Below are 72,089 nucleotides of genomic sequence, written 5' to 3' on the forward strand. Positions count from 1 at the left end.
TGTTACTCACAGACCATTAGAGAGACTGCCTAAAGATAGACTTGGTAGTTTGACATTAACTCACGGCTGTCTTTGCAACTGATTATCAAGGGGTGTGTCGTTCAAAATTAAATGGCGACGCTACCGAAAATAGTTTACTCGGTCGTTACCAATGGGTGTCAGCCTGTGAGCCCTCTTCATACTCCCTTTCCCGCAACAGGATATTCAGGGATGTCCAAATTCAGAAAGGAGTTAAAAGGGTTGGTCACATTGATGTTAAATAATTTTTATTGAGCCCATTTGATTTCCCCATAGTGGCAGTAGCATGTGATAGATCCACACATCTGGCCTCTTCTTCTCTTCCATGTTGTGTCCCCCAGCTTCCAGGATGGTGCCTGAGTAGGTGGGATCACCCGGGTGCCATCTTTTCTGTAATGTTACTCTGCACCTGTGCAGTGTATCAGAGCTGTGCCTCCAATCACTAACTAAGCTCTGAGGTATTCACTGCTGATCTAAAAACGCTAACACTGTAACCCCCCCAACATGTTTTGCCACATATAGTGGTGTCCTCAGGGGTACCGGGGCTATAACATTATCTCAGAGCTTAGTAAGGAACAAAAAATATTACTATTTACTTAGTCAGTGTCTCCTAAAATATTAGCCTGAGTGTCAGAACTGTAGTGTCACCCCCTAACCCTGGGAAAGGGGAAATCCCCAGGGGGAAAAAAACGCCAATTTGGCCCTCTGAACAAATTATTTGTGAGGGCTTAATATAAATCTTGTTGTACCCATTATTTGAATGTAGAAATTGGGGAATTATATGTGTACACTAACACTCGATACTCAGAGCACATGAATTTTCAAATGGGGGTTAGGAGCACTAATGAATATGTCTGTGTGTGAAGCATGTATGTTTAAATACATGCTCCTTGGCAAATACAATTAAATAGCCCAGTCCTGGAGCCCAGAGGAATGAATATGGGCATCTCCCCCATTTGAACCTAAAAGGAAGTTACATTTTAGTGGAAAATGGGTACACACGTCCCAGTTGGACGACTTTTTTCCTTTACACAATAGTGCGTTCTGTAAACCCAGTCACAAACTGGTCGAAACATAAAAACTTTGCTAATTGAACCTATATTTTTGTATGACACATTTGGTTAGGACATCATTTTTTATAGGATTTTATTTATTTTTAGTTAGACTTTTAGATTTTAAAGACTACTGGGGAACATTTACAGTTGTTACTGTTTACTGTTTTTTTTCTGTCATTCTTAACCTCCATTTGGGGCAGTGGTCTTAAGAAAATCTATACTTGGCCTGATACCATTAGGTAACGTACAAATATACATAAATTAATAGTTCTTCACTGCTTTCTTTGAAATGTAAAGTAAAGTCCCTCATTCACAAATGTCTGTTACCTCATCAGCTCTAATTCCTGTCCATAAAATAGCCACAGATGGAGAGTCATGTTATGATAACTGTCCATGACAAATCTATCTTCCACTTTATAATAGACTTCATAAATTCAATATTAAAGGGGTTATCCGGGTTTAAAAAAATGTTTATGGCCGGGCTGGGGAGGGCTATTTAAACACAATAAACATGTACTTACCTCCTCCGGTGCTGCCGATGTCCGCCGCCGCAGCCGGTTTTCTCTGTGCGCCGGTTTCATTACAGGAGCGCACAGGGAGCTTCCGGCCGGCCGGATGCTCCAAAGCGCACCATCTCCCAGCGCTTACAACGCTGAGAGATAGGGACGGATGGGAGGAGCCGTCCACATCGCGGACCGGAAGCTCCCTGTGCACGGCTTCCGTGCCCCTGTAAACAAACAGGGGCACAGATCGAAGGGACCGCGGCGCAGGACATCGGCGGCGCCGGAGGAGGTAAGTACATGTTTATTATGTTTAACTAGCCCTCCCCAGCCCGGCCATAAAAAATTTTTTGAACCCGGATAACCCCTTTAAGGCCCTGAAAGTTAGATTAGTCGAATATACCTGTACTCAGTATAGATAAGGCAGATTGTCCTGCCTTATAATAGTCTTCATGAATGTAATATTAAGATCCTGAAAGTTAGAAAGGTTTTGATCACAGTTATGATAAAATGCCCCTGTACCTGTCATTTTATAGACAGGAATGACAGCTAATAAGGTAAATGTCCAAGTCAGGGGGTTTACTTTACACTTCAAGTAAGCGGAGAAGAACTATTAATATAATAATGTATATTGGTACATTACCTAATATACAAACGCCCCCACCCCCAACGCATATACAGGCATTCCAAAAAACGTGAGGTATAGTTGCCAACCCCTTTAAAGCAACATTGAAAACTTAGGAAAAATATCAGGGAACATATGAAGAGCTTAACATATTTAACCCCATAGCGCAATAAGACGTACCCTTACGTCTTACTGCGCATGGGGGAGTATGAAGAGGGCTCACAGGCTGAGCCCTCTTCATACTCACCGGGCATTTGCTTCATAATGAAGCAAACGCCCGTCGCTAACACCCGCGATCGGTGCTTGCACCGATCGCGGGTGTTAACCCTTTGATTGCCGCCGGCAAAGCTGCCGGCGGCATTAAAGAGCCGGCGGCGCGTGGGCGCCGCCATCTTGGCTCCGATCGTCACTCCCCGTGACGTCACCGGGGAGCGGCGATCCGTTGCCATGACAGCCTGGGATCACACAAAGATCCCAGGCTGTCATGATCGAGGCTATCTATTATAATGTGCGATCTGCACATTATAATAGATAGTATGCAAAATCCCCATATACTGCCATACTGTAGTATGGCAGTATATGGTAGGATCAATCAGACAACCTAGGGTTAAAGTACCCTAGGGAGTCTGTAAAATAGTAAAAAAAATAAATAAAAAACAGTAAAAAAAAAAAAATTATATTAAAAAAACATAAAAATTCAAATCACCCCCCTTTCCCTAGAACTGATATAAATATAAATAAACAGTAAAAATCATAAACACAATAGGTATCGCCGTGTCCGAAAATGCCCGATCTATCAAAATATAATAACCGTTCTTCACTGTGTTAAACCCCGTAGCGGAAAATAGCGCCCGAAGTCGCAAATGGCATTTTTTTGCCATTTTGAAAAATAGAAAAAATTCTATAAAAAGTGATCAAAATGTCGAACAGTCCTAAAAATAGAAGCATTGAAAACGTCATCAGAAGTCGCAAAAAATGACACCACCCACAGCTCCATACACCAAAGTATGAAAAAGTTATTAGCCCAAGAACACGGCAAAATGAAGAATTTTTTTTCTGTACAGGAGGTTTTAATTTTTGTAAATGTATGAAAACATTATAAAACCTATACAAATTTGGTATCCCTGTGATCGTATTGACCCAATGAATGAAATAAACATGTCATTTGGGGTGCACAGTGAAAGCTGTAAAAACCAAGCCCACAAGAAATGGCGCAAATGTGTTTTTTCATCATTTTCACTGCATTTAGAATTTTTTTCCCGCTTCCCAGTGCACGGCATGGAATATTTAATACCATCACTACGAAGTGCAATTTGTTACGCAGAAAATAAGCCATCACACAGCTCTGTACATGGAAAAATAAAAAAGTTATAGATTTTTGAAGGTGGGGAGTGAAAAATAAAAACGCAAAAACGAAAAAGGGCCTGGTCCTTAAGGGGTTAAAGAACTGTAGCCTAAGTTCTACTCTACCCTTGAAACCAAGAACAGTCCATTCTGTGTTATACCTCACATCAAACTGTCACACATCTCCACTGAAACATAGAAATGTAATTTGCATCTATAAATATGACACCACTAATCTGATTACTGCAGCGCTGCATTAGAAAATAGCCACAGTGGTAAAATAAACGTGCCAAACACCTGCCTAAAATGAGACCATTAAATTATGCTTTGGCAGCACATGCAGATTACTTTGGATTGATTTTTCTTATTCTCAAACTCCTGCTATTTGGAACAAGTACAAGATTTTTAAATTCATGGTCTACATTTATGTAAATAGAATTTATCTGTACAGCTTAAAAAATGAAGGGAAACATAAAAGGCTACATAAAAGGGGTAGCCCTATCTTAATCCCTTATGACTGAGTTTGTAATATATCTGTATGCTGTTGCTATATAATTCTACGTTAGTCATTAAATCAATGTCTAAAGAATGCATTTTCCACATCTCTGTAGCCACGAAAAAGCTCAGTTCACTGTGGCAGTCTCAGTAATATTGTAGCAACAGCTGGAACAGTGGAACAACAATATTTTTACAGAAATTTTATATCTCACATTAATGTTGACCTTCAAAACCAACACAGCCAATTCATGATCTCAGTTCAAGAGACTGGATTCAGATGACCACAGTCATTTGTAGTGCCCTTGAACTTTGTTTTGTTACATACATTTTGTTTTTTTTAGTAAAGTATTTGTATAGAAATGTAGAAAAGGCTAATGAACTGTGTATCTTTAACTAACTTTCCACAGTGTAGAACACTTCTTCTGTCAGGGAGGATATTGAAGAAGCCAGCCCTTTACTTTGCTTGTATCCAAATTTCTTCAGTAAAGAAGGTAACTTTTCCCATTGGGGTGCACCATGCCTTACCATCCCTTCCAGAAAACAGCAACACATGACACCTCAACGTTGCCCAGCAGACCCAGTATAGTGTTGGGGCCATCACTCACCTGGATACTTCACATTTATTAACAAATTCCTTAACATGATATGAAATCTAGCTACAAGCCACTCCATTGTTTGTGGCTTTGTTGGAATTTTCTCTCTAACCCCACTAGTGTCTTTGTGTTTAAATTCTACTTTTATATGGGTGGAGCTAGACTGTTTACTTCAGCTTGGGATCACCTCTCTGACAATAGCCTAATTATAATATAGAGTAGTTAAATGGACTTGGTCGCTTTAAAGAGAACCTGTCACCCAACCCATTTTCGCATATACAGCTAGTGACAGGTTCCTAACTGACAACCTTCTTTTAGCTAAAAATGGTTTCCCTTCCATCTACATAAATATACTTCATGTTATATTACCTGGCATTAGAGAAGGCTTGCCCTGCTTGGACAACTCCTCCCATCTACTCTTCCCCATGTCCCATGCCTCTTCTCAGCAGGTCATGTGTCCAGGGTGACATCATGACAGGTCCTTTAGGTTCCCAATGTTAGCAAACTGTACATCATGAATATATATGCTTACATGAAATCATAGCAGCCTCCATGGAATTCTACTCCTCCCCATCCTCTATGGAGACTTCTGTGATTTAATTTGATCAGATGCATACATGGTATAGATATTGTTATAATGTTACATGACTTTAGACGATGTCCTCCTGGTTACATGACATTACGGGTCCACTGATGCAACAGAGCTATCCATGCAGCAGAAAATTATAACCAGTCAATAAGGAACAGGGAGGCAGGGCAATGCAAGTAAATTTTAATATGCTGGACTCAATTAATGTGATGGACTCACATCAGATGAGTTGCTTTTAAGTTTACAAATTGATTTTTGTAACATTGCAGGCCTGAAACTTAAGCATTTAGGGATAAAGACATTGCTTTTTAAAATAGATTTTAATTAAGTCTTTATTTTGGGTGGAATAGTTTGTCTGACAGTTTTTCTTTAAAGCATGTCACAATGCCATTAATAACTTTCTGTCAACAAAGAAGATACAAAAAACTGTAAAAAATATGCGAGTCAGTACTTCACAACCATCCCAGGTATAGCAGAACTATCTTGGGCCAAGAGAGGTATGTCTTCTGAACACAGATAAAGTCTAGTCTAATTATAAAGCAAGAAGCAGTTGGCGACTGCTCACCGGCTCTTATTGCCCTCAGTTGTAGGCTGTAGTGGGTGTGTGCTGTCAACATAACCTTACCACTAAGCCTCTGTACACCAACAGAGGTGATGGTGACAGCAGGAACTTTGCTGGACCTGAGTGTAGAAGAAAGGTAAGTATTAGTAGCTTTTGTCTTTTTATTTTACAGCAGCTTCACTAAAAAAATGTTTTATGTCTGCTGATTAATTATTTTGTGAGATATGTAGTTCATCAAGACCTGGAGAGTTACAGATTGTCTTTTGCTGACATAACAGCTTGGCTTCCAGAATCCAGGGGCCTACTGAGAGTTAATAAATGCATGACTAACCACAAGGTGATAGGATCCTTAATCCTCTATGTCATTCTCTGTGCTAGCGGATGACTCCTGGGATACAACTATGCCAGCTCAATTTATTTGCCAGAAATTAAATCATAACAGTTTCATTTAAGATATCTGTAATGCCTTCCAGATCCTTCTCTTTCTCTCTCCTTTTTTTATCAACATCTTCAAAAGATTAAGTTGCCAATTTCATTTTTACGTTATCAAATGCATATGTTTGTGACTTGTTCTATATTGTGAGAGCTACAGCGGCCAGCTCGTACTCATGCATGATTTGGTGGATGAAAGATAGTGTCCCACATTTACCTGAGATCACTTCTAAACTTTGTGCGGTCATATACAGAATCGGTTGTTTGTGTGACATCTGGAATAAACATTCACTAGATTAGAACCAAAATTTTGTAGTAATAAAATAAGTCATGGTATATGATGTAGTTCTAGGTGTATATTGGCTGTAGACTTTAAATATATATCAAACCTTCATATGTACCGCGGGTGAAAGGAAGCACTGGAGGAGATAAGTATAAGCCGTTTATTGTTTAAATAGTCCCCGAAGAAATGTATAGAAACATACAGACTTAGGCCCCATTCATACGACTGTATTGGAGTTCGCTTCTAGCCACACAAATTGCAGCCAGATCACGTCCCCCTCAAAGGTCCATTACATCCAGTTACGGTGCGCTGAGCATACAGGGGCAAATTTACATACCATGTCCTGTCGCGATCCCCGATCTGGACAGTCAGAGAAGATGAAGTCCGGCGCGATTCATGTAGCTCTTGCGCCCGATTTCCTGCATCTGTCTCTTCCCCGCCGAGGTCCGCCGGAGTTCACCTTCTTCTTCCCGGTGCTTGTAAGTGCGTGTCTTGCAACACAATTTGAATGTTAAAACCCGTGCGTAGTCCGAATCCATCGGGTTGTCCGACGGCCACGCCCCCCGATTTGTGTCACATGAAAGTTGGCGCAGTTGCGCCAAAATCCGATCGCATGCACCAAAAACCCCTGATAAATGCGACACAACACGGAAATCGTAGGGAAACCCGACGAAAATGCGGGCCGCGAACCCTTAGTAAATGAGCCCCACAGTGTTTAACCGTATTGTGACCAAGCTGGTTGGCCACTGCACAACATAGAGCAAGTCCTATTCCTACGCCCTATGGAGATGGGCAGGGTGAGCCAGCTGGCCTTGTGCTTGGGTGCATGAGGCCTTGCAGGAATTTTATGGTCTTGGTGAATATTGCACAGCTGTGCAACTGAACCCCTGATCCTAATGTGAACACAATTGTGCAATTGTACTCAAGCCATAATAGTATAACATAGCCAGCAAGGATTTCCTTCAATTAAGTTATGATGTTACAGTTCTGTTCTGCTAAGATCAATATGCTGATCCTTCTCAATGACAGCAAGGTCAAGATCCCCTGGGTTGCCGTTAGCATTTGCCAATTAGAAGGATCTAATAATGTGCCTGTTCTTCTTACCAAATCATTTAGCCTTGCTGTGTCAAGCTATTGGAGCTATGCAAGTTGCTTCTGCTATACTGTGTCAGGATACTGCAACTCTGCTTTGTTATTCATAGTATCATAGTTTATAGTGTTGAAAAAGACACATGTCCATCAAGTTCAACCAAGGTTAATTGTTGTACAATTGTGTTTGACTCATTGGCACATCTCTGCTTTGTCACCTGCAAATCTGGAGCTTTTCAACATCAGACATGCTTTGCAGATACAACATAAGTTTGATGCCCACATCCTCAATCTCTGCACTGTATGAGAAAAAGTATAGGCTATACAGTTAAAATAATCTTTTTTTGTTATAAACCTATTAGGACCTTTTTTAACCCATAATAAGCAAATGCAATAACCCCTTTGAATATATGCAGTGCGATGAATCTGCAATGTGAAAACCTTATGCTTAAATGCTAATTATCCATATGTTTTACTTAACTAATAGCAACAAATAAGAATTTCTGAATTGTTAACTATGAGAGTATTCCACCTTTTTTTTGGACTCAAGTCAGCTTTTATTCAACAAATTTAAGCTAATTCCAAAACTCATGCTGTGCCAAAAGCAGATTATTTAATCACTCAAATACTATTTAGCTATTTGTTTTCACTCATAATGTTAACCAGAGGAAATTCCCTTGTCCAAGTCCGTCATGAGTCCTCATTATCAGACTGTAAAATGACAGCACATGGAAACTTCTAGCAGTAGTGGTAGTTCGGGGATAACCACATGTAGCCTTATGTTTGTAATTAGTTAGTGTACGTATTGTTATGGCCTTAATAAACAAAAGAATTTTTGAAAACAAAGATTTTGTGTAGTGTGACATTTAAAAACTATAAAAGCTGTCATTTAGAAACCGATTTTTATAAACATAAAGGGTTAACAACAGATGTACAGTGCATGTATAAGCTAAAACTGATTCTTATTAACAGAGGTCACTTTAGGACAGACAGTTATGAGCCCACTGTGATCTACTTAATGGAATAAAACTTGGCCACATTTTATAACAACTGCTTAGATGGGAGCTTCACAACGTAAGGAAAGGGCCTGGATACATCATGTTAATATTTGGTCATTGTCAAATTCATGAACACTTTCCCAAAGGTCCAAAGGTGGGATTCCACAATCTATAAAAAAACAAACACATGAGTAATTTAATATACAGGCATTAAAAGTGAGCTAGATTAACATAACATGACTTTTTTGCAAAGAGGACTGGTGCCCGTTCCCCTGCTGCTTTAGCTGCCCTCTAGAGCAGTTACTACCACCATCTCTCTTATCTATTTCCTTGCAATCTATGTCTGTTGAAGGAGCTATTAAGTCCTGAAACGTTACATAACTGAATTTTTGATTGCTATAATACCATCAATAAAGATTGTTACATCTTATGCCCATGGGAGTGCTGACTTTACTTAAAATTCTGCCAAAAAGAATAAAGTGATGGACAGGCCAAAAGGCGTAGAAGGAAACAGCTGCAACCTAATATGAACAGTAAGTGATGTCTATGCCTGCCCTAAGGCTGTCCAGATGTGCAGTACATTTAATGCTGGTATATATTTATGTGCGGTTAAGATTGGTGGGGGCCCCTGGGCCCACGCTTTAATCCGGCCCTGGGCCTGAGTGCCATGAAGTTTTTTCATTAAAATTTGCAACTTTTAGATCATCTGTATCCTACATCCCTAAAAAAGTGTTTGAAGGGCTTAGTGGGAGGGCAGCCGAACTAATTTGTTACAAGTGGGGGCAGCAACCAATAAGACCATTTTGAGGTCGCCTACATTTTTGTGGGTGTACACAGCTGATGATCCAACTTTCCAGCATCCAGGTATATGCAAAATAGAAGTAAAAGCATCAGCACTCCTTAAAGGAAATCTACCATTAAAATGAAGCATGTCATTCTCCTTCATTCTAAAATCATTAAAATTATGTCAGAACAGCCTGCAAACCCAGAACACAGAAGGCCTCTGGCAAAGCCCTTCTTGATCTTAGTATTATTTTAAAAGATTGCCAAAGTCACAGTACCTGGATCTACTGTATGTCCCTGGTTTATCATGCTTTATTTTATGGTAGATTTCCTTTAAGATTTCAAGGATTTAGAGACTAACAAGATAAGCATTTTTGATAAAGACTATTCTCGAAATGTCACACATGTTTGAATAAGGGAAGTCTCTGATTCAATGAAAACTTCAGTGCTGCTGTTTTTTCTTCTATTCTAAATAATTCATGCCGGGCATAAATTGTATCTCAAATCCACACTAGCTCCTAGATTTGGGTTTCAGGCACAGAAGATTCCCTGAAGCAGTAGGACTGTGGCAATACACAACATGATTTGTAAAGCGCTATATAAATAAAGTTTTTTCATTAAAAAAAGGTTAAAATGGTGCCTCTGTGTTTAAAGTCAAAGAAAAAGATAAGAGACTTAGTACAATGTAACAATGAACAAAAAGTACATTGTTACAGCTTAACTAACAGATTTCAATATGAATATATTCAAATATTTTCTCATGTTTATGTAGAGGTTAAATGGGGTTACAAGATAGAATTTAGTACTCTAAAATGTATTAACAATATTAGTACATTTTGAAATAGGACACATTGTTTGAGGGAAAGTAATAAATCCAGGAAAATGAAATTATTTTGGAGGTTCTTACCATCTAATGACTCCCTGGGAAGCTCCAAAAGTTTAAGTGATATTAACCTAAATTCTTATTTATAGTGGTTGATAGGATTTCATAGATATTTATCAAGTAGGATTTAGAAAACTAGTGACCAAACCTTTCAAATGTATTTATTTTTGTAATATCTTAATTTTACTTTAAAGGGCATGATAATTGTCTACATTGAAAAAGGACCTGTCAGCACCCTGGCCAGCCTGTCAGTAAATATTCATATTCTGCGCAATAATTTTTTTTTGTTCTGTATTTTTATAGAACTGTCCTAGACTATCGCCACATGTTAAGTATGACGTGTGGACTTGCAGTGCAGGATTTTCTTGTGGTAAGATATTACTATGATACTGAATGGAATTTATTTTAGTCTCATACACACATTGCAGAAAAAACTATTTCATGTTGGTAAAACATTTGGATGCATATGACTTTTTGATAATTTCTGTTTCATTTCTTGTGAGATACCAAATAACAGATTCAAAAGTTTTTTTCTTTAGAATCTCCTATATGTCGTGTAATCAACATGTTTGCTTTGGAAGATGATACCGTTACAACCACATATTTTAAAATGTTTTTCTACTTTTACACAAGCAATTCTTTTTAGATATTAAAATATGTTTTTAGCCATAAAATGAGAGACATAACTTCTTTTTTAAAACAATTATACTGTGTAAGATTGTGTTTTTTAGATAGACAGAAGATAAGCATCTTCATCCGGGCATTCAACCAAGGGGTATTAAAAGAGCAATACATCCTCCGCCCACAAAAATCCACATGCAAATGCCTCGTTTGCCACCCCCTGACACCAGCCCTGAATACTGGGAAGTGGGGAAAAACTGCAAGCACATTTCCGCCATATTCTTGTGGATTTCATTTTTTACAGCTTTCCTTGTGCACTTCAAATGAAACCTCTATTTCATTCTTTGGGATCTTATATAGGTTTTAATAGATTTAAAAAAATAAAAAAAACTATTGCACTAAGAAATTGTTCATTTCACCACATTCTGGTGACATTAACCTTTTCATACTTTGGTGTACAGATCTGTGTGACATGTCATTTCTTGCAGGACAAGCTAACATTTTAAAATCATGCTAAGAAATACAATATAGGACAACTACCAGTGTGGCTCAAACCATCAGTAAACTAACATATAGATGCGTGTCTCAAGATCCCAGTTGCCAGATTCCCATTCGATTCAGTAATGAAAAACATTGCCAGCAGCACTCCAGGAGTAGGTCAATAAATTAGTGATATCCTTTATTCATCAGAGGTATGATGCAACGTTTCGAACCTCATGTCTTTGTCAAGGATAATGAGGCACATTTACTTATCCGGTCCTGTTGCAATCCCCGATCTGGGCGGTCCGACGAAGATGAAGTCCTGCGCGATTCACCGACATCGTGGGCCCGAGTTCCTGCATCTGTCGCTTCCCCACTGAGGTCCGCCGGAGTTCACCTTCTTCCCGGTGCTTGTAAGTGCCTGTCTTGGTCCACAATTTACGATGTTAAATCCTGCGCATTGTCCCAATCCGCCGGATCGTCCGCCGGCCTGCCCCACCGATTTGTGTCGCGTGAAAGCCGGCGCCAATGCGCCAAAATCCAATTGCGTGTGCCAAAAACTCCTGTTAAATGCGGCGCCAATCGGAAATCGTTGGGGAAACGAAAATGCAGTCCGTGGACCCTTAGTAAATGAGCCCCAATATGTACATGATAACATTAAACATATATACCCTCCATGTTAGAGGCATCAAATCCTGGTCACATAATACATGACATACTAAATTTACATACTAAATACAGGCGGTCCCCTACTTAAGAACACTCGACTTACATACGACCCCTAGTTACAAACGGACTACTGGATATTGGTAATTTATTGTGCTTTAGTCATAGACTACAATGATCAGCTGTGACAGTTATCAGAGGTGTCTGTAATTAAGCTTTAGTGTTAATCCTGGTTCTTATGGCAATCCAACATTTTTAGAATCCAATTGTCATAAAGACCAAAAAAGTTCTGTCTGGGATTACAATGATAAAATATACAGTTCCGACTTACATACAAATTCAACTTAAGAACAAACCTACAGACCCTATCTTGTATGTAACCTGGGGACTGCCTGTATACAAACATATTACATCAGGTGTTATTTAACTGCACAGCTTTAAAAAGTGTTGAAAAAAATGCAACCGCAGCACAACTGTGGCACATGAACATAACACACACATGTACAAGATGCACACTTTTTTATATGCAAACGTGGAAAGAATACATTCTCAGAATAATGGGCATGTCCTCGGTAACTAGGGGGCAGAAAATAGACCATACTCCCGAAGATTCAGTCCATGAGCCTGAAAATTCTATATTGCAAAGTATGAATCGCCAGTCTTATACTGCACCGGATTAATCATCCATCATCAGACACAGTGATATGGTGCAGCTAGTCTAGTTCTGTCTAATTCTATGTGTACATGTGTTCTGGTGTACACATTAATACATCTCCTCCATGTTTATATGTTAATGCATCTTAAATGCTTTGGGGGGATATATCAAAAGCTGTCCCATCGTTGACCAGCTCTTGAAGTTCCTCCTGCCATTCACATCACACCATTTATATTCTATGTCAAGTCCTGCTTGGTATACAATTGGGCTATAACCTGTGCCAGGTGCTGGCACAGGCTATAGCATGGGGTCATCGTCTCCATACTATAGCAGTTCCAGCACTGTAACAGTTAATACATCATTGGGGCTGCATTTAGGCTGTAAGACAGGTCATCCTTGCATTACATATGTGTAAGATGCAAGGACTCCGGTCCGCTGCGCTGTGTAGAGCCCATATGATAAATCTGAGTTATGGGCCTGTTTCCAACAAATGGAACCAGGTTAATATTTTATTCTGTGATTATAAGATTGCCAATCATCAACCCATGACTCACAATGTCCTCTACATACTGTCATATTTTTTTTCCCACAGGTATGAACGTCAAATTTTAAGTAAGAATATTACAGTAAGAATATCTGACAAGCTCACAGCCTCATTTTGACTCCTGCTAGTGGTTTTATATTTTGCACAACTAAATCGTGATCAACAACATGCAATGTCTATGTAAAACTCCCCTAAGGCTTCCCATTTTTTGTTCCTCGCTACTCTGTGTCCTGTTCTTGGGATTATTGTTTGTGATAATTATCATACTACTATGCACTTAGAATTTTATGCAATGTAACAGACGTAAGCTGCTATTACATTTGATGAAGTTATTTTCACTATTTGAGATTGTCCTATTTCATATATCACCAAATCATTCTGGGAATACATTCTTGTACTCTTGCATTTTTTCCACTTGACTAAGACATATTATGAGAATCACATACAATCAAATGAGTCATTTTTTTGACAACTTCCTCCTATACAATTCATGCAGTAATAATATTGCTGTGCAATAGTTTTAGGGCAGGGCATCTTTATGACTCATTTCATTATATAACTCTTCTGACCTTTCCTTAAAGACAGCTTATGGCCTACGCTCAAGTGATGCTAGTTTTTGAGGTGTGGGAGTTGGGACAAACCTATAGTATAAAAGATGCAATTTGACTAGAATTTGCCAACAATACATCATTGAGACATCTACTGGAGATAATGTAGCCAACTATCTATTAACATGGATAAAGCATAAGTCATATTACAAATATCAAATTTGTTATTTAATATAAAACTGAACTAAATTAATTTTTAGTATAGTAAATAAATATAAACTTCGTTTTATACCTTTCTTTTCTTAAAGAGAAAATATTCAGAGAGCATTTTATCTGAATATCCGAATATTCTACACAGCAGTAAGATGAGGGGAGGATGCTAAAGATTAACTCCTTACACACCTCTATAAAGTTTCCCTTGATTTGGTCCTGTAAAGAGAACTCTCCATCCAGTCATTGAACGTTTTAACAAATTCCCTAGTTGTTAAAGTTTAGTATTGCCACTTGCAAAAATTGCATATTTGTTAACTAATTAAATGTTTTAACATTTTCTAATAAGCTTTCCTTTGGAGTTTCTAGGATCTCTGGTGATGAGCAATTTAACCTCCGGAGAGCATTTACTAAAAACAGATTCAGGCTTTGTGGCACCCGTTCTTCATGAATCTGGCGCCCTCTGTACTTCCCTGACAGAGAGCACCAACCTTTTTTTGGTTCACCTTTAACATAGGGCATGCAACATACTACTGATGTACATGATAAATGTGGAACACCTGTTTCAGTACAGAATTGTTTCACGTGAAGAATAGTGCAGCCGCAACACAAAAGGGTTGTGTGAGACACATGTGGCATAGACACTTCTTAAATACATGTACAGGTAGTTTGCACATAAGAGAATGACAACAAATATTTACACACACACTATGAATGAAGGCAGGGGTGCACCTTCCATTAGGTGAGTGAAGCCTTCCATTGGGGCTTCATCATGTGAACAGTAACCTCGTATACAGTAGAGAGTTCTGCACTGGGAGCAGGAACAGATGAAACTGGCCTAGGGGCAAAACAAGTATGTGGGGCTGATTTTTAGATACACAACCCAGCTGGTACCTGTACCAACTGTACCAGCCCCAACAGCGCTGTTACTGTCTCACTGGTCCAGCATGGTCCAAAACGCTCAGGACTCGAGTCAAGAGCAAGTGCAAATTGTAATCCCAGTCCCCTGCCATAGTATAAGCTTACATTAATTATGGGTTACCCATTCCATAGGTGCTGTACAGGTAGTGTCTTATTCCAGTATAGCCCTACCCCTGATGAAGCCAGCTTGCTGGCGAAACATGTCGGGGGGCTTCTGTGTGTCCTTGTTTTAACTAGCAGTATAGTTAGGCTCTGAGACAAATCTATAGTACATAATTATTTAGCGTGCATTTTCCAGCTACAGCATAGCGTGGCTAATAGAATTCCATTTACTTATAGACTCCTGCTGTGTAGGGCTCTGGTCATACTATATGACCAACCCACATACACTTGGAGGGGGTTAGTAGAAATTGGTCTCTTTACCTTTAGACATGAATGTCAGTGAGACACCTGAAGGAATCTATATAGTATAATCTTTGTCTAGACCGTGGACAGGCGAACATCTGTCATAACACCTGGGACCAAACTACCCACAAATAAACCCCGAATATCATAGTTTCAGTGGAGTCTATCACATTGCCTCTTATGCCACAACCACTTCTATGTGACCTTATAATGCATGCTTGATGTCAATGTGATACACTAACAGCGAGTGAACCACTCCTCATTGACATACTGAGTCTACCCTACTGTGCTTTTAATCACAACTTTCTAAAGCACCTTGTAGTAATGTCTCCACACACAATTTTTTCTTTTAATTGACATTTAATAAAAGTGACGTTTTACAACTAGACATTACTTTTTCTTGTCCGGATATGGGTATTTCTTCTGCCAAAGGCAGTTTTGTGCTTTTCTTTTTATTTCAGTGCCAACACAGAGCTTCTGCATTCAGTTGCCATAGTGGACTCTTGTCTTATGCTGTCTAAATTGACTATTCTTACTAATAGGACCCATTCACATTACTTATTTAACAAAGAAGGTTTTTTTTAGCAATTGGCTTCCTGACATGCATTGGTGTCTGTTTACACCTGAAATCAGCATGAGTTAGAAACACTACATGGAATAACATGACATAATACTATTAAATGGAACAAAGGGGATGACCTTCTATAGTTTGTAAAGAGGTAAGGTCCCCTCTGAATGGAGGTGTGTTAGCTGGACAATGATATAGCTATATAGCTCCTTTCTACCAGAAACTGTGCTACTCACGTTTTTAGCTGAATTGCAATAACCAAAACTGCCACAAGCAGCATTGTTTCTGAAAGAGTGAAGCAATGTCTTCCAATGTCATATAAAACTTGTAACGTGTACACATAATACTTGACTTACAACTCAACATGGTCATGTTTAGCATATTTCCTATGTTTCATTTGGAGAAAACTCACTGCTCATTGTTAGTTCTGCTGGTTTATCCAGTGAGACAGGTGTTGGCTGGCATCATAATTTACCCATAGATAAAGAGTACACCTTAGTTTCACTCTACATAGTTCCTTTCTTTTACAAGTTCTTACTTGATTGTTTGTGTTTCATAATATGTATATATGTAATGAAATAAATCTTGTCCAACTACTTAATGCATGAATGTCACTACTATGATCCAGGTATTAGGTCAGCATCTAGCTTATATTAAGCATGTTGCTCTTCTGAGGTAATATAGCATCACAGTGTTTTTCCAGGGGGTGGTGATGAATATATGTTCTACACTGACATACTGTAACAATGTGATATGTGTAAGATATATGTAAAATGAGACACCAATGCTCCAAGGTTATTGCGATTCCGGTTTACTAAAGAAACAACCAAGTGTGCCAGGTTTGTTATATATTGTACAGCGCATATTCAGCATAATAATAATAAAAATCTTTTGTTTATATAGCGCCATCATATTCCCTAGGGCTTTACAAATCATAGGGGACCTATACAAAAATTATTAATTATATTGCCCTGCTGACAAGAGCTTACAGCCTATGAGCATGAGGTATAAGAACGTGCAATGGTCTGTATAAATTAATGGAAGAGTATAAATTAATTTAATAAATTAAAATGCTGCTGCTTAAACCAGCCATCAGCTGCCATCTTAAATACAAAGTCCAAAGTCAATGGGACTGCAGAGAAGCCTGTAGCCTTTGTATCTATGTAGTGTTTGCTGGATAATAGATGGGAGGAGGACACATGATGGGTTAGAAAAGAGAAAGTTGAAATGTCATGTCTTTAGTGAGTGTGGAAGACTTGCCTAAAGAGATGGGTTTTTAGAGAATATTTTAAACTTTGGAGGTTGGGTATTAGTCTGATGGTCCAGGGAAGGGCATTCCAGAGAATTGCTGCAGCTTGGGAGAAATCCTGGAGATGTGCATGAGAGGTTTGAGAGAGGTAGAGAGTAATCTAAGATCACTGGCAGATCGAAGAGCACAGGTTGAGAGCACAACTCCAAGACAGCAGGCCTGAGGATTATAGTGATCCCACAGACTGAGATGGAAAGGTCAGGTTTGGATCAGTTAGTAGATGATGGAAAGACAAGAAGTTGAGTCTTAGAAAATTAAGTAGACATGATGTTAGAGATGGCAGAAAGACAATAACTATTGTTCTGAAGTCAGGCTGGGTGATGTTACGTGCAGAAGTATATAGCTGGGTATCATCAGCATAAAGATAAAAACTGAAGAGGATGAAGCAGCACTCCAATTAAGATGAAAAAAGTGAAGATTTATTCCACCATAAGAGCGACGTTTCGCCTTCTCAAGGCATTCTCAAGCATAGTGAGAGTCAGTGGTCAGCTGACTTAAATAGGCGGCGCAAACATCGCCGGTACACGTGACCTCACATATGTGACATAAAATGTTAAAACATAAGTACAGCAAAGTAGAGTATAGTGACTCATATGAGCAGTATATATAATATCTCATAGTGCAATTATCAAAACCATGAGCCAAAACACACTTTGACCCTAAGTGTTGTCACCAGATTATAGTGACGTGTGCTAGAATCCATCCAAATGTGTTATTATAAGGTGCATAGTGACAATTAAAAACAAGGTGTGACAACTATTAAAGCCATCCTGCAATATCTACATATGCATAAATTTATAGACGTATCAGAATATCAATCCGGTACAGATTATCTCAGTTCTTGTTTGGCGCATGCGTAGAAAGAAAGAGGATCATATCACGGCCATCTTATGTAAGGGAAGCCCAACGTTCAATTCAAGCGCAGCTCGGACCACACGTCTGGACTAGGACAAACCGAGCGGGACTTCATTGGGTGATACATGGGAGGATCCCCAGGGTCCAGGGTAAGTAGAGACAGCAGGCTCATGACAGCGGTATACGCCATCCCATTCAAACCCGCATTCATGCCCCCTCCGGGGTCAATTATCTCATCCGAGGAATCCACCGGTTTCCAAAGTTCCCGATCCCCAGATGTCACCGCCAGCCGGAAAGTCATATCTGTCCACGTCTTTGTCCAATTGCTGCTGTAGAAGACAGAACGGAAGGGCAAATTAATAATTGGCCAATATGAGCCCCTTAACATAGTATATAAAGTCACACCTCGTGTTTCCAATTATAATATTGAAAAATAATATATAGCAAAATTCAGTATATAAAATATGTCAAACTTCACGGGATGATTCGTCAAGTGGATCGGATCCCCTAGATGGACATTTCGGGAACTTAGTGAATTAGAGGAAAACATTAAGGGGAAAATCCCTATTCAAACCGTGGGGGTATAGAGAATTCAATTTGTGTATCCATTGCACTTCCCTGCGTCTCAATAACAGTTCTCTGTTGCCCCCAAACTTCGGTGGGGGTATTCTGTCAATAATCATAAATTTCAGTTCCTTTACATCATGGTTGGCTTCAATGAAATGGAAAGGTACAGGTGAGTCAGTTTTTTTTAGTGCGTATGTTTGATTTATGGTTATTAAGTCGCAATCTACATTCGTTGGTCGTTTCTCCAACATAGAGGAGATTACAGGGACATTGTAATACATAGATCACAAAGTCACTTCTACAGGTAAACGTGGAGTTAATTTTAAACTCCCGTTTTGTGGTGGGATGAATGAATTTATCGCCTTTCAGCATAAGTATACAATTGTCACAGGCCATGCATGGGAAACAACCCTTTCGGACAAGTGTATCTCTTTTGTTAAATGACACGTCCGTTCTCACCAGTCTGTCCTTTAAGTTTTTGTTCCTCCTATAGGAAAACAATGGAGGACTCTGGGGAACAAATTCATTAATAGGGGCTACCCCAAGACATTGGTGGGAAAACACATTGAGAAGGTTATGAACATTGACCGCTCTGAATTGCTCTCTAAAGACATGACTAGAAAGGAAAATAAACGTATTCCTATGGTATCTACCTATACCATACATAGCCAAAATATCGCATCAATTATCCGAAGTAACTGGCGCATTTTAAGCACCTTTCATAAAAATATACCAGAATTTCAGAGTCCTCCATTGTTTTCTTATAGGAGGAACAAAAACTTAAAGGACAGACTGGTGAGAACGGACGTGTCATTTAACAAAAGAGATACACTTGTCCGAAAGGGTTGTTTCCCATGCATGGCCTGTGACAATTGTATACTTATGCTGAAAGGCGATAAATTCATTCATCCCACCACAAAACGGGAGTTTAAAATTAACTCCACGTTTACCTGTAGAAGTGACTTTGTGATCTATGTATTACAATGTCCCTGTAATCTCCTCTATGTCGGAGAAACGACCAACGAATGTAGATTGCGACTTAATAACCATAAATCAAACATACGCACTAAAAAAACTGACTTACCTGTACCTTTCCATTTCATTGAAGCCAACCATGATGTAAAGGAACTGAAATTTATGATTATTGACAGAATACCCCCACCGAAGTTTGGGGGCAACAGAGAACTGTTATTGAGACGCAGGGAAGTGCAATGGATACACAAATTGAATTCTCTATACCCCCACGGTTTGAATAGGGATTTTCCCCTTAATGTTTTCCTCTAATTCACTAAGTTCCCGAAATGTCCATCTAGGGGATCCGATCCACTTGACGAATCATCCCGTGAAGTTTGACATATTTTATATACTGAATTTTGCTATATATTATTTTTCAATATTATAATTGGAAACACGAGGTGTGACTTTATATACTATGTTAAGGGGCTCATATTGGCCAATTATTAATTTGCCCTTCCGTTCTGTCTTCTACAGCAGCAATTGGACAAAGACGTGGACAGATATGACTTTCCGGCTGGCTGGTGACATCTGGGGATCGGGAACTTTGGAAACCGGTGGATTCCTCGGATGAGATAATTGACCCCGGAGGGGGCATGAATGCGGGTTTGAATGGGATGGCGTATACCGCTGTCATGAGCCTGCTGTCTCTACTTACCCTGGACCCTGGGGATCCTCCCATGTATCACCCAATGAAGTCCCGCTCGGTTTGTCCTAGTCCAGACGTGTGGTCCGAGCTGCGCTTGAATTGAACGTTGGGCTTCCCTTACATAAGATGGCCGTGATATGATCCTCTTTCTTTCTACGCATGCGCCAAACAAGAACTGAGATAATCTGTACCGGATTGATATTCTGATACGTCTATAAATTTATGCATATGTAGATATTGCAGGATGGCTTTAATAGTTGTCACACCTTGTTTTTAATTGTCACTATGCACCTTATAATAACACATTTGGATGGATTCTAGCACACGTCACTATAATCTGGTGACAACACTTAGGGTCAAAGTGTGTTTTGGCTCATGGTTTTGATAATTGCACTATGAGATATTATATATACTGCTCATATGAGTCACTATACTCTACTTTGCTGTACTTATGTTTTAACATTTTATGTCACATATGTGAGGTCACGTGTACCGGCGATGTTTGCGCCGCCTATTTAAGTCAGCTGACCACTGACTCTCACTATGCTTGAGAATGCCTTTAATGATAAGGCGAAACGTCGCTCTTATGGTGGAATAAATCTTCACTTTTTTCATCTTAATTGGAGTGCTGCTTCATCCTCTTCAGTTTTTGTCTAACAGTTTAGGACCGTGTCGGGCCCTATGTGAAGACCTGCACCCGCCTCCTACACGGTGCCGTTCCACAATCTACTTACTTTATCAGCATAAAGATGATACTGAAATCCAAATCTGCTGATGTTTTGTGCGATGGCGGCAGTATAGAGGGAAAAGAAAAGAGAACTTAGGACTGAGGATGAGGAATCCTGACAGAAGGAGGAAGATGAGCAGCGAAAGATCCAGAAAAGGAGACACTGAAAGTGATAGAGATATAGGAAGAAAACCAAGAGTTTACTGTGTCCTTCAGGCCAATGGAGCAAAGCTGAGGAGGAGCTGGTGGTCCACAGTATCAAATTCTGCCAAGTGATACAGAAAAATAAAGAGAGAACACTCTCCTTTGGATTTATCAGTTGTAATGAATGGGTTAAAACGAGACAGCCTCGAGTCTTCGAAAGACACAAGGCTGTCATGGCAACCTTTCGCCGTCCCCCGATGCTGTCATGAGGAGTGTTGATCTTTACTAAGATTGTGGCGCTTGGCATCTTGGCTTTTTGGACGGGATGGACGGGATAACACTCACGATTGGGCAGGTGTTACCGGTTAGTGTTTGCTGCAATATGCACCAAAGATGTAGTGGTTATGGAGAGGGCGCAGCCCGTGAGCTCTCTCCATGAATCCTGTTTGTGTCGTTAAGGGGTTAAAGTAGGTGACCAGATCTTCATCATGAACAGTGACATGTTTACCAAAAAGAAGGGCATAGCTATAGGTACTGAGCATAAAGTTTATAAAGTCTGTAGACGTGAGCAACTTTCTCCACAGGTGTTTGGCACTTCTTGAGCACTGCTGAAGGAAATGGGTTTTGTCCATGTGGCAAGGTTATCCGCGTCTGTACTCGGCAATCTCCCTCAGCTCCATAGAGATTAATGGAGCAAAGCGGTCATGCGCGGCCATCTGCTCCGTTAGTCTGAGAAGCGGCGAAGGGTCAGTCGGACCCCTCGTTCTCAAGATCTGCAGTAGTCTCAGCACTGAGACCCCCATTGATCAGCAAGTTAGTCCCTATCCCGTGGATAGGGCCTAACTTGCCTTCGTGGGAAAACCTCTTTAAACAGTACAATTTATCTCACTAAAAACAATTAAAATGATAAAACATTGTTATTGATGAAAACATTACCAACTTTGGAGGGGACACAAATTAGGGTGTGTCCTTATTTTGAGTCCATTGGACCTTTTTTTCCACAAGGTAAGAGTACAACTTTAGTCCATATATATCATATATGTATGTGTGCTAGGATCTAAAACTGTCAAAACCTTCATCTGGTGTAAGGTCTATGGGTCATTCTAATGTTAGCAATGTTCCAGTAATACTGTTCTTGGATCTTTTTTTTGTGCGGTAGTGATCTGGCCACAATTTGTAAGGTACTTGACTTTGCACATTACAGGGGTACTGTAGATTTATGGAAAGGACTGGTTTTAATGATAAACATTTAGCAATAGTCACATGCTTACTGTACATCATGCAGTGTTCTATCTGTTAATGAGCTCTGGAAGAACAGAGTGTGTTAATCATGGCCAATGTTTTTTCTTAAATAAGATCCAGATGCCAAGAATTTGCAACGGAAGCTAAGAAAAAGCCAACATTCATGTATGTAAACCCTCTCTAGATTACTGTTTTAGTTATTTCATATTTTTATTTAAATATTTTATTTGTTCATTTTATTTAAAATGTATTCACATTTGTATTAATATGTACATAATGATGCTTATTGGATATCATTCCAGAATTTTCATTTTATGGGGAATGTGTCGGGAGAGGTGACAGCTCCTGGCGAGGCAATTTGGGTCAACGAATCAACATTGAATTTGCCATTATAAGCAAGTTCATGGTCATTTTTAACGCAAACAGTTATACTTAACTAGAGATGAGTCCTGTGAGCTGTATCAAACTTCTCCTCCTGTGTTTCTAACAGCTGTGTTTTACTGCAGTAAAGCCAGGGAAGTACACCACAGCATTTCTACCAATGTCTCGTAGGTTCGGCACGTGCAAACACCCTACAGGATATACTTATGTGGCTTCAATGTGGAACCACATGGAGAAATGGATCCAGGTAAGTGTATTTGTGTGTGTTTTTTTCTAAATGTGACTCGGGGCAGTGCTCATGGGGAGATTTGGTAGACTAAACTGCCAGTCCATAAGGGCCTATGGGTGGCTGAGTTGAGAATGTCATTACAAATATTGTAATGCATGGTAGATTCTGATCATGTCTGCCTGTTTTGTTTTTTTAGCATTTGCAGCATTTTCTTTTTTGTTGTAATAACATTTTGCTTAATGAGAATTCAGTAAAGTAATTTGCTGTTTAGGCTCATTGGAGGATATGATCCCTGGAGCTTCACCTCCATCTATACAACATATGTCCACATACCTACTTATATTGCAAAAGAAGGCCACATGCTATCAATATGGTCAAATAAATTATGTATTAATTAAATGATTTGTTAATCATTTCCCCCCTCTTTGTCTGGGGCAACCTGCTATGCATTTGTAGAGATTTTGTTGTCTGCGGAGTATCACAGCACAGGAAATTTAGTGTTCATAAGTCCTGCTTCATTTTGCCAAAATATAGCAGGTGCCAGCTGAGGCAACAAAGGTAACTGCACGCCATTGCTGGCAGCTTGTAGGTCAAGACCAGCAGGTACCATAACGGCTTTAGAGCTGGATTAACAGGGGATTAAAAAGGTTAGTCCAGATTTGGAGCTGGATAGCCCCTTTAAATACTGTATAGTTTTAGTCGTTAATGGATTGTGCAGTATATGAACATTCTTCAGGCATTCTTCAGGCAATAATGTACTGCAAAAAATATATTGCAGAAACAAGTACTGTATGTAGTTATGTTTTATGATATCCTGTATCATCAGTGCAATCATTCTTTATCTATATGTAAATGCACTTTTTTCATTAAAATTCATAAAAATCAAGAAAGTATAGGTGAACTGAAATGTCTCCATCAGCAGCGTAATCCATATGGCAATAATTACACAAGGTTATCACACTGACCAAATATGAAGTATGAATGTTACTGACTTTGACAAACTACAAAGGGACATTTCCTTGGAACATTTCAAAGAAATGAACATTGAAAATGAAATGGTTTTCAGATGTATTTTTTTCAGTAGAATAGTTTAGTAATGCAGCATCAGTGGGATCCTGGTTGTGCTGTATAAGCAGAATATACTGGTGTTTGACTTTTTAATAATTAATTAAATCATTTTTTTTGTGGTCATGACCATCACCTCTAACATCACTTCTAAATACTTCAGTTAAGAGTAGTATTCGTTCATGCTAATTATACAGATCATTAATCCCTATTTGTTACTGTGTCCAAGAGAACTTTCTTATGGTAGGGAATGTTTCCATGAGCAGGTAAGTATGCAAGCAGAGAATAGTAAATTAGTTTATCTTTGTATCTGTATTATCCTTTACAGGCGGTCCCCTACTTAAGAACACCCAACTTACTTATGACCCCTAGTTACAAACGGACCTCTGGATATTGGTAATTTATTGTACTTTAGTCCTAGGCTACAATGATCAGCTGTAACAGTTATCAAAGGTGTCTGTAATGAAGCTTTATTGTTAATATTGATTCTTATGACAACCCAACATTTGTCTAATCCAATTGTCACAGAGACCAAAAAAATTTGCCTGGGGTCACAATGATAAAATATACAGTTCCGACTTACATACAAATTCAACTTAAGAACAAACCTACAGACCCTATCTTGTATGTAACCCGGGGACTGCCTGTATTTTACTTTGCTTGCTGGCCAGCAAACCTTTGTCTCTGCTCACTATAATTTCTGCTGACAAACTGATTCAGCATTCTGTATTAAGAATTAGTGCCAGTTCAAATCACAGTTTTGTTCAACATATTTTTGCATCATTTATTGCTAACAAAAACCAGGAGCAGTGGGATGTCAGGCACTAGGGGTAGTGGACCCACTGGACCACCACAGATGATGATCTAAGCTGACACCTGGGAGCAGAGTCTTAGTGGCACCCAGTTTTCACAGAGTTTGCCGCAAAGCGAGTTGGACTGCGGCGTGGTACCACCAGGTTGGTCCACAGCCGTGAATTTGTCTGCGTTTGTGGCAGAGGCGTAGTACAAAGTCATAAGGCAAGATCTTGGTCAGGGACAGGCAAGAGGTCAAGACAGGCATCATAGGATCAGAGTGAGGGACATATCGGTAGGTCAGGATAGGCAGCATGGGATTAGAGTCAATAACGGGACCAGGGGTCACAGCAGGAAATCGCATAATAAACACAGGGCATAGGTAACAAGCTTTCTCAATGGCTATGAGGCAAAAAGAGCCGCCAGGGTGAGGCTGGCTTATGAAGGATTCTGGGAATGGTGCGCTGGCCCTTTAAATCTTTGGGAGCTGACGCGCATACACCCTAAGGGGGGGGACGTGCGCATCTGACACAGCAGAAGCAGGAACGTGGACAAGTGAGTCGGGGTGACAGGGTGATAGGGCACAGAGAGGGGCACGGGATAGCCCGCAACCCAAGACATGGGTCATGGTAACACCTGTGACATGGGACACTCAGAACAGGTGCAAATCTTTCCATTATACATTATCTCTAACTGATGTAATAAACCTGATGAAACAGGGGAAACCAGGGAGACTGGTGCAACATCCCCCACCGGGGCCTAGCCCTTGCGGTGAGGCCTGGAGACAGCCGGGTCCTTGGTACCGGAGTGGCTGGCGGTTGCGGCCTAAGCACGCTATTGTCACGGTGCTTGGTACGGGGGAACCGGAGGGCTGTCCTACAGCCTGGCAGGTCTCCAGCAGGGTGGTGTTGGCAAGAAATGATGAGGGAGCGGCTGCTATAGCGGATCTCCCTGGGGCAACCCCTTAGTGTCCCGAGTGTGAGTCTCTGGGTGATGGACAGGGTGCCGGTGATGTAGGCAGGGGTAGTAGCAGGGACCAGACGGAGGCAGAGGTTGAAGAAAACAACTTACAGTTCTTTATTGGAACCGACAGGAACATCAGCAACGTGCCTTTAACAAGATGGTGGAGTACTGGAGAGGTATTTGGAGGGAGCCACAGGATGTAGAGCACCAGCCTGGATGTATAGGGCAGGCTGGGAGGCAGCTGGGTCCTTAGAGGAGGCTTCAGCCCGGTCCTGGATCTCTTCAGGTATCACCCTTGAAGGTAGGATGATACCCCTTTCCTCACTACACTAACTCTAGTCTTATCTTCCACTTCAGGCAGGGGCTAGGCTCTTCCTGCACTGGTCTGGTATGCTAGGGACTCTGAGCTGCTGCTCAGCTAACTACTCTCTGCTTCCGTCCTGCAGACCCAGAGGGCCTGACTAGGACCGGTCTCTTCTCCCTTCTGGGAGAGACTGCTCTCCTCTCTCTCCTGAGAGAGACTCCTCTCGGAGTGTTCTCTGAGTGTTCTCTAGAACATTCCTGGCCAGGGGGTTTTATTACCTCCCTTTGGTCAGGTGGTGGCTGCTCCTCCAATTACCTCTCAGTTCACAGAGACAGGATGTAACACAGACATTGGTTGACATAATTACATCACAAGTTAACTTCTGCCTTGCCAGGCAGGATTAACCACTGCAATTTCCCCTTTGTGGTGTGGTGACATGTTATGGGGCTTATTCGCAAGCACCCACTCGCCATTGCATCGGCGAGGGTGTTGCATACCCCGGGGGCAATTGAAAGAGCCGCCCTCGGCTCGACTACAGATGTTTTGGGGCACAGAGGGGGCTAAGGGCACTTCTAGGAAGTGCAGGCTATGTGAGGTGTAGGGACAAACCGCCCATGGTCCTGGAGACAGGCACCTGGGTTGGTGTCGGACTAAGACAAAAACATGTAACTGTATGACAATTGGTCGCTGACGCCATTAAACCGAACTGTACAGTAGGAAAGGTGTGGTGTCATGTCCTGTAATCCACTCCTTGCACCAAGGCCTGTATATTTGTTTGATCAACGCTTCTTCCCTGGCGGCAATTATATGGTGTCTATCTGCATTGCGTTAGCATATGCGACACGAGTACCTCCTGACTGACAACCTTACCCATGGATGAGTGGCATCCAGGTGCTATCTCTGTAACACCCCCGGTCCCCTAAAGACCCGCAGTTTACGGACTACCCCCATGTGCAAACCTCAGTTTGAGGGATCAGGTAGCGGTCAGTGTTTTACATAAAAGACGGTCCGGCACAGCCACACTACAACCTGAAAAGCCTATGAAAGGGTTAATGCAGACTACTGGCATATATGACAGTGTGCAAACAGGTGATAAATTCACATTGGCTTAGGAGCCCAATGGGTACGCATCTTGAACGTTACAAACGTTACAAAGGTAGGTAGGCTACTCAGGGTAGCACGATAGTAAATGTCTCTTTACCTGAAAAGGAAAAGGCATAAAAAGTGCAAGCATAATGTCCGTACCTAGAAGGAAGGCATTAAGTGCAATATAGTAGTCAATAGTAATAGCAACTTTTCCCTGGTAGTATCTGGCAAAAGTCTCACAGAAGGTCTCTACTGACAAAGTTCATCTTCTGGGTACAGCCCTTGATGTGGGGAAAAGTGCACTGAGAAGCAAAGGGTCTCCTCTATTTGGAGAGGGACAAAGTCCTTTGAAGAAATCTCTGCTGTGGCAGATGAAGGGGTGCTATCATAGCACATGACAATAATCAGTTCAAGGTATGTCTCTTGACTGAGATAAATAAGGGTGAGAGTCTCAGGAAAGTCTCTGGCTCTTTAGGGTAATGGGAATAAATATACAATATGTACAGTACCTGAAGTGGGCTACAGCCCTTCAGGGGTTAATCTTGCTGCTCAAGAGCAATGGCTGCAGGTATGGAAGTAGGAACTGCAGCAGGGACATCATCAGCCTGGGTGAAGAAAGCAGTGTTGAGATCCGTCACCTGAAGACATCTGGTGGTAGACACTGGAACTGCTGACATGGAACACCCAGAAGCTGGAGCTGGAACAGCAGGAAGGTCATCCGCGACGGCAGACATCTCAGCAAAGGAAGGAGGCAGGCACTTCTCTGGCTGACCCTCTGTAGCTGGGGGCGCTGTGGAGCGCATGATGATGACCGCAGACAGCTGAAGGATTGTTGTTCCTGGACTGACCTGCAGCTCTTGGGGGCGCTGTTGCGCTGGCGGTGGTAACCTCTGTAGCTGGCAGGGTGTTCTCACCGGACAGCCTGGGCCTCTTAGCAGGTGGTCCTGGATACTCCGCAGGACAATCAGCAGAATTAGATAAGGGGTCAGGCCCCTTTAAGAGAGTCCCTTTTGTAGCCGGGCCTCCTATGGGGAGATGTTGACCCTCTGCAGGGAGGCCGGACTGTACCCCAGCCGGGGCTAAGGGAGATATAGTCACAGTCACTGTGATATAGGCCCTGGGGGCCATGGTACTCACATCTGCGGTGGTCCTCAGGAGGTCCGTCATCGGAGGAGGCAGCCGCTGTGGAGAATCCGCCATTGATGACTGCGTACTGGAGACAGCAGTAAGCGGTGCAGCAGAGGAAGGGGCCCGAGGCTCGTGGGCAAGCCATGCGACACTGGGTTCTTCATCTCGGAGGCTGTGCGGCATGTCGGCAGGACAGGAGACAGCACGTGGAGAAATCCAAGATGGCCGATTAACCTCTTTGATGCTGGATGGCGGCTGCGCTGACTCTGAGGTACCTCGTGGGCTCTCACTGGCGTTGCAGCGCGGGAGAGTTTCGCGCCAGAGGGCGGAGCTTGAGTCTTTCCCGCCAAGAGCTGTGGCGGGCCCTAATTTTTCCTGCGCCACAGGAGGCGGGGTTCACGCCATTCGCGCGTGGGGCAGAGCTTAGCGATGCCTCTGGGTTTTCCCGCCAGTGAAGGTTTTGGCGGGCTGGAATTACTTGCTGCGCCACAGTTTCTGAGGTAAATTCTTCAGGCGCGGCAGCGCCGGATGTAGCAGAGCTGACACAGTTCTTGCAAGAATTAACCTCTTGAGTGCTGGAGCGGCGCTCGACAGCACGTGGCAGCAGTATAAAGTTCAATGTAGAAACACACAAATACTTGGGCCTAAACCCGGATGGCAGCAGGGTTAGGCAGCACAGTCTTTTTAATAAAGGAAAGTCTTTAATGCCGTAATAAGGCACAGAAGTATCAATCCTGTTCGTGACGCCACTTGCAACATCCCCCACCGGGGCCTAGCCCTTGCGGTGAGGCCTGGAGACAGCCGGGTCCTTGGTACCGGAGTGGCTGGCGGTTGCGGCCTAAGCACGCTATTGTCACGGTGCTTGGTACGGGGGAACCGGAGGGCTGTCCTACAGCCTGGCAGGTCTCCAGCAGGGTGGTGTTGGCAAGAAATGATGAGGGAGCGGCTGCTATAGCGGATCTCCCTGGGGCAACCCCTTAGTGTCCCGAGTGTGAGTCTCTGGGTGATGGACAGGGTGCCGGTGATGTAGGCAGGGGTAGTAGCAGGGACCAGACGGAGGCAGAGGTTGAAGAAAACAACTTACAGTTCTTTATTGGAACCGACAGGAACATCAGCAACGTGCCTTTAACAAGATGGTGGAGTACTGGAGAGGTATTTGGAGGGAGCCACAGGATGTAGAGCACCAGCCTGGATGTATAGGGCAGGCTGGGAGGCAGCTGGGTCCTTAGAGGAGGCTTCAGCCCGGTCCTGGATCTCTTCAGGTATCACCCTTGAAGGTAGGATGATACCCCTTTCCTCACTACACTAACTCTAGTCTTATCTTCCACTTCAGGCAGGGGCTAGGCTCTTCCTGCACTGGTCTGGTATGCTAGGGACTCTGAGCTGCTGCTCAGCTAACTACTCTCTGCTTCCGTCCTGCAGACCCAGAGGGCCTGACTAGGACCGGTCTCTTCTCCCTTCTGGGAGAGACTGCTCTCCTCTCTCTCCTGAGAGAGACTCCTCTCGGAGTGTTCTCTGAGTGTTCTCTAGAACATTCCTGGCCAGGGGGTTTTATTACCTCCCTTTGGTCAGGTGGTGGCTGCTCCTCCAATTACCTCTCAGTTCACAGAGACAGGATGTAACACAGACATTGGTTGACATAATTACATCACAAGTTAACTTCTGCCTTGCCAGGCAGGATTAACCACTGCAATTTCCCCTTTGTGGTGTGGTGACATGTTATGGGGCTTATTCGCAAGCACCCACTCGCCATTGCATCGGCGAGGGTGTTGCACTGGTCCTAACCTCCACAGGTCTATAATAAAGACCTGGGGACCACTGCAGCTCTAGAAGTGGGCGCTAGGGCATGGTAGATACATTTTGTTTTTGTTACCCCTTTGAGATGGCAGGAATTGTGATTATTTTCAAGTTCACGTCAGCTCCATGCCAAATGGGAGTAGAGGGGGCCTTGCTGAGTGTTCCTGCCCCTTGTCTGTGCTTTTGTAAAGTGCAATTGTACACCAATGCAGTTAAAGCTCACTTATGTACCTGACGCAGCAGAGGGCCAGGGTTTTCATCATATGCTGGTGCATTGTGATGAGAAATTACTCTCTATGTCTGCTGCCTAAGAAAAGTACCACATCTGAAGAACTGTGACTAGACAAATGGTAGAGTACAGTGCCAACATGGTGCACATGTAGAAGCCTTGAACACACCCCAGGTCCTCCAATAAAGTAGTTAGCTGCAGAGTGCTCAAAAACTGGGATGTATGCCTGTGCAGTAGATAAATGAAGAAGCTGGACACACCTTCAGAAAAGACAATGACCGGACTCCCCTCAAGTCATGTACATTAAGCTTTACGTACTGAATAATTAAGTCTTCTGTCATGTAGGGGCACAATGTAGGGGCAATGCTTTCTAATGGCATATTATGAAAAAATATTTAGCTAATTTGACTGGTAGGTTCTATTTAAAAGCTCATGCCTTCCCCACACAGTCTTATTATTCTATAAGCACAATCCTGTTGGTAAACTCTTTAAACCAATTTCACCAAATCAACTGGTGGACAAACCTGTAGGAATTGAAATGTCAAGTGCACAAATTTGTAACATGCCAAAATATCCATTGGTTGGCACAAAACAGATGTCAAAACAGATCCCATGTGTTTTGTTGTATCAAAGGCTGCATCATGCTATAAGGTCATCAGTTGTGTTTGGCCATGACACACCCTTACTCTTTTCCAATATTTCAATTCACTGTGGTATTTGGAAGAACCTAGGAATGTCCAAATTAGACTTTTATATTTAAACTAAATCTTTCCAGAACACTTTTGCTGTAGTTGTCAACTTTGGATTTTTAGCTCTACGTAAGTTCCTCCAATAAGCTGATCACCAGCCTCTCATGTTGAGATCCAAAGCAATGTGTGCTACATTGTAAAGGCAGTAACTGGTTAGCTACCCTTCAATGTAATCGCTGGAGAAATTAGTTATTACTCAGCATGACCATAAAATGTCCAGGCCCGTTGAGACCTACATGAGCTAAAGATCTTTTTGAGTTAATTTTTTCTTTGATTAATAAATGTTGGTTCTCCAAATTCCATAACAAAATATTTAAAGTGATATTTTTAAGGTTTTACCTGCCTTTATCCTATACTTTAATTTTACTTGCCCAGTGGCAATGGTTGGATTATGCTCATGTGTGCTACAAATATTTATACCCCTGTAAAATAATTCATGAGAAGACTATGTATTATGAATGCATTTTATACTGTTGTACTCCTTTTATATATTTCGGATTACATAACTTACTCCTTTCAACACCTATACTTAGTATACTACTCACCCCAAAAATGGTTGTACATATTTTTCTCCAACATCTGAAGGGATTTATATAACATTTGTAGCACAAGTTATTGGAGACAATTCAGTTGGAAAACACTTCTGATTGGGCCTAAAATAAAAGTAATATAATTTTATAGTACAAATTAATTGATTTACCTTTTGCCGTTTTAGATCAACAGAGCTTATAGGGATATACAGTGTCTACTTATAATTTCCTTGACTTGTTTTTACTGTATTCCCTGAAAAGCTGGATTGTCATAAATGTGTCAAATCACTTCATGGGAGGCCACGTTTCATAAGAACTCAAATAAAATATTCACACTGTTAGAACAAGCCCATAACAATTGACATATAAAACTGCTGTAACACGAAGAACTGTTCTCTTTTGCAATTCCCACAAAGTGGGAAGGCTGCTCTGGAAATGTGCTAGTCGCACGCACAATGGTTCTTACTGTTAGAAATCCATAGCAATGATCAGGCTTTCTGTGTAGTACATCTGTGCTAAATATAGAGAAGTAGACCCCCCTGAAAGTGACAGTTTTTCACAATTATAATACAATTTTTTTCTCATAAATAATTGCCATTCTTATACTATATGGTCAACATATTAGTCCTAAATAATAATTAAAAACACAATTATTTTTTTACCATTATTATTTATTATAATAAACATCCTGACTGCAATAATAATAGTACTAGTCTTACACTAATATGAAGGTTGAAAAATTAATGATGCGCATAAACCATTGATATAATTCACAAATGCCACCACTGGAGTAACAAGGCACCACTGAGCCCCAGTGCAAACTTTGGATCAAAGCCATCATATACCTAAACTGTTGCTGATGCACCCCAGCCCACACATTACATTGGAAAATACATATACAAGTGAATTTGAATATTAGCAACAAATAAATTTTTTTCAGTTCTTTAATTTAAAAAGTGAAGCTCATATATTATAAAGAGTCATTACAAACAGAGTGAACTTCTGTTTACATTTATTTATGTTGATGATTATGGCTTATCGATTATCAATAACAGTGCCTAGTACAGTTTGCCTGTGAAGTGTGCACGGTGCGCCAGGTGTGAATTGTGGCTCACATTCTTCATAAATCTGGTGCACCAGATACATCTCCGACAGAGTTCACCAACTTTTTTTGGGCCCCTTTAACATAGAATTGCGTGCAATGCAATTCTGTCGGACACCCCATGATAAATGTGGGGCACAGTCTGACTGTGCACTGGAACACTTCGGGTATAGTTGGGTATAGCAAGTAGTTTGCACTGAAAATAACATGCAAAGTCAGACATAAAAGTGGTGCAGCAGCTTTAATAAATGTGGGCCTTTATCTCAAAAAATGTAATATTATATAAGACCGACTGTAAAAAAAATTTGAACAAAGAAATGTTGGCTAAATGAAAAGTATGTGCAGTAAATGCACTTAATACCTGGTCAGGGCTTCTTTTGCGTGAATGACTGCATCAATGTGGTGCGGAATGGAGGCGATCAGCTGATGGCACTAAAGAGGTGTTATGGAAGCCCAGGTTGTGTGATAGCAGCCTTCATTGTTGGGTCTGGTAAGTCTTATCTTCCTTTTCACAATACCCCATTTATTTTCTATAGGGTTTAGGTCAGGTGAGTCTACTGGCCATCAAGAACAATGATACTGTGGTTATTTAACCAGGTTATTTGACAGTATGAACAGGTGGCATGTCCATCACCAAAAATCTTGTTGGCAGAGGGAAGCATGAAGTGCTCTAAGATTTCCTGGTAGACGGCTGTGCTTACTTTCATCTTGATAAAACACAGTGGTCCTATACCAGCAGATGACATGGCACCCCCAACCATCACTGACTGTGAAAACTACACACTAGACCTCAAGCAGCTTGAATTGGGATCTTGATTTCCAAATTAAATGTAATTGTCTTTCATCTGAAAACAACACCTTGGACCATTGAGCAATAGTACAGTTCTTTTTCTCCTTGTCCCAAGTAAGATGCTTCTGGTGTTGTCTTTTGGCCAAGAGCCCATATTTTGGATAAGAGCCTTGTAGCCCATATCCTGGATATGTCTGTGTGTCATGGCTCTTGAAGCACTGACTCCAACAGCAGTCCACTCCACCCTTGTGAATCTCCCCAAAACTCTTGAATGGCCCTTGCTTAATAATCCTATCAAGGGAGTCTGCGTTTATTCAGGTTGCTTGTGCACCCTTTTCTTCTCCATTAATAAGCTTTAATACAGCACTCAGTAAACAGCCAGCTTTTTTAGAAATGAACTTTTGTGGCTTACCGTCCTTGTGGAGTGTGCCGATGACTGCCTTCTGGACATATGAACCAGACTAGTGAACCAGACTGAGGGACATTTTAAAACACATAGGAAGGGTTTTCCTTGGCTATAAGCCATAATCATGAACATTAATATAAACAAATATTTACTGATGTGGGGTGCAGCGTAACATGGATGTAATGTGGGGTGCAGCGTGACATGGATGTAATGCGGGGTGCAGCATGACATGGATGTAATGTGGGGGTGACGCAGTATATGGATGTTATACAGGGGTGCAGTGTGAGATGGATGTAATGTGAGGGTGCAGGGTGGCATGGATGTTATATGGAACATGCGGCGCAGGTATAGCTCTCAATAGCTAATAAGTCTGCACCCCTGTATACATACGGTCTGGGAGTGATGGCAGGCACAGCGCTGGACCTGAGCACCAGACGGGGTAAGTACAATTGCTTTCTTGTTGTGACAACCCCACTACCTCAGCTCAGATAACCTCTTTAATTATGGAGGGCACTGTATAGGTTAGTGGGTCAGTAGCTTAGGGTTAGTAGGACTAGGTGTAGTTGGCTTAGGGTTAGGGTACATCTAGCTTTTTGGTGATTACATTCACACACTGCGCTTGAATTACATTTAGGAAAAGAGCTCATACACAGTGGGGAGGAGTCTCCTGATCGCATGTACAAAATGCACATTCCTGATCACAAGCGTTTCACTGTAAATGCAGATGTGATCTGGAGAAACTCCTCCGCACTGTGCTGGAATTGTCTTTGTAAATGTAATTCAAGTGCAAAATGTGAACATAGCTGGAGGCTATGATGAATGCATTGGGAAAAATGCTTAGCAACATTTGTTTTGTCTTTTAACATAAAAGGCATTGTCGGCTAAGGCCTAACTTGCTGATCGGTTCTCAGTGATGGGACCCCCATGGATCATGAGAACAGCGGTCCCATGTACCCCTGTCGCACCCCAAGATGACCGGAACAGACAATCGTGCATGCTCCATCTCTATGCTGAGAGAGATAGCCGAGCGCAATACTTGTTAGATGGGACAACCCCTTTAATAGAGATGACTAACAATCAACAAATATGCTGCTACTAAGAAAATGTATTTACATGTGCTTATGTATTTTAAAAACGAAAAAGACGATCCATGCAGGTTTCCTCCTTATTTGTGCACCAAACACAAGGGATCACTTTCAGGGATAAGTCACCATTCAGACCAGAAACCGTCAATATTTTCACTCCTGTCCTAGTCTCCTCCACTCACTGCATATAAGAGACATATCCAGACATAGTGTAGACAGTTTCAAACTTTTAAAACTTTTAAACATCATGCCCCAGAAGAAGCACAGAGGCGAAACCCTGGGTCGGGTAAGGATTGGCGTCCTCGTGGAGTCATTTGTGATATGCGCATTTTTTATCTACATATGTGAGTAGAACTGGAAATAAAAGTTTTAAAAGTTTGAAACTGTCTACACTATGTCTGGATATGTCTCTTATATGCAGTGAGTGGAGGAGACTAGGACAGGAGTGAAAATATTGACGGTTTCTGGTCTGAATGGTGACTTATCCCTGAAAGTGATCCCTTGTGTTTGGTGCACAAATAAGGAGGAAACCTGCATGGATCGTCTTTTTTGTTTTTGAGCTCCGGTCACAAAAGAGTTTCTTCTACTGGATTATTGAATAGTGGATGTTTGCTGGATCCATCTAGGACCGTTAAGGACAGCTCATAAGAGGGAAGGTGCAGCACCACGCAATTTTTTTGTTGCTTATGTATTTTGCCTAATGCATTGCAAAACACAATGCGAACAAAGTCTGAAGCAGTTTTTGAATCTAATGCTTACAGTGGATCATTGGAGCGCTGATCTCTTCTAGTAACATGCTGGGAGTTATGGGCAGATGCGTTAGTGTGCCAGCACCAATAGGGGGCACAAGCACTGAGAGTGCCTAGGGCAGCATCAACACTAAATACGGCCCTGCCCTTATATGTGTACTTTCCAGCAGCATCCCCTCATTAAAGGGAACCTGTCACCAGGAGACCCCGATTTTAGCCCTCCACACTTCCCCTTAGAGCATTGCATGTACACTGCTAAACATCTTTTGTCGCAAGAATCAGCTTTACAGAGAAAAAGATAACTTATATTTTACCTTTGAAAGACCTGTGCAGTGTGACTACTCCAGTCGCCAAATGGGCGGGGTTGAAGAGGAGTATATTCAACCCCACCCTCGGGAAACGTCTCCTCAGTGTCTTATTTTCAAATCAATATTACCGCCCCTCGTCCGCCCTACGTCTTCATTTGAACGCCCCCTTGCTCGGCCCTACTGTTGATCGCAACTCTCGCTGACCGCGTCTGGCATTCTCGCGCCTGCGCGGTCAGCATTGCTTGTGCTGTGCGCACAAACAAGAAGATCACCACAGTCACAGTGCCTGGATCTGTGAGTAAACATCACTGGTTTATTATGATGGATTTTGATGGTAGATTTTCTTTACATACATTCAGGGAGTTTTTTATGCCAGAAAACAGGCGTTTCTGATGTTTTCCGCTCCACATGTCACATTAGGTATAACAGTGCAGGCGATGGGCAGGCGATGGGCAAGCAGGGGCGTGAATGGAAAATCAGCATAGACTGTAGCAGAAATCTCCACCAGGTCAGACGTGGTCTAAACATGATGATGATTGAGGAGGATGCCTGATGTGGTTGTTTTTTGTGTTTTAGTAGATCATTAACCTTTTGATGTCAAAAGGAGCAGTAAATTAGTATATAGTTATATAAGAGAGTTTATAGAGAAATATGCAGCTGTAAGGGTTACAACACCCTACAATGAGAGAAGACATCACTAGATAACATTTGGGTGTAATTACTTTTCACTGTTTATAGCTGCTAGTGCTGCATCACTGGATTATGTAAGCTGCTTAAAGACTTTGGTGGGCATTTGTATAGAGTGGGGGTCCCCGGCTTAACTTTTGGCCCTGAAACTGTGATTCTTTACTCATAATACCTGACATGAACTCTTTGGAAGCATTGAATAGCTAGCATTTTTAGACAAGATATACATCATATTATTAAGTTATGAGCATTATTCTTGTAGAGCTGCAGGTTGTGAAAGTACCCAAATTTATACTGTTGGGGATTTCCCAATACACTGCTAGAAAAATGCTGCATAACCACATTTTTTCTTTTATTATCTAACTAGTCTAAAAACACTAAGTGCACAACTTCAGACAGGTTCCCTTATAATATTTCTTCTACCGCTGTTACCATGTTACCCCTATAATAAGATATTCCATGCAAATAAGACCTACATTACAGTTTTGTTCAAGCTGAGAAATATAAGGCCTCCCCTAAATATAAGCCCTAGCGGCATCATTGCTACAGTTCCCCCGACACCATACATTAGTATTAGAAGAGGTTATGATATGGGTGAAGAATTAATGGGATAGAATCACTGACTGTTATGCTGCAAATGTGATACAAGCAGCTACCTGAAGAAGAACTGACAAGAAGGGCTCATTGAAGGAAAGTGCTAAACAGGAGAGATTGGAACCAATGATTCTAATAGAAATTCAGCATGAAATGTAGAGTTTTAGAGCAGTGGTGGCAAACCTATGGCATGGGTACCAGAGGTGGCACTCAGGCATCTGCACCATCACCCCAGCGCAGAGTTCGCCAGACACGACTCAAGGCCGCTTGGAGTCCCAGGCAGCCTAGGACCCTAGATGGAAGCTACAATGATAATCCAAACTTCTTCTCCTTCTGTCGACTGTATTGGTGTCATCAGGTGCCTATACAATTTAAACATGTGACAGACCAGGGAATAATAAGTTGCTGCTTAAATTGTCGTATTGGCACTTTGCAAAGAATATGTGGGTTTTGGTTGTAGTTTGGGCACTCATCGTCTAAAAGGTTTGCCATCACTGGTTTAGAGAGTTATAAGGAAGTTAGAGAAGTTGGTGCTATGATGGTCTTTAAATTAAAAAATGTTGTTTTTGGTCATAAATTTTGAAATAATTAAATGAAACATAGATTGTTTCACACAGAAATAGAGCCACAAGAAACTCTTTGTGGAATTCAGAGGGTTATACTGATGTGTGTGATGGGATCAGGGAAAAATAAGACACCCCCTGAAAATAAGACCATCTTTAGAAGCAAAAATTAATAGAAGACACTGGGGCACATTCACTTTAGTCAGACTGTTCACGTTCTTCATGGCCAAAAAGGGCTTGCACAGGTATCTAAGAAGTGTGTGCAATGGAATTGTGGAGCACGTGAGCCTTTTGTGGAACAGCTGCGCTGGCTTCCATACAGATTAGGTGGTGTGCCATCAGTTGGTCTGAATGATTCGGACTGGGCGCTGTTTTTAAATTTCAAATTGTGTCATACACCCTATGTTATAGGTGAACCACAAAAAAGATGGTGAACTCTGTCGGACCTCTGCGGGGAAGCGACACATTCAGGATTTCATGCTCATATTCTTAGTGAATCACCATGCGCTGTATTACAGACGGACTATGCACTTTCGGTGAACTCGAGTGACCTGGTAAGTCAAGGTGCACCACTGTCTTATTTTGGGGGAAACACGGTAACATCAGACATTTGGTGCATAAATCCCAATGTTTATAGATTTGGTGTGTTCATGTGTAGTAGTGGTGTATTTACATGCAACTGATATATGTTCTTCACATGTTAATGCGGTTAGTTCTGCAACCTGGTACACTGATTTCTCTACACACTATCCAGATGAATGTAACAGTTATTAAAATTTCCTAAAATATACTGCTAAATATAAATATGCATGAAGAACCTATTGTGGTGACAGTGTAGTCCTAGTCTGAAACTGCCCTCTGGGACATAGTTATCATTCATTGGGTATCTTATACAAGTTTTTGTGTTTAGAACATTTAGTGTATTTTGTACATCATATTTATTATAATGATTTACAAAGCTAAATAAATGTGGTTGTTTTCACACATTGGGGCAGATTTACTTACCCGGTCCATTCACGATCCAGCGGCGCGTTCTCTGCGCTGGATTCGGGTCCGGCCGGGATTTAATAAGGTAGTTCCTCTGCCGTCCACCAGGTGGCGCTGCTGCGCTGTAAAGCATCTGAACGCCCCGGAATTCACCGAGGCCAGCTGAGTGCAGGTAAGCGCGTCCCGAGCGACACATTTTCCGTTCTTAAATGCGGCGGTTTTTCCGAATACGTCGGGTTTTCGTTCGGCCACGCCCCCCGATTTCCGCCGCGCGCATGCCAGCGCCGATGCGCCACAATCCGATCGCGTGCGCCAAAATCCCGGGGCAATTCAGGGAAAATCTGCGCAAATCGGAAATATTCGGGTAACACATCGGGAAAACGCGAATCGGGCCCTTAGTAAATGACCCCCATTGTAATAACTCTGCTCTTCTTTCCTGTGTAAGTTAGACTTGCACCACTATGTGACTGAATGAACAGAGTATTGCAACTTTAAGTGATGATCTACAGTTGCAACGATCTTAAGGCAAGATTCATGAAGATCGTGGGAGTCATTTCATGAATCTGTTGCACACTGTAAACTTCACAGGCAAACTGAGCATAGGGCCGTTTGCACTATTTTTGATAAATGTAGGCCATAACCTTTCCTCCACCTAACACATCACTCCCATTAGACTTAACCGCCACAATTCATGGCTCCACGCTCTCCTCGCTCCCTCAAGTCTGCAGCCTTGGAGTCATCTTTGACTGTGCCTTATCCTTTAAGCCTCACATACAGACCCTTACTATAACCTGCCACCCCCATTTCAAGAACATCTTGCACTCCCAATCCTTCCTCAATCCATAGTCTACAATATTGCGAGTCTAGAGTCTACCCAATTGCTAGTTCCTCATCTCCCGCTTGAACAACTGCAACATTCTTCCCTGTTGTCTCCCAGATAACTCTCTAGCACCCCTCCAATCTATCCTTAACTCTGCTGTCTCCACGTTGTACCCATTGTACAACGAATGGAGTTTAAAATATTAAGAATGACTTACAAAACCATCCACAACCTGTCCCCTCCATATATCTACTAATCATCCAATAACGTTCCGTACATAATCTCTGTTCCTTACAGGACCTTCAGCTATGCGCTATTACCATCCACTCTGTATCCAGGACTTCTCCTGTGCCTCTCCCATACTCTGGCACTTTTGTGTCAGACAGTCCCCCACTTTACAAACATAACCCTAAAACAAACTTGTTCAGGATCACCTACAACACACATTAATTGCACTGCTCTGCTCCCTCACCTTGTTTCTCCATCTACCCTCCGATATAATTTGCTCACATAACAAAACAATAAATATCCATACTAGAGTATCAGAGGTTAGTTCCAACCTATATCAGCAAAATATGCCTGGAAATATATGTCTGCACATTGGGGCAGATTTACTTACCCGGTCCATTCGCAATCCAGCGGCGGGTTCTCCGACGCTGATTCGTGTCTTCCGGCGATTCACTAAGGTAGTGCGACCGATGTCCACTAGGTGTTGCTGCTGCACTGAAGTCCGTCGGAGTTCACTGAAGTTCACCAAGCTAGCCTGGGTGCAGGTAAGTGCGTGTGAAGTGACACATTTAAAAAAAAAAAAAACGGTGTTTTTTACGAATCCGACGGTCGCGTGCATGCTGGCTCCGATGCGCCACAATCCGATCTCGTGTGCCAAAATCCCGGGGCAATTTCGTCACAAAACACTAATTTTTGGCGAATCCGACGTAAAAACGCGATTCGGGCCCTTAGTGAATGACCCCCATTGTATTTTACTTTTTCTTCCTCCTTCTTTCACTTGGTAGATATACCCTCCGATATAGATTGTGAGCCCTCATGTGGTGGGTCCTCCTTCCATTTGTTTCTTGATCTCTGTAGTCTTTGAGTATTTGTACTTGCAATTGCTCTTGTGTTAATGTAATGGATATGCATCCCTTATCGCTTTTACGGCACCATGGAATTAATGGTATATAAATCTATAAAAAGATGATAATATTAATAATAATAATAAAATAATCTGCTTGTTGTAAGTAGTAAAAAATAAAAGCATTGCGTTTTATGTTTGTGCCGTTCATGATAGCAACTACCTGATGAAGGAGCAACTTTACAGGGAGTATTACCTAAGAGCGAAATAACGCAGCATTACAGGGAAAACTGCCTCTCCTAGAATAGAAAGCTTGTGAAATTGATGTGGACAACATATCACACCAAGGAAAATTTTTACCTCCTGCGGTTGAGGCCTTGGATATAAGTGGACATTTATCAAAGAAACAGACAATGGGGGTCATTTACTAAGGGCCCAATTCGCGTTCTTGTGACGGGTTAACCAAATTTTTGCGTTTTGCGCCGATTTTCCCTGTATTGCCCCGGGATTTCGGCGCACGCGATCGGATTGTGGTGCATCGGCGCCGGCATGCACGTGACGGACATGGGGGGACGTGGCCGTACAAAAACCCGACGGATTCAGAGAAACCGCCGCATTTTAACAAAAAAAAAGTGTTGCTGGACATGCGCTTACCTTCACCCGGCAATGGATCGTGCACTCCGGCGGACCTTGGCGGACTTCAGCGCAGCAGCGACACCTGGTGGACGTCGGAAGAACTGCCTTAGGGAACCGCCGGAAGACCTGAATCCACCGCAGAGAACGTGCCGCTGGATCGCGAATGGACCAGGTAAGTAAATCTGCTCCATTGTGACTGGTTCACAACAAAGGGGCACATGTATCAAGTGTCTGAAAATCAGAATATTTCCAGTTGCCCATTTCAACCAATCACAGCTCAGATTTCATTTTACCAGTGCTCATGAATATTTTTAAGGGGAGCTGTGATTGGTTACCATGGGCAACTGAAAATATTCTGACTTTCAGACACTTGTTAAATCTGCCCCAAAGTGTTCCCCGCAGCAGTATTGTGCTTTTGACACCTGTATTGAATCTTTGCAGATTATTTTTTGCATCATTTTGTTTTTCTTGCTGTGAGATGCTCAATTAAAAAAAAAAAAAAACAGGACATTTTCTATTCCCATTATATTCCCTAGTACTTGCGTTTGCAGCACAAAAAGCTCAGTTTACCGACCCCCAACGTTGACACAACTTATGTGCCCCAGCTCTTTTGCTGCACATCTTTTTTCCTGACAGCTATTTTTGGTGCAATTTTTGTTGCACATTAAGACCAACAAAATGCATGCCTATGAACTTTTAAACCACTTCCTAAATGGAAGGTGTAATTTCTGATTCGCATATTTTCTTTATGCAGTGTGACAAATAAAGTAAAGTCATGTAACACAATGAAAATTCATACAAGACAACTTTAAAACTGTGTGCCAGAAAACAGACCTTGTGCCACCAATTATAACATTCCCTTAATGGAGGAGATTTATCATACGCCGACACTTCCGGGCCCGGAGAATGATAGTTACCATGCCACCACACATCCCACCGGATACATCGAGAGGCTTAGGTCGGACTAGGCGTAGATTTGCGTATAAAACTTGTTTCATAGGTTTTTCAAAATGGCACAGGCACGGGACGGGAACTGGGCTGCTCTGCCAAGCACATCCTCTTCATGTTGGTGTAGTCGTTGTAAGAATCACAATTTCTTGCACTGAGATCCTTTCACAGCTTTAATGCCAGAAAACCGGCATAGAAGCAGTGATAAATCTCCCAGTATGTATGATCATTAATTATACACTATGAAGAAAAACTCAGTAAAGTCTAGAGCAGTTTGCAGGTAATTTAAGCATTTTTCCTCCATCTTCCAGGATCAGCTGTAGGGTTACAGTGAACATATTTTCAGATGCAAAGTATCTGCATACTCCACTAGAAAAGCACTGCTAGAATGAGAGTCCTATATGGGTTATTTTTTTGTGTTCAAACATTACCTTACTTTTAGGGATAATAGATAGCCTGCATTTACCTATGCAGAACATGTGCAAATGATATAGCAGCCCTGCAACAAGGTTTCTAGCTAAGAATAAATTCTTTATTATATGTGTTTTTACTTCTGTCAAAGTAATTCAGAATGCTGTGTCTAAAGATGTATTTTTTTTTAAAGAAGTACTCTTCCTATGAATTAACATTTTCAAAATCAAAATGATTTCAGAGTAAACTATAGCCTGTCTAGGCTTGCATAAATGTAGCTGTCATCTTACCCGACCTCCTTTGTTCTATGCTGCTCCTTAATGCTAGTGGCACTTTATACCAATAAAGTGACTTCTACAGGCTCAGAAGAATGCTGCACCTGCAAAATACCTCTTCTGCTTTATACTCATAAAATGTATCTTCATGATAAAATAGTCAACTCACGGCAGTATCCTGGAACAAGTGGACAGACAAGAAAGATTTGTGTTTCCATTTGATTTTTTTTCCAAAGGGAGGAATCATAAAAAAGCGATCAGAAAAAATTGGTGTTCAATGTAAGGGCGCAGATAGCAAAACAAGGCCCTTTAGTTACTTTCAGATGAGGACATACGATAAAATCAGAAGTGGTAAGAAGTGTATTCCTACAGAGAAGAGAATTGGCTGGAGAAAGTTGTCCCAAAGGGTAGATTCAAGTTTGGACACTTGAGATTGTTTACCACATGGAATGGAGTCCCTAGGTCAATACAACCTATCGAACAATGTCATTGCGGGTTCTAACCTTTGCAGGAATCGAAGTTGTATATCCCATGAAAAGGGGAGGAGATAGAAATAAAAAGTTAACACGAAGAGAGGCACACTGAATCTTGAGAGCCAAGGCAATAGGTCATTTGATATTTATAGTGGTTTGCCCATGTAAGTAAGCTTTCAAACTTAACCCCCTAGTGATATTTACACTATAAACATCATTTTTTACACTCTTACATTACAATTTTATCTGTTTTTCTCTCAGTTTTATTGCTCTTTTAGCACCCTTTTTGTGGCGCAGCTGCGCTGACTTCCATGCGTTACAATTTAGGGGACATTTGGGAGGACGATCTAACTGATTCGGACAGAGCATGTGACTTGACCTTCAAATTGTGCCGCAAATCGGGCGTACAATCTGAGTGAATCACAGCACAGTGCATTATCATCGGACAATTAACTCCGGTGAACTCCGCCCGATGGGTAAGTAAATGTGCCCCTGCGTGTGTGAACTTGTCTTGAAATCAACAGCAAAATCTATTCATGAGAAGAATCTGCCTGGAATCTGAAGATCAACAGTTGGTTTCCGGGGCAACCGGAATTGTATACACCAGCACTGATAGAGACAGGTTGGAATTATATCTGTGAAATGCAGCATTTTTGCTAATAACAGTGAATTAGAGAATGTTTATAGTATATAGTATATTTAAGTATATAGTATATTTAAGAATACTATTGGGGCATATTTACTAAGGGTCCGCGGATTGCATTTCCGTTGGGTTTTCCGACGTTTTCGGGGATCGCACCGCTGGGACAGGTATTTAAAAGGGGATTTTGGCGCAGTGGCACCGGCTTTCATGTGACAAAAATTTGGGGTGGGCAGTTGGACGTTCCGCCTGCTACAGACTAAGCGCAGGATTTAACTTTAAAATTGTGTCGCAAGACAATGCACTTACATGCACCAGGAAGAAGATGGTGAACTCCGGCGGCCCTTATCGGGGAAGCAACACATTCAGGAAATCGGGCACACAATTTTACAATGCACAATGTACTCTCGGAAACTCTGTGGGACCGGGTAAGTAAATGTGCCCCACTGTCTTCTTGGAAATAACCCATTATTATTATTGACATGAGCATATTTTTATGAAGCTTACTTTCACGAGATGTATGGCTCTGATTTCTGGGAGCATGCATACATCTATCTAAAAGTATAGACTTACTACAGGCATTTTGGGACATGAAACCACCTGTCCAAAAGACACACTAGTGGTTTCAGTGTCTCAAAGCAACATGAAAGGTTCCATTTATGTGTCTGTTCTGGATTGTCCTTTCAATAATTGGCAAAGATGATTCCAGATGAACAACTTGAAGCTGCTGGACCCCAAGAAAAAAATCATTTAAATACTGAACATCTGTGTTAGAGAAGCTTTTGGGTCCTTTGAGATGCCTGGACACTACTACTACCTCGGCATCTCCTATAACAGTGGTGGCGAACATATGGCACGCGTGCCACGGAGGGCACGCAGAGCCCTTTCCATGGGCACGCTCCCCTGCCGTCTATATCTTGAATCAATGAAGCTTCAGCCAGCAGGAAAAGCTGCCGATCGCCGAGCGCTCCAGTGATATCTCTCACTGTAGGCTGCTCTGTGCTCACTAGTGCTGCCTTACACTCTCTTACTCCCTCCCCCACGAGGAGAGAGACGGAACTGCAGGAGCCTACAGCAGCCTGTAAAGATAAGTGTAACAGGAGGAGGCAGGAGCTGCTCTGTGTATATGTCACAGACACTAAACAACTATAGGTCCTTATTGTGTAGTGTTCCAAACTGCCCTGTATGAGAGCTTCCCATGGCCAAATATATACTGCCCTTGGCCCAGATCTCTTGTCTTGTTGCTGTGCCATGCTGCCAGTGACCCTGGGGTGCACTACACTGCCCTCACTGACAGCATGGCACAGGTTCCCAGAGCTCAAGAACAAGGGAGATATATATATATATATTTATGGCCACAGACAGCTGTCATATGGGGACATTTGATCGAAAATTCACCTGCCTAATTCCATGTAACTTTGTAATTCAGTGCACCCATACTCGCTGTGTGGGGGTAGTGTTCCTCAGTGGATGGGGGTAGTGTTCCTCAGTGGATGGGGGTAGTGTTCCTCAGTGGATGGGGGGTAGTGTTCCTCAGTGGATGGGGGGTAGTGTTCCTCAGTGGATGGGGGGTAGTGTTCCTCAGTGGATGGGGGTAGTGTTCCTCAGTGGATGGGGTTAGTGTTCCTCACTGGATGGGGGTAGTGTTCCTTCCCTGGATGGGGGTAGTGTTCCTCACTGGGTGGGGATAGTGTTCCTCAGTGGATGGGGGTAGTGTTCCTCAGTGGATGGGGGTAGTGTTTCTCAGTGGATGGGGTAGTGTTCCTCACTGGATGGGGGTAGTGTTACTCACTGGATGGGGGTAGTGTTCCTCACTGGAGGGGGGTAGTGTTCCTCACTGGAGGGGGGTAGTGTTCCTCACTGGAGGGGGGTAGTATTCCTCACTGGATGGGGGTAGTATTCCTCACTGGATGGGGGTAGTGATCCTCAGTGGATGGGGGTAGTGTTCCTCACTGGATGGGGGTAGTGTTTCTCAGTGGATGGGGGTAGTGTTCCTCACTGGAGGGGGGTAGTGTTCCTCACTGGAGGGGGGTAGTGTTCCTCACTGGAGGGGGGTAGTGTTCTTCACTGGATGGGGGTAGTGTTACTCACTGGATGGGGGTAGTGTTCCTCACTGGATGGGGGGTAGTGTTCCTCACTGGATGGGGGTTGTGTTACTCACTGGATGGGGGTAGTGTTCCTCACTGGATGGGGGTAGTGTTCCTCACTGGATGGGGGTAGTGTTACTCACTGGATGGGGGTAGTGTTCCTCACTGGATGGGGGTAGTGTTCCTCACTGGATGGGGGTAGTGTTCCTCACTGGATGGGGGTAGTGTTCCTCACTGGTGTATTTGCTCCTGCTTTGTGATATAATTGGTGATGTTGGACTTTCTTTAGTGGTCTGTTTATTATCAGTATGGTGGTATTTATCTTGTTGTACTGGTAATGGTCATCATGTAGCACTATTATATATCCCTTATAGAGGGGGACTGTCTCTAATTATAGGCTCAATAGCCGGGTTGGACACTGTGGAATGATAGCGTAGACTTTGGTTTGCAGTTTGGGCACTTGGTCTCTAAAATGTTCGCCATCACTGTCCAATAACTATCCCTTGTGGTGCATGTCTGATTTTCCCTACTTACCTTTTTTCCTGCCTTCTGAAGTCTTGATAATATCAAAAAAGTTTAAGCTTTCATGCAAATTCTTGAATGCCAGAACTTTTCAGGTTGTTTCTTTATGCAAATCTTACAATGAACATCTGATATCCATTTGTTTTGAAAATCATTTTAAAATACTTATATTTGACTTATTTTTTTTAATTCAAGTTATCCCCAAATCTGCATTCTGCTTTGAAAAACTCAAGTATAGATAACATGTTCATAGACTTTTGCTTCTTGTGAAAAGAAAATACTATTTTAGCCAGTTGACATTCCATATGTTCGCACCCTTTATAGTTTTTGTTACAAAACCAACAAATAAAAAAGAAATTCAGAGTTATAAATGTTACAATATAGGACATTGACTTTAGCTTCCATTTGCATGCTGTAATCTCACACAGTGGGTGCAGGGAAGTGCTCCTGCACAGTATAACAGCCTGTGAAGAAGCCACAGCATGAAGGGACACCCCTCAAGAGCCCCGCAGGATCATTAGCATAATTTTGAAAGTTGATTTTAAAAGGAAGGAGGCCATGGAAAATAATGGTAGAAACAAGCCAAAGTCTTCCAACCCCCTAATAACCCATATATGTAGCCTGTACAAAATATACTGCAATATAACAACATTGTATTCTTACATACTATATTCTTTATGAGAGCTGTATTTATTTGTTGCTTCAGTTCTTATTTTTGAAACATTTCCAAGAGTTGTCATTCTAGAACAAGTATATGTCAAATCCAGGGAGTGGCTTTAATGAATCCCTTTGCTTGAAGGGTGTAAAACATTTCTCAAGCCAGGCATGGATGGGGTGATTTTATTTTTGTAATCTTAAAAAATGCTGGAATGCATCCAGGACAATGAAACATTTGGAATTGTGTTTAAAATGCTTTGACCATACCTAATGCAGTAATTAAAATAGCAATGATATCACTGGACCTGTATGAAGTATTATTTTACATTTTCCATACTTTATTGCATTTTAGTTAGGAAACATCTGCTTGTGTTTTAAAAACAATTATATATACATATATCTATATATACAGACATGTGTATGTGTATGTATGCCTTACTATTAGATATAAGCTGACCAAATTGTTGGGTACACATTCAGCTACTTGACCCATATTGGGCAAACAAATTGAGGCCTCTAACAACTGGCCATGGCTATGATTTGCCAGGGGGACATCCCATTCATCTCTACTAACTATATATTGCCGTACTGTCAGATATACTATATATTAAATTATTATTGGTTCTGTAACTCCCATAGAAGTGGATTGGGAAACCTGCCAACACATGTCCACCCTTTCATTCCTTCTCTGTCTTAATAAATGGGGACCCCTTCGTTAAGATAATTTCAATTTCAGGAAAACTGCAAATAACTACCATGCAAGTGGATAAAAATCTATTTTTCTATGATAACGGAAAAAAATATTTTTAGCCCAATCAGGGTTAGAAATAAAGGGAGGGTCCTGCTTTAGGGTTGAAGGGAGAACTTCAAACAACCTTTGACACTCTTTTACTATAAAACAAGATGAAACCTATTGCTGTACATATATTGGAGAATGGTTCATTATCATCATCATTATCACGGTCTTCACAATCTTAAAGTATATTTAAGATCAGGTCCTTTTCAGTTTTTGAGTTTCCGTTTTTCACTTCCCTCGTTCCAAAAGCCTTAACTTTTAAATTTTCCGTATACAAATTTTACTTCCTATTGCAGCAATTTAATGTTCTTTACAATGTACTGGAAAACATTTAAATCCAGTAGAACTGACAGAAAAACACAATCGCTAAATGGATCACCATATTATGCCACCCAAAACTTTTCATACTGGGCTGTGTAACGTGTTATTTTTATCTGAATTGCACAGATTTTTCATTGTTGCCAATTTCACATACAACCACTGTTCATTTACAGTCAAAATGTTATGGTTCGCAAAAAAGGTTTAAGTTAGGGTGATCACCATATGACATACTTATTTTTATATTTTCATTGAATGGACATTTTTGGGAATGCTTAACATGCTTGTGATTTATTTGTCTATTCTATTGTTTATTTTTGATTTTCATCTCTTTAAAAAATTGCTTAGTAATTTTTTTAGGCTCCTTAAAGGAAATCTACCACAAGGAACAGGAATTGTAAACTAACTTACATTCTATTGTGTACCCCTTCTGCCAGGATAGGCTCTTCTATTAGCTTCATATTCCCTTGTTTTTACGCAAAAAAAAAGTCTTTAAAAATATGTAAATGAGTCAGAGGGGCTTCATGCTCCATTGCTATTGTGCCCAGAGCCTCTCAGGCTCATTTGCATATTTTTTTTTAAGCTTAAGGGCAGAAGAAGCTAACAGAGGGGGCACACACCACCATGTAAGTGTCTCTGGTTTGCAATCCTTCCCGGTGGTAGATGTTCTTTATTGAGGTCACAGGAACAGTATAGTGCACCAGATTCTATAGCTCATGCACCACTGCTGGTTGGGTGCCATGGTCAACAGGTTAACTGCCACTATCATTTCCATCACAGATTGTGGTAACTGATGTCAGGTGTCCTCATTTCTCCGAAGTATAAAGAAGACTCAGCTGACGAGCCCTCTCCACACAACACTAATTGCACCATGGCTTAAATCTATGTGAGCTGGCTGACGGTTCTCTTATTCTACAGTTTCCTATTACTATAGGTGATTGAAATAATATGGAAGAGATAATTTTGCAGATGTTTATAAAGCTAATCCTACTACTACAAATTGTAATTGTAGGGCAGATTTAGAAAATTGTCTTTGCTGGCCATTTGTCGACCAATCACAGCACAGTTTTCATTTTGAAGAATATTTTCTTTTAGTAGAGTGGATAGAAATACTTGTTCTTACAAATCACTCCATGGTTACAACTATTTATATTATTAAAGCAATATTATTCTAACATACCCAGTGGATAAAAAAGTGGCAATAATATCATCACTATCTCATCTCTTTGTACACACTTTTCTTATCTCATTACCTCACACCCTTTGCTTTTAAAGAAAATTTAAAGGGGTATTCCCATCTGGGCATTTAATTTAATTCATTTGCCATATGTAAAGATTTCTTCAATTGGATGTTTTTTAAAAAAAATGTTGCTGTGTGAAGATTAATTTCTCATAAATGTAGTCATGTTGTCCCTAAGAAACAAGATAGATTCCTTGGATATGACCACCTCACATTTTGGCAGTAATGGTCAGACATGCACTGTTGAGCCCTGCCTGACCAGCTGGCTTCAGCAATCATTATCACAGGCTATACCTCCAGCAGAGGTGGCCATAGCTAAGGAGTTAGGCCCCTTCTACACTAGCGAGTGTGATGCGATGAACTCGCATCACACTCGCAACGCAAGCTGCCGGGAACGCACGGCACGAACGCTGCACCGCGGGAGTGAACTCAGCATGTCAGTTCACTCCCGCGGTGCAGGGTTCGTGCCGTGCGTTCCCGGCAGCTTGCGTTGCGAGTGTGATGCGAGTTCATCGCATCACACTCGCTAGTGTAGAAGGGGCCTTAGTCTTGTTTCTAAGGGACCATATGACTACATTTCTGAGAAATTATCTTCACACAGGTAATTTTAATAACATGTAATTGAAGAAATGTTTATGTATGGCAGATTACTGAAAAGGAATGTGCATGCCCAGGCGAGAACACCCCTTTAAGTGCTACCAATACTTTTCCCTATCTTTTTTTTTCCATCCCTTACCTTCCCCCACCCTCCACGACTGACGGCGATGTACTTACTACTCTTTTTATATTCATTGTGTATATATCTATTTTATTTCTTTGAATTTAACCTACCCCTACTCTTAACTCGCATACCCATCATAATTCATGAGCTCTATATTATCACAAGCTTCAGAATATACCACTTAACTCATTCTTATTTTCCAGGTTTGTATACTAGGTGGATAGTTATTTTTCCAGTTATAAAAAAAATTATTTTACGTGCCATCAGCAGACCTTTCATAGCATCACAAATTACCCCAATGGGTCCCCTTATTCCAACCTTGGTTCTCAAAATACAGTGCTTAACTTCACATGGAAGATTACACCTGTATGTTACCCTTATACACTCTAATACTTCTTCCCAGAAGCGGAACAGTTTTGGACACCTCCAAATCATATGAATCAGGTTCGCATCTGCTAAGTTACACCTAGGGCAAACATTAACTCCTTGTGCCACAATCTTACATACCTTTTGAAAATTATAGTAACATCTGTGCACCAAAAACACAAACCCTGCTCTCAAAATGATAAATAGCCACCCATATCTATAAAATGACACTTGTGAAAAATTACTGGATGAATAAAAGGTGACTATTGAGAGGAGGGGTGGCTTCCTGTGGCCAGTGGAGGAAGGCATTGATCTGAATATTGGAAAAAGGAAAAGAACCTACTGTGGCAACAAATGAAAGCAGATACGGCTTGTAATACTATGAGCGGAGAAGTTACTGAAATGCTTTCACTATTGTTACAGGCATAAATGACATTTAAAGCCAAAGCATATACCATGAAAAAGTGATACTTTTTTTGGCCTGTGAAATAAGAACCTTCAGTTATACATGATGCCTTAGGGCCAGTTCACACCTCAGTTATTTCATTTTATGGATCAATTATTATTATAAAAAAACAGAAAGGAATACACAGGTGCAAACATTTAATTCCATTATACCTTATCTTTGTATGGTACAATGACTTGACACCAGTACTCTAAAGAAGTAAAACTAATTCTTTTTTCTATCCAGTTAAAATACATGGTAGAACACAGAGACTGTACATTGAGATAAAATAGGGCCTATGCATTTTGGCACATTACTCATGGTCTTATCTTTTCTATAACTGATGAAAAAAAATGATGTATTTTGACTTATACTAGGTCACAAAAGTTGTCATTTCTTTCATGTATTATCTTTGCAGTTATCTCTTTTTTCCACATATACATTATTTTTATGACTTAAAATCATTGTATTCTAAATCTACAATCACATATGTGAAAATAACATACGTTCCAGAAACATTTGTAATCTTCATTCTTAAAACACTGATCCATATCATTCTTGCCTTTTTCTATTTTGGAATGTATACAATGAAGGTCATACTGTAAGCGAGGAGCTAAGCGAGGTAACCAACACGTCTTCCAGAGTAAGGAGACTGGATTTATCAATTTTTGCACATAACTTGTAAAATTGTTAGAACTTAACATTTTGTTTCTATAGAAATTTTAGTAATTCAATATAATCTGCTTCTCATAAATCTGTACAAGATGTTATATGAAGATACCGTATTTTACATCTTTTTGTCTTTTGTTGGTGGTATACATGGTTTGAGAGTTTGCATGGGTGGGATTTTTCTGGTTTTCTTTTGGTTACTAGTGTAGTCATGTTCTGTGTGAAGGATGTGGATGAAACTGTGTAGTACATGGTGATAGATATAGCAGGCACTCAAAAAAAAAAACATGAATACACCTAGATGCAGGATACCATCTTAGTGTTATGCAAGAGGTCTTACCAGATGTGATCTGTATCCCTGGATGGTGTAAAGAGGGGTAGGCATTTATTTTCTCTTTTAGGGGACTGCCTCTTCCATGAAAAATTATCATCCCATCTTACTACCTTTTGTTTCAAATCTTGTAAAGTATCAAGTACCGTATATTCCGGCGTATAAGACGACCTGGTGTATAAGACGACCCCCCTACTTTCCTGTTTAAAATATAGAGTTTAAGATATATTCGCCGTATAAGACTACCCCTTTTCCAACGCATACAGTAGTATACAGCACAGCCCCCAGTAGTATACAGCACAGCCCCCAGTAGTATACAGCACAGCCCCCAGTAGTATACAGCACAGCCCCCAGTAGTATACCGCACTGCCCCCAGTAGTATACCGCACAGCCCCCAGTAGTATACAGCACAGCCCCCAGTAGTATACAGCACAGCCCCCAGTAGTATACAGCACAGCCCCCAGTAGTATACAGCACTGCCCCCAGTAGTATACAGCACTGCCCCCAGTAGTATACAGCACTGCCCCCAGTAGTATACAGCCCAGCCCAGCCCAGCATTAAAAAAAAAAAAATAAACTTATATACTCACCCCAATGCTCCCCCGATGTCCGCGCCGTCTTCTTTCTTCTGCCGGGCGCCGCCATTGATCTTCCCCGGCAGGCGCCTAGTATGACGCGCCGCTGCTGACGTCATACTAGGCGCCCACCCGGGGAAAGACATGGCGGCGCCCAGCAGAAGAAAGAAGACGGCGCGGAAGACTGAAGACAGCACAGCGCGGACATCGGGGCCAACGGAGGGTGAGTATTTTCCCCCCAATGCCTTTTTGAGGCTGCCGGCAGCTTTTTGAGGCTGCCGGCAGCCATCGCTGTGCAAACACCCGCGATCGGTGCTAGCACCGATCGCGGGTGTTACCGGTAAGCCTTTGCTGCAATATGCAGCAAAGACTTACCGGGTATGGAGAGGGCTCAGCCCGTGAGCCCTCTCCATGCACCGGTACCCGCCGTATAAGACGATTACCGGCGTATAAGACGACCCCAGAGAAGACAGAAGATTTTTCTGTCTTCAAAAGTCGTCTTATACGCCGGTATATACGGTAAATAATTATCTTTATTTATTTAGCGCCATCAAATTCTTTACAAATCAAATGGTACATATACGATCTAAATTTTGCTTACCTGAAAATTTCTTTTCCTCGAAGTCCAAAGGCAGCACTGATGGGTAAGAGTCTGGAGTCCTAATTATGACAGAAGAACACAATAACAATGTTAATTAACAATAAATCAATTAAACGACTGCCCTATAAGTATCCTAGGAGTCAAGGAAGAGGCGTGTTTTATGCAGCAAAAAAATTATTTTATTGGGAGGGAATATAATAGTGCTGCCTTTGGACTTCGAGGAAAAGAAATTTTCAGGTAAGCAAAATTTAGATCATCCTCTCGTCCTACAGGCAGCACTGATGGGATTTAGGTAGCAAATCAAAGGGGGGGACAAATTTTCGAAGCCACAGTAGATAGCACCGATACGCCAAAGGCTGAGCCAGCTGAGGAGACATCCAGCCTGTAATGTTTAGCAAAAGTATTAGAAGAAGTCCAAGAAGCTGCGTGACAGATCTGATCTATAGAGAGCATTGCATACTCTGCCCAGGAAGTAGCAGTAGATCTTGTAGAATGAGCCCTAATCTGTAAAGGTGAAGGTTGTCCCAAGGCTCTGTAAGCCATAGAAATACTCTGCTTTATCCATCGAGAGAGAGAGGCTGCAGAGGCCTTCATCCCTTTTCTTGGACCTTGGAATTGGAGAAACAGAGATTCAGATTTTCTAAAAGATTTTGTCTTCTCTAGATAAGTCAAGACGGATCTTCTAACATCCAGAAGATGCAGAACTTGCTGATGAGCATTAGCAGGAGTTGGACACAAAGCTGGAAGATAATATTCCTGATTTAAATTAGAAACTGAGGCCACTTTAGGAACAAACGATGGAACGGTTCTTAGTATGATGCAGTCTGGTCTTATCTGTAAGTATGGCTCTTTGCAGGATAAGGCTTGCAGCTCTGAAATTCTTCTAGCAGTGGAAACGGCAACTAAAAAGAAGGTCTTCCACGATAAAGATTTGAGAGAAGCTTCCTGTATAGGCTCAAAGGGAGGTTCTGTGAGATGATGTAGGACCAAGGCAAGATCCCACTGTGGACATGGTGGCCTAATAGGAGGTTTGATGTTCCTTAAAGCCTTGAAGAATCTCCGTACTAAATGATTAGATGAGAATCTATTGTTATTTAAAGCATTGATTGCAGCAAACTGAAGCTTCAAGGTAGCAGGTTTTAAACCTTTATCAAGGCCATCCTGTAGAAAAGTAAGAATATCTGAGACTGAAGGTTCAGATACAGAATTATCTGAACACCAGGATGTGAAGACTTTCCAAACTCTACCATAGGACTTAATGGTCGCTGGTCTTCTAGCTGACAACAATGTCTTTATAACTCTGGATGAAAGACCTAGACCTGTTAGGGTCTTCTTCTCAATCTCCAGGCCGTAAGCTGTAGCTTCTGTGGTGATGGATGGAAAAACCCCATCTGTTCCAAGAGATGTGGAACTGCAGAAAGTTTCCAATATTCGCCCTTGGACAACCTCATTACAAGAGGAAACCATACTCTGCGTGGCCAAAATGGTAGGATCAGAATTGCATTCGGTTTCTCTTCTTTGATTTTGTAAAGTATCCTCTGAATGAGCGGTATCGGAGGAAATATGTAAATGAACAGGTTGGTCCAGGGAAGAGACAGGGCATCCACTGCATAGGGTTGGTCTGACCTGTAAAGAGAGCAAAACATTGGCAACTTCGAGTTCTGTTTGGTCGCCATCATGTCCATTTGTGGACAACCGAACCGACTGACGATCTGTTGGAAGATAACACTGTTCAGGGACCATTCCCCTGGTCTTAGTTGAGAGCGGCTTAAAATGTCTGCCTGAGTGTTCAGAGACCCTCAAATGTGGACTGCTGACAGACTCTGAAGGTTTTCCTCGGCCCAGGAGATAATCTTTCGACACAGTTTGATGAGGGGTGTGCTCCTGGTACCCCCTTGCATGTTTATGTAATAAACACATGACAGATTGTCGGTCTGTACCTTCACATGCTGTTTTTTCAGCTGGGTCTGAAAGAATTTCAGGGCTAAATAAATGGCTTTCAATTCTCTTTGATTTGAGGACAGAGTCCTGTCTGTGTAATTCCATTTGTCCTGAACCCAGAGATTGCCGAGGTGGGCCCCCCAACCTGAGGATGAGGCATCGGTTGTCAGGATCTGGGGTTGAACAAAACGTAAAGATCTGCCGGACGCCAAATTCTTCCTCAACCACCAACCGAGGCTGACTCTGGTCTGAGGAGTTAGTACAATCGGTTTGTCGAATCCTGCTGGAGATTTGTTCCAAACAGCCAGAATGTTGAGTTGTAGCTGTCTGAAATGTGCCTTTGCCCAAGGAACTGCTTCTATTATTGAAGTCATCAGACCCAGGACCCTCATGGCTGTTCTGACCGTTGTGCATCTTGTCTTGATAAGGTAGTGCACGGACTGCTTGATTTTCAAGATTCTCTCCTGAGGAAGATGAATAGTCATACTGCACGAGTCGAGAATATACCCCAGGAACTGAATTCTGGTTGTTGGAATAAGAAGGGATTTTTCCCAATTGATTAGGAAACCCAGTTGTTGTTGAGAGATTGATTCTCTGCTATGATCAGCCAGTCGTCCAAATAGGGCACGATCTGTATCCCCCGAAGTCTCAGTGCAGCCGCCAGAACTATGGTGGTCTTGGTGAAGACGCGAGGGGCTGATGTAATGCCGAATGGCAGACAGGTGAACTGGTAGTGAAGAGTTCTTGAATTGGTCACAATTGCTATTCTCAGATATTTTCTGTGACCTCTCCTGATGGGAATGTGGAGATAGGCATCGGCCAGGTCTATTTTGGCCATGTAGTTGCTTTGCTGTAGAATGGCGGTGGCTGATTTTATGGAGTCCATCTTGAATGCAATTTTGGTCAAGAATTTGTTTAGATAGCGGAGGTCTATAATTAATCTCCACCTGTTGTTTGGCTTTGGTACAGCAAATATGGCGGAGTACACTCCTTTTCCTCTTTCTGACAAAGGGACTTCTTCTAGAGCTCTTTTTTGGATAAATTCGTGCAACAAGGGAAGGACCTGAGATTTCTCGATTTTTGTACTCAAAAATCTTTCTGGCGGAATCTTGTCGAATTCCAAAGCGTATCCGTTTTTTACTGTGGACAGTACCCAAGCATCGGATGTGATGTCTGTCCATAAGTGAGCAAAGTCTGCCACCCTTGCACCTACTGGAGACAGACCTGGCATGGCGTCAGAAGTCAGGCTTCTCGTTTTTTTTACTGTGGAAGACAGTTCTGTCTTTAGACTTCTGAACTCCTCTACGTCGGTTACGAAATGCATGAAAAGGTCTTTCCGGTCTTGCTTTTCTAGGTGGAAAGCTCGGTTTTTTGGAGGTACTGGCTACTTGTGGAAAAGAGTTCCCCTTATCTTCACTAAGATTCTTCAACACCTCCTTCAGGTCTTTCCCAAACAAGGAAGATGGGTGGAAGGGAAGTGAACAGAAGTGATGTTTGGAGGCTACATCCCCTGTCCAGGGCTTTATCCACAGGGCACAACGTGCAGAGTTAGCCGTTAGCATGTTCTTAGATGCAAGTTTTAAAGAGTCAAGAGAAAAATCTCACAGAAAATCGCCTGCAAGTTTAACAGAAGACAAATTCTCATAAATTTCTTCTCTAGGGACTCCATCCAAAATGTCCCGACCAATCTGGCTTAGCCATAATCTTAAGGCTCGTGCAACAGGCACAGTAGCAAGAGATGCCTTAGCCATGGCTGCTGAGAGTTGATAGCTTCTGCGGGGCATAGCGTCAGCTTTCCTGTCAAGAGGGTCTTTAAGTAAAGAAGATTCATCTGCAGGAAAAATAGATTTTTTAGATAGTTTAGCCACTGGGATATCAATCTTGGGAGGCAATTCCCATTCTTCAGATTCTTTAGGGTCGATTTTGTATACTGCTCGAAAACGAGACCCCAAATCAAATCTTTTTTCAGGCTTAGACCAACCCTGTTCAAAGAGGACTTTAAGATCAGGATGACTAGGCAATACTTTGGCTTTTTTTCTGGGAAAATAAAAAAGTGCATCTTGGTTAACAGAGTCATTATGAGACTCATCTGTCTCCATTACACTTTTAACCGCCTTGATCAATTTAGAGGTTTTATCTTTGTGAAACAGAAAAAAATCCTCAGATACATCTGGCCCAGAACCTTCCAATTCAGGGCTATCCCCAGAAATTATCTGGGCTTCTGAGCAGCTACTAGAAGGTAAAGATATAGAAGATGATTGCCTATGATGTTTTCTACGTTTATGATGTCTTTTAGACTTCTTTTTCTTTGAACTCATCTCATCAAATACAGCAGACATTTTTTCCTTCATCCACTGAAAAAATACGTCTCCTCCTGAAGTCTGAGCAGGAGCTGCACAAGGGGCACAAACATCATCAGGGCAATCATCCGGTATAGGCTGCTCACAGCTAATACAGTCTCTATGATGAGACTTTCTCTTCCTTTTACCAAGGCTGGACATCTGTAACACAAACAACAAGTGTTAGGACATGCCAAATGAAGGAACAAGGGCACTCATGAAAGGAACAAACCTTAAGCTCAGACTGACTCTGCTGCCTGGCAGGTGCAGAGAGCATACCTGAACAGTACAGCCTTAAAACATTCCCAACAGGAAATGCAATGCACCTGGTCAGAGGCGACACCCGGGCTAACAACCAAATCCTTCTAACATAAGAAAAGGATGCAGGGGACGCGCTGAGCCCTATGGTTAGCAAGAGCTTTGTTCACAACAATATAGAAACCACCTTACGGTACATTGTAGATGGTGGCTTAAGGAAGGGGGAGATGCGGCAATACAGCAGCTATACCCCAAAGTATTGAGTGCAACACAAATCTGACCTCCACTTCTCTGCTTATTCAAAAGCCGTACCTGAGAATACAGCGGTTCCCGCTTCCAATGGGAGACGCAGTAGGAGGGGAGTTTATCCAGAAACTCCGAAAATACTGGACTTCCGCCACCACGGGGGGAAGGACAGCCTCAGAATGTAGTTTCACCAAGATTGCCACTGGTAAGACATTTGCTTCTACCCTGCTGGACGTGCACCACAGCCCAGGCCTCAGGGGAGCAAGAGGATACTGGCAGTAAACCTAATTAGGACAGAAGAAAAAAACACGCCTCTTCCTTGACTCCTAGGATACTTATAGGGCAGTCGGTTAATTGATTTATTGTTAATTAACATTGTTATTGTGTTCTTCTGTCATAATTAGGACTCCAGACTCTTACCCATCAGTGCTGCCTGTAGGACGAGAGGAAAAATACATTACAAACAGTCATATGGAACAATAGGAGTAGGGGTTACATGCAAGTTATTGGTTAGACTGTATTAATGTTATGTTTTTTGTATATGGCAGCAATAAAGAATATGCTATTAAAAATGGATATGTATTTCTTGATGTAGAAACAAGAAGGCCCAAGAAGTCTAATGCTAAATTAGCTCTCTCGCCCTTTCTTTCTGTACGCATAGACAGATAGATAAGCACACATACAAATATAACTTAACTTATAACTTACATTTTTGACTACGTTATTTTTAAAATGAAAACTAAACTGTGTTATTTGCTCAATAGTCCACAATAATTCCCACAGGCCAAGTGTAAAACAAATACCCCAGTTACGAAACTTTGAAAACACAAGGGATATTGTCAAGCTCCACACTTCAAATCCCATTGCTCTCTCAATTACCCTAATGTAGCCGAGAAGCCACATGTGTTGTGATTTGTACTTGACCTATAATTGTAGCTGAGGTGATATCACATGTTTCAATCACACCTACACGAACCAGTTATGTATGTATTACTGTTACCTAAATGGGGATTATTGTATTCTGCTACCCACTTCCTGCAATGTGTCAGGGGTAGGTAAGCCATAGAGCAAAGGTGGATTAAACCTGTGTATGATATAATGATAATTGTCTACATGCAAATATAGATACCACAATAGTATATAGCTGAATCCCAAAGAGCCAAAAGGGTCAGGTATTACCTCATGTGTTAGTGCAGCTGCTGATTCGTGAAGTCACTGGACAGGCCTGGTTTCCTTCTGTCGCAGCAGCTCATTTATCCCTCTGATTCTTAGGAGACCTGCAGACCATTGCAGTATATAAGCTGGAAAGGCTTGGATCAAACAGCACGTAGGTTTACCTGCTGCTGCGAGTGAAGGAAAACAGACCCATTGTGGTGGTCTGTAAGTCTTTCTTGCACTGATGAGATTAACTTCTTATGAGGAATTTTCATTGCAGCTAAAAGCAACTTTCATAGGCTCCAGTATTAAAAAGAGCAAGCGAGACAACTGTTCTCCCAGTTATATCAGATCTCACATCTTTAACATTACTCTGTATAAGGAGTTTTAGAGACAAGTATAGGTGCCCTCTAATGGATTTAGAAAAAGAAATAGCTGAAAAAAGGAATAGAAAATAAATCTTATGGATAAATGATTTAAAGAAAGATTTAATTAAATTAGATTTTATATTAGTAAGTAAAATTGTACATTATTTATATTGTGCCCCATTGTGCTAATGACACTGCTTTAAAGGGAACAGACATCGCCATGGATACTTACACATACATTATGTACGCACATGCGCTGGGCATCACGTTTGTTACCTCAGCTCTGCCATCACCTGATGGCTCGGTGACGTACTTCCGGACCACTTTTGAGAGCTTCTTGTGTGGTCAGCGCTGGTGTCACATCACTATGAGTGAACATCTGTGATTGGTACGTGTTTTCTTTATATACCTGCCTTTTGAGATTTTTGCCACCCCCTGTTAAGGAGTTTCTTCTGAAACGCACATTAGGCAGCATGCTGCCCTGCAGTAGGCTTCTGGCTGTCATAGCAACTGACTAACACAGATAATGTCAGTGGGGGCGCTGGCCAGATTCAAGATGGTGGCACCCATGCAAAGCTGTCACTAAATGCACTTAAAGGGCTAACACCAGCAATTGGTGCCAGCAGCGATTGCGGGTTTCAGCCATGGGTGTTAGCTACATGCTATGTTATGTATGAAATGAACTCAGTTTGTGAGTCCGCTCTATACATCCTTAACCCGACATATGAACTATGTTATCTCACATGTTTGTAAAGAGTTAATGGAAAAAACCTTGAAAATCTCTACATCTGTACATCTGAACAAGATGGTGCCTTCCTGATGGGTCATATATGTTGCAAAGGTAGTATACAAACAGATATGTCCTTCTTTAACCAAATTTGTATAAAGTACACACTTGTGCTATATCTTAACACCTCTTTCCTATATGTATAGTTAGACAGGGGCTGGGAAGGTAATGGATGGGGTGTATCTCAGGTTACTTCCTTACCTGTGGTAAGGGGTTATACACTGACCAGAGCCTGCACAGCCTTAATTGCCAACTGCAGCTGGGAAGATGGTTTTTAAAGAAGTCCTGTCACCCTCAAAAACAGCACTAGGAGCTGCTTACTAAACTAGGCAACTCCTAGTGCTAAAATAAACGCAGCAGTGTAACAATGCTAGCATTATCGGAAAACCTCTGATAACGCTAATAAAAATTGCTGCGCCGTACACTCTAAATGCCAGACTGCTCAAAGTTGCCTCTTCCCCGGACCGCCCGGCCTCTCCACAAGCCTCCTATGTACAAGAATATAACTACTATAATACTGCCCCCTATGTACAGGAATATAACTACTATAATACTGCCCCCTATGTACAAGAATATAACTACTATAATACTGCCCCCTATGTACAGGAATATATCTACTATAATACTGCCCCCTATGTACAAGAATATAACTACTATAATACTGCACCCTATGTACAAGAATATAACTACTATAATACTCCCCCCTATGTACAAGAATATAACTACTATAATACTGCCCCCTATGTACAGGAATATAACTACTATAATACTGCCCCCTAAGTACAAGAATTTAACTACTATAATACTGCCCCCTATGTACAAGAATATAACTACTATAATACTTCCCCCTATGTACAAGAATATAACTACTATAATACTACATATATATATACACAGAAGCGAACATGAAAAAAAAATCAGTATTTATCATATACAGCTAGAGAAAACACATGAGATCCCTATCCCAGACATCAAATTAATTGCCCCAGCCTACCGCAGAAATAGAATTAATGCCCCCTGCCTGCCCCAGACATAGAATAATGCCCCCCCAAGACATATAATAATGCCCCTTGCCAGCCCCAGATAAAGAATAATCCCCCACCCCACCCCAGACATATAATAATGCCCCCTGCCAGCCCCAGATATAGAATAATCCCCCCCGCCATATAATAATGCCCCTTGCCAGCCCCAGATATAGAATAATGCCCCCCCCCGCCCCAGACATGTAATAATGCCCCCTGCCAGCCCCAGATATAGAATAATCCCCCCGCCATATAATAATGCCCCTTGCCAGCCCCAGATATAGAATAATGCCCCCCCCGCCCCAGACATGTAATAATGACCCCTGCCAGCCCCAGATATAGAATAATCCCCCCCGCCATATAATAATGCCCCCTGCCAGCCCCAGATATAGAATAATCCCCCCCGCCATATAATAATGCCCCCTGCCAGCCCCAGATATAGAATAATCCCCCCCCGCCATATAATAATGCCCCCTGCCAGCCCCAGATATAGAATAATCCCCCCCGCCATATAATAATGCCCCTTGCCAGCCCCAGATATAGAATAATGCCCCCCCCGCCCCAGACATATAATAATGCCCCCTGCCAGCCCCAAATATAGAATAATCCCCCCGCCATATAATAATGCCCCTTGCCAGCCCCAGATATAGAATAATGAACCCCGCCCCAGACATATAATAATGCCCCCTGCCTGCCCCGGATATAGAATAATGCCGCCCCCGCCCCAGACATATAATAATGCCCCCTGCCAGCCCCAGATATAGAATAACCCCCCCCCAACCATATAATAATGCCCCTTGCCAGCCGCAGATATACAATAATCCCTCCCCCCGCCCGAGACACATAATAATGCCCCCTGCCTGCCCCAGATATAGAATAATCCCCCCCCCGCCCCAGACATATAATAATGCCCCCTGCCTGCCCCAGATATAGAATAATCCCCCCCCTGCCCCAGACATATAATAATCCCCCCCCTGCCCCAGACATATAATAATAATAATCCCCCCCCCCCGCCCCAGACATATAATTATTGCCCCCTGCCCCAGATAGATAGAACAATGCAATCCCCCGCCCCAGGCATAATTAATGTTACCCATTCTATAATTTAAAAAAAACAAAACAAACATAATACTCACCTCTGGCGCAGGTTTCTTCCGGTCTCCGGTCGTCTGTAGCTTGGTGTAGAGGCGCGGGATAGTGACGTCACTGCTCCGCGCCTCTTACACCAAGCCGCGGAGCTACGGAGGGCCGGAAAGCTGACAGCTGGTAAGTCAGCGCTCCTCCATGCTACACAGGTCGCGCAATGACGTCAGTTGCGCGACCTGTGTAGCTGCCTGTATACACAGACGCAGAAGCAGCGGTGCTGCGCTGCGTCTGTGTACTAATCAATAGTACCTGCATCGTACGATCGTACGATGCAGGTACTATACATTAAATCAAAAATTGTAAGGAGGGAGTGCGGGCGGCCCGGATCAGCGCCGGACCAGCCCCAGGACCGACCGGCCCACCGGGAAAATTCCCGGTGGGTACAATGGCCAGTCCGCCCCTGAAGTATTGTATATATGAACATGTACCATTGCTTCAGTGTAAAAATAAATTACCTTTAAAATTTTGTCCTCTATTTTTTCCTCTTCTCCCAGGTGAAGCGGATTGATTGACATAAAAGCAGAACACTTTCATGCTACACTATTTTAAGAGGTTTTACAATGTACACTTTAGACAAATAACTAAACATCAATAAAATATTTGACATTTCCTCAGTGACACACCTATGTATTATCCTTCAGGTGTCACTTGGATTTACAGTGCTTGATGTAGTAACCAACAAATATAAAGGGGAATTCATATATTGCAGATTTATTGCAGACATTTCTTTAACTGTCCATTCACATGACTGAGCAACATAGTGTGGAACTCCCTTTCAGTTGCATATAAATTTTCCACGTGTGAATTTAACACACTGCCCTTCCAAACTGGCCTAATTCAATAGATAAAATATGACCTTTATTAACAACACACTTATGGAGTCAAAGAACCTAAGTTCACACTACCATTAGTATTTCTGTTATTTTACTCAGTAAAAATACTTTTATTTTGTTCTAATTGTCGCTCCCCGGGATGTCATCAGGGAGCGGATATCAGTTGCAATGACAGCATTGGGTCTTCCAAAATGGCATTTGCGGTTTCGTTACAATTAGACAGTGGCTCATTCTAATAAATACTGTGTAAAAATGTCATATACTGCATTACAGTAGTATTGCAGTATATGGTAGGAAAGATCAGACCATCTAGGGTTAAAGTACCCTAGAGGGTCCAAAAAATAGTAAAAGAAAAGTTAAAAAAATAATAAAAAATACAATAAAAATTCCAAACACCCCCTAGAACTGATATACAACATAATAAACATTAAAAATCACAAACATGTTAGGAATTGCTACTAATTCTACTTTTACACCATTTTACATCACAGAAAAATGTAATAATAAGGGATTTAAATGTTGCACAGTCATTTTGCAAAAAAATGACACATTGCACATCTCAATATACCATAGAATGAAAAAGTTATTAGCGTCAGAAATGGCAAAAAAAAAATTTTTCATACACATTTGTTTCATTTTTAAAAATGTATTAAAACCCAAAAAATCTATATAAATTTGGTATCACCGTGATCATACTGAACCAAAAAATAAAGCAGACGTGTTATTTTGAGCCCACAAGAAAGTGACACAACATTTTGCCAATTTCACCACATGTGGAATTTTTTTCCAGCTTCCCAGTACACGGGATAGAATAATATATAACGTCACTGAGATGTAAAACTTGTTACGAAGAAAATAATCCCTCACAGCTCTGTTCACGGAACAAATTTAAAGACATCTACCATCAGATTACCTGATGGTAGATGATTATTACTTGCTTCCCAGTCCCATCCTTACATGTATTAAGCTTCTTTTCCTATACCTTTTCATGGCTGTGTTTCTGAGAAAAATACGTTTATAACCTATGTAAATTAGCCTGTTGTGCTCTGCAAAGTGCTCTGCTCACCACTAGGCTTTGCAAAGTATAATATACATAGGAGGTAATTAATAATCATCTACCATCAGGTTATCTGATGGTAGATGTCTTTAAATTTGTAATTTTGAATTAAACAAATTGTGAATAGATGGTGTCCTCTTACAGGGTGTGGTACTTGGATTCAGGTAGGGACTTGGATTGGGAAACGGCCTGGAATGGGTTGAGGAACTGGAATTGGAAAAAGGGCTAGGATAGGGGGAGGGCCTGGGATAGGGGAAAGGGCAATGACGGGATAGAGCAGCTCAACAAATCCCAGGGAACATGTGAGAAAAAATCTGCTGGGCATTATGTGCCTGCTGGGGTGTCATTCTGTCCAACATGAGTATAAAAAAGTTTGGACGAACATATGGTTCACAGAACCAATACCCATCAGCCCTTTGCCCGCCATCTGTTGGATAAGGCTCTCATGATTTCTCCACATTTGTTAGTCCAATCTCAACAAAACATCCTGATTATACCATGTTACAACCTCCCATATCCAAAATTCAGAATAACTGAATCACTTATGGAGGTTGAGCACTCTAAAGGGACTGCAGGCTATTTCAGAAAGAACTTCTGGTGGACCTAAAAAAATATTAGGACTAGAAGACACTCTATTCTGTATAGGTGCTCAAAAAAGATACAGAGAAGGACCAAACAACAGAAAACACATAGACAAGCAAGGTTAGACAAGCCGGGTTGATAACAAGAGGGTAGGGTTGTACAAAAACATTAAGCAAAGAGCAAATAATTGTCAATAACCATATGAAAAGAGATATACACAGTAGCAGAAATAGCAACAGAAAAAGGAGGACGACAAGTGCCAGAAGACTAGTAAAACCAGAAACCTATAATGAGGAATCGACAGAAGAACACACACCCAGCTCAGCCAAGGGAATTGACTTTGAACTGAGTGCGGGATTTAACTTTCAAAGTGTCGCAAGACAATGCACTTACATGAACCAGGAAGTAGATGAACTCCAGCAGACCTGAGCGGGGAAGGGACACATGCACAATATCGGGCGCAAGATCTTAAATGCTCCCTCAGATTACATAGTCCTATGAAGTAGATAAGTCTCCACCATGTAGCTCAGAGAGAACTGAAAATGACACATAAACCCTACAAATGGATAACTGCTAGAAAATGCAGATGATATACAGATTATATTAAGTTTGTGAAACTTTACACTTTAAGAGGAGGTAAATTTCTCTGAGCTGCAATGCGTAACCAAACCTAAGAGTATTATGGCTGTCAACTTTGTAGTGTTCACATTTGTAATGCTTCTCATTGTAAAATACTGAAATTTTAGAGAAGGTATTTCTACTTTCTGCTACTAGCAGATGTTCTTACATTTCACACACCTTAGTTTACCTCATTAACATACTTGGTTGTGGGCTTGCTCAATATACTGCATTATTATGTATGAACATGTGACCTCAAGTGACTTAAGTGACCTTAAGTGACTTTTTAAAATATGTTTACAGTCCTGTTATTCAGAACTGCTGTTAAAGTACACTAAAGTTACATTAAATTTAAAAACACATCTTAAATTATATGCATTTTCTATAGTTTAGTAGTAAAAACTGTAAATCTTATTTAGCAGGAAACAGTTGTAAATAATTTGTGGAATATGCCATAGTAATCGGTGGTGGAGATAAACATTAATGATTTAGGGAAATCGCCAGTACAATTTTAATTTTATATTGACTTTATAATAGTTCTGTGTAGGAATTCTTATTTGAAGCATATGAAAGGGTATTCCACTAATGTCAAATTATCGCTTAATAACAGTTTGTGGATAACTTGTTGATTGGTCATGGTACAGCCACTGGAAAGGCCGCAGTGATAAGGGAAATGGGTGTCAGTTGGTATTTTTTAGGACTGCTAGACATAGCTGAGCACTGTACTTGGTTACATTCGTAGAGAAGTAAAAGAATCAACCAAGCATTGGTTGATTCTGCTCCATACATTTGGGCTAAAAAAGTAGCAATGCTCTAGTGATTGTGGGGATACCAAAGCTTAAAGGGTTATTCCCATTTCAACAAGTAATTGATACTGCTTGAATAATGCATATTAATACATGGAGTGTCACACCAAATAATTCGATATGATAGTGATGGGAAAAGGAGATAAAGCTCAAAATCCAAATATAACAGTATGACATACTCTAGGGTTGTATTGTGCTCACCTGGCAGGAGTCTTGAGTCTAAACATATGACAATAGATTTTCCGAAGTGCAGCAGAAACCGTGGAAAGATCAACCAAGCTGAGTGCACCATTCCAGAAACATGAGTTATTTGCAAAAAAAATCCACATCAGCACTGCACATCTCCAAGGTTCAAAGTAATATTTATTGAATTAAAATGAACTATGTGTTTCAACTCCGTACTGGAGTATTCATCAGGTTGGTAAAACAATAGATCAATAAATGAATAAAAACAGCTTGATACAGCGAAGTTTGAGCATCTATTTTTGAAAGAATGTGTAAGGGGATTGAAAGAAGGGGATTGTGTCTGGGTTGTGCGATTATGCGGTTGCTTGGCCTGATAACTATCCGTCAAAACATACATTATATATATATAAGTAGAATATCTCTACATGCTGATGGGTAAACATAAGGTGATAAACCTAGGTTTTATAGATACATTTCGGTAAGATAAAGGGAAATAATGTGCAGCTCACCCCTTCCAAGGTCTTGGATATTCACAAGTTTTAGGGAGACATAGCAGGGGAATCCTTTGAATCCGGCACGGTAGGAGTGCAATCGCGTTGCCTGCCAGGCTTGCAGGTATGGTACGTAGAAATCAGAAGAGACTTGTAACGCAGCACATCCATAAAAACTTGAAGCTTTATTGGGAATAAGTTAAAAACATAGCAGTATGGGACGGATTACCGCCTACGCGTTTCGAGCAGTCTCCTGCTCTTAGTCATGGCATGGTAACAATGAAATAAGGTAAAACTTAAAAGGAAAACGTCCACCAATGTGCTTTCAGTGGGGCGTGTACTTGCGTCACATGGTGTGAGCGTGTTGCCATAGGGAGGCGTCCCGGGACCGGAAATATCAATCAAAAAACATACCGGGTGAAAGTAAAAAATTAATAAACAATAGCAAAACGGGAAAAACACCTCCAGAGGAACACGCGGGACACCCGAGAAATGCAAGTACACTTAATTTGGCACAAGAATTATTCCCTGAATGTTGTATTTTACAATGCTTCTTAGTTAATAAAATACATGACAGGTTATAAAGCGATGTTGTACCCATGGGAAAAAGGCTTAAAACCACTGGGCGGATGAAAAGACATATCTAAACAGTTACCGGGGGTCACGGAGTACGAGAGAGATCACAAGAGTAGCAAAATTAAATGCAGTACAATGATAAATCCATAATGTAAAAATAGGTATGTATACATAATCACAAAGGTAAATAGCCATACACATACACAAACAGTATGGTTGAAATTAAGAACTATCTTATTTAATATCTTAAAAGAAGTAAGAAAGATCCGTTCTGGCATTCAGACCTATCGGCATACGTGTGCCCAAACGAAAAATCCACAGAGCTTCTCTTTGTAGGAGGATTTTTCTTGTATCACCCCCCACTTTTTGGTGGATAGATTTTCTCTATACCATAGAATTTAAGAGAAGATAAATCCCCAAAATGTACACTAGAAAAATGCACCTGACATATTGTGTAAGGGATCTTTTGTACTATCTCTTAGATGTTCAGCAATCCTGGTTTTTAATTTTCTAGTTGTGCATCCCACATACAAAACATTACAGCTGGTACATTCTATAACATAAACTACATACACAGAATCACAATTGATGGAAGATTTTATGCTATATTTTTTAGAAGCATCTGATGTTTGGACAAAATCAGTGTGTCTAGTATAGACACAGACATTACACCGGGATGAACCACAGCGATAAAAGCCTTTGGTACTTAACCAAGTTTTGTTATTTTGGTTGCTAAGTTTTCCTCTCGTAAACAAACTAGGTGAAAGTATAGAGCCTAGGGATTTTCCTTTTTTGGATATAAAATTACATCCCTCTTTTAGAATGGCATAAAGTTTCTCGTCCTGGTAAAGTATAGGTACATTTTTTTTCAAAATTTTAACAACCTGATCGTAATCTGTACTGTAATGTGTGGAAAACGTGACCTTATTGTCTCTCAGAGATGCATTAGATCTATTGGGTCTTTTTAGTGAAGTTTTATTAGATGAAAGAAGGTCAAGCCGATCCTTCTTATCGTTAATTTTGAGGGCTCTGGTTATCATCCATCTAGGATAATTTCGGGCAGATAATCTAGAGCTTAATGTTCTGGTCTGCTGTAAATAAACCTCTTTTTTTTTGAACAGGCTCTCTTTAGTCGGGTATATTCACCCACAGGGATCGATTTGATTGTATGCATGGGATGACTGCTTCGGGCATCCAAAATGGTGTTTCCTGCTGTGGGTTTCCTATATAAATCTGTAAAAACCTTTGTATCTGTAGAACATGCTTCCAGTGTCACATCAAGAAACGAGATTTTATGTTTCTCCACATTATAGGTGAAACCCAGATTCAGGTTGTTATCGTTAAGGTAGGCAACAAAGTCTGGCACGGACGGCACATCTCCCGACCACACAATCAGTATGTCGTCGATGTACCGCCCGTACCAGACGATGCTACCCCCGAACTGGTTCCGATCCGAGTAAATATATTCTTCCTCCCACCAGGACATGAAAAGGTTCGCCAATGAGGGCGAAAAACGTGCCCCCATTGGCGAACCTTTTGTTTGCAGAAAAAACATATCATCAAAAGAAAAATAATTGTGTGAGAGTAAAAATTTAACTGTGTCGATAATAAACTCACATAGTTCTTCTGTATAATTGCTAGATTTGTACAGGTGATGTGCTAGGGCTACTGTAGCCAAATCATGAGGGATAGAACTATAAAGGGCATTGACATCACATGTGATCCACATGTAATGGCTCTGCCAGACAAATGATTCAAAAGAGCAGAGCACTTCCTTACTATCTTTGAGGTAACCTGGTATAGTTGTTACCAGGGGTTGAAGTAAACTATCAACCCATTCACATAGTTTTTCATTTAGTGAGCCTATACCAGATATGATAGGTCTTAAAGGGGGAGGAAAGGTATCCTTATGGATTTTGGGTAATCCATGAAATATGGGTATAATAGGATTGGATGGACATAAATAGTCCTGGTGCTTCTCCAATATAATACCTAAATCAATACCTTCCTGTATTATAGACCTGATTTGTTCCTTAAAAATTGGGGTAGGATCAGATTTCAATATTCTGTATGTGTTGTCATCAGATAAAATGTTCATAGACATAGTTCTGTAAAGATCTCTGTCAAGGGCAACAACCTTGCCCCCCTTATCCGCATCTTTATGATGATATTGTCATTAGTTTTTAAGCTATATAAGGCAGATCGGAGATTGGGGGCAAGGTTGTTGTCTTGACAGGATGGCTGTGAATCATAAAGTTTAATCAGATCTCGCTCTACAGAAGACTGGAACTGGTCCATAGCTGGCACTCTAGAATTGAATGGATAAAATTCTTTGTTAGATGCATATATTGGGACTGAATGTATGTTCCTCTCTGTATCTGATCTATCTCTCATACTCTTAAGATTAAGTAAAACACACTGGTCCCTGAACTCCAGATCTTTATATTCATTTGTGCCGTGTGAGCCAAATTCGAAAACATTTTCCACATCGTGGCTACATTCAAAGAAATGACGTTTCAAAGTTAGAGACCTGACAAAACGGTTAACATCAAGCAGAGTGTTAAATAGGTCAAAACGTTCAGTGGGTACAAAATTGAGTCCTTTTTCCAGGACTTTAATCTGATCAGAAGAAAACACACATGCAGATTGATTTAAAAAACTGCTAGTTTCACTATCATTAGAGATTTCATTCAATGTGGATGTTTCTTTTTGCTGCGGGTTGTGTAATTCTTGTCCACTGAAGCGGTACCGCCTGTGTCTCTTTCATGGATTACCCAAAATCCATAAGGATACCTTTCCTCCCCCTTTAAGACCTATCATATCTGGTATAGGCTCACTAAATGAAAAACTATGTGAATGGGTTGATAGTTTACTTCAACCCCTGGTAACAACTATACCAGGTTACCTCAAAGATAGTAAGGAAGTGCTCTGCTCTTTTGAATCGTTTGTCTGGCAGAGCCATTACATGTGGATCACATGTGATGTCAATGCCCTTTATAGTTCTATCCCTCATGATTTGGCTACAGTAGCCCTAGCACATCACCTGTACAAATCTTCGCCAATGGGGGCACGTTTTTCGCCCTCATTGGCGAACCTTTTCATGTCCTGGTGGGAGGAAGAATATATTTACTCGGATCGGAACCAGTTCGGGGGTAGCATCGTCTGGTACGGGCGGTACATCGACGACATACTGATTGTGTGGTCGGGAGATGTGCCGTCCGTGCCAGACTTTGTTGCCTACCTTAACGATAACAACCTGAATCTGGGTTTCACCTATAATGTGGAGAAACATAAAATCTCGTTTCTTGATGTGACACTGGAAGCATGTTCTACAGATACAAAGGTTTTTACAGATTTATATAGGAAACCCACAGCAGGAAACACCATTTTGGATGCCCGAAGCAGTCATCCCATGCATACAATCAAATCGATCCCTGTGGGTGAATATACCCGACTAAAGAGAGCCTGTTCAAAAAAAAAGAGGTTTATTTACAGCAGACCAGAACATTAAGCTCTAGATTATCTGCCCGAAATTATCCTTGATGGATGATAACCAGAGCCCTCAAAATTAACGATAAGAAGGATCGGCTTGACCTTCCTTCATCTAATAAAACTTCACTAAAAAGACCCAATAGATCTAATGCATCTCTGAGAGACAATAAGGTCACGTTTTCCACACATTACAGTACAGATTACGATCAGGTTGTTAAAATTTTGAAAAAAAATGTACCTATACTTTACCAGGACGAGAAACTTTATGCCATTCTAAAAGAGGGATGTAATTTTATATCCAAAAAAGGAAAATCCCTAGGCTCTATACTTTCACCTAGTTTGTTTACGAGAGGAAAACTTAGCAACCAAAATAACAAAACTTGGTTAAGTACCAAAGGCTTTTATCGCTGTGGTTCATCCCGGTGTAATGTCTGTGTCTATACTAGACACACTGATTTTGTCCAAACATCAGATGCTTCTAAAAAATATAGCATAAAATCTTTCATCAATTGTGATTCTGTGTATGTAGTTTATGTTATAGAATGTACCAGCTGTAATGTTTTGTATGTGGGATGCACAACTAGAAAATTAAAAACCAGGATTGCTGAACATCTAAGAGATAGTACAAAAGATCCCTTACACAATATGTCAGGTGCATCTAGACATTTTTCTAGTGTACATTT

The 72,089-nt window shown here is 41.4% G+C and overlaps 1 long non-coding RNA gene across 1 annotated transcript; it reads right to left on the reverse strand.

The window, feature by feature from the left end:
* Positions 1 to 8,184: 8,184 nt before the first annotated feature.
* Positions 8,185 to 59,666, reverse strand: LOC140087039 (uncharacterized). The gene is made up of 3 exons (XR_011849978.1): positions 59,467 to 59,666; positions 31,646 to 31,753; positions 8,185 to 8,755 (listed from the first exon to the last, which is right to left on the reverse strand). It is a non-coding gene; the product is annotated as an uncharacterized lncRNA (long non-coding RNA).
* Positions 59,667 to 72,089: the final 12,423 nt, after the last annotated feature.

This window comes from Engystomops pustulosus, chromosome 1, assembly GCF_040894005.1.
Source record: "Engystomops pustulosus chromosome 1, aEngPut4.maternal, whole genome shotgun sequence".
NCBI lineage: Eukaryota > Metazoa > Chordata > Amphibia > Anura > Leptodactylidae > Engystomops > Engystomops pustulosus.